The sequence below is a fragment of the Triticum urartu genome, chromosome 5 (assembly GCF_003073215.2).
Source record: "Triticum urartu cultivar G1812 chromosome 5, Tu2.1, whole genome shotgun sequence".
Lineage (NCBI taxonomy): Eukaryota > Viridiplantae > Streptophyta > Magnoliopsida > Poales > Poaceae > Triticum > Triticum urartu.
The window spans coordinates 556587590-556659678 of NC_053026.1; the positions used below are offsets into that span (position 1 = coordinate 556587590).

At 45.1% G+C, this 72089-nt stretch overlaps 4 protein-coding genes across 6 annotated transcripts; 1 reads left to right on the top strand and 3 right to left on the bottom strand.

Moving 5' to 3' along the window:
• Nucleotides 1-11943: 11943 nt before the first annotated feature.
• On the bottom strand, nucleotides 11944-16744 carry LOC125510666 (dual specificity protein kinase shkD-like). Of its 3 annotated transcripts, none has more exons than XM_048675912.1 (9): nucleotides 16680-16744; nucleotides 16500-16591; nucleotides 14816-16349; nucleotides 14646-14723; nucleotides 14335-14487; nucleotides 13880-14191; nucleotides 13573-13695; nucleotides 12839-12926; nucleotides 11944-12306 (listed from the first exon to the last, which is right to left on the bottom strand). In XM_048675912.1, the coding sequence occupies exons 3-9, from the start codon at nucleotides 16190-16192 to the stop codon at nucleotides 12146-12148; spliced, it is 2292 nt and encodes a 763-aa protein (XP_048531869.1). In that variant the 5' UTR covers nucleotides 16193-16349; nucleotides 16500-16591; nucleotides 16680-16744; the 3' UTR covers nucleotides 11944-12145. The 3 variants fall into 3 exon arrangements, with proteins under 3 accessions (XP_048531869.1, XP_048531870.1, XP_048531868.1); XM_048675913.1 differs by having other exon boundaries at nucleotides 14816-16363; nucleotides 16680-16695; XM_048675911.1 differs by having other exon boundaries at nucleotides 16500-16735.
• Nucleotides 16745-24513: 7769 nt separating this feature from the next.
• On the top strand, nucleotides 24514-27760 carry LOC125510667 (aspartate-semialdehyde dehydrogenase). The gene is made up of 8 exons (XM_048675914.1): nucleotides 24514-25173; nucleotides 25681-25767; nucleotides 25843-25887; nucleotides 25971-26066; nucleotides 26185-26286; nucleotides 26626-26712; nucleotides 27050-27117; nucleotides 27224-27760. Exons 1-8 carry the CDS (start codon nucleotides 24619-24621, stop codon nucleotides 27306-27308), a joined length of 1125 nt encoding a protein of 374 aa, XP_048531871.1. The 5' UTR covers nucleotides 24514-24618; the 3' UTR covers nucleotides 27309-27760.
• A 1173-nt stretch (nucleotides 27761-28933) lies between these two features.
• LOC125505994 (something about silencing protein 10-like) lies at nucleotides 28934-31923 on the bottom strand. Its single transcript, XM_048670880.1, has 2 exons — nucleotides 30979-31923; nucleotides 28934-29567 (listed from the first exon to the last, which is right to left on the bottom strand). Exons 1-2 carry the CDS (start codon nucleotides 31768-31770, stop codon nucleotides 29085-29087), a joined length of 1275 nt encoding a protein of 424 aa, XP_048526837.1. The 5' UTR covers nucleotides 31771-31923; the 3' UTR covers nucleotides 28934-29084.
• A 3835-nt stretch (nucleotides 31924-35758) lies between these two features.
• Nucleotides 35759-36518, bottom strand: LOC125505996 (peamaclein-like). The gene is made up of 2 exons (XM_048670881.1): nucleotides 36329-36518; nucleotides 35759-36221 (listed from the first exon to the last, which is right to left on the bottom strand). Exons 1-2 carry the CDS (start codon nucleotides 36417-36419, stop codon nucleotides 36028-36030), a joined length of 285 nt encoding a protein of 94 aa, XP_048526838.1. The 5' UTR covers nucleotides 36420-36518; the 3' UTR covers nucleotides 35759-36027.
• Nucleotides 36519-72089: the final 35571 nt, after the last annotated feature.

Genomic DNA, 72089 nt, shown 5'->3' on the forward strand with positions numbered 1-72089 from the left:
CCTCGATTGGCGCAATAGGCTCCGAGTTAGGGGTCGGAACCGATGCGTGTGCGGCCTCCAGGACACTGTCCGGGGGCAGAGCTAGATCATGCCCCTCGAGATAGTGCGGCGCGCTTGGCCGTGGCTCGAGTCCGTCGAAGATCAAGTCTCCGCGGATGTCAGCCGTGTAGTTTAAGCTTCCAAACCTGACTTGATTGCCAGGGGCGTAGCTTTCGATCTGCTCTAGGTGGCCGAGCGAATTGGCCCGCAGAGCGAAGCCACCGAAGACGAAGATCTGTCCGGGGAGCAAAGTCTCACCCTGGACCGCATCGTTGTTGATGATCAAAGGAGCCATCAGGCCTAAAGGCGACGACACAGAGGAACTCTCAATGAAAGCACCAATGTCGGTGTCAAAACCAGCGGATCTCGGGTAGTGGGTCCCGAACTATGCGTCTAGGCCGGATGGTAACAGGAGGCAGGGAACACGATGTTTTACCCAGGTTTGGGCCCTCTTGATGGAGGTAAAACCCTACGTCCTGCTTGATTAATATTGATGATATGGGTAGTACAAGATTAGATCTACCATGAGATCAAGGAGGCTAAACCCTAGAAGCTAGCCTATGGTATGATTGTTGTATATGGAGTTGATTGCCTACGGACTACAACCCTCCGGTTTATATAGACACCGGATAGGGTTAGGATTACATAGAGTCGGTTACAATGGTAGGAGATCTTGAATATCCGCATCGCCAAGCTTGCCTTCCACGCCAAGGAAAGTCCCATCCGGACACGGGACGAAGTCTTCAATCTTGTATCTTCATAGTCCAGGAGTCTGGCTGAAGGTATAGTCCGGCTACCCGAACACCCCCTAATCCAGGACTCCCTCACTTCCTATTAATTGCAACAATGACCAAAGCTATGTCTGCCAACTCCCAACAACTTTTAATCATCATACTATTTCTATGTGAAGTCATTACTCTCAATAACATCAATATGAACTTTTTGTTTCTTTTTATTCTTTTTCTCTTTTCTTTTATTCACCCAAGATCATGGAAAAATAATCAGGCCCTTGACTCAACACTAATCTTTATTATATATAGCTCACGGACTTGATTACATAGAGAGATCATAAAGCAAAACTCAAAACTAGATCATGCCATAAACTTTATTCTACTAGATCAAGATACTACTAATAGGATTGAACTAAGAAAAACGGTAAAGATAAGAGTTGTGATTGTGATGCGATACCGGGGCACCTCCCCCAAGCTTGGCAGTTGCCAAGGGGAGTGCCCATACCCAGATACTCAATTCTTCTTTGTTGGAGGAGACGGCGGAGGTGTTGTTGATGATGCGGGCTGGTCATCCATCTTCCAAGGCATAGGTTCACCATCATAGAAAGATGATCGAGTCTTCGGAATCCTCAAATCTGCGGCCAAACTCATTCTTTTGAATCTATATTCATACTCACAGTTTTGGTTTTGAAGGTCATATACTTGGGCTTGGAGGTGCTCGATCTTCTCATATAGCTTGAAGATGGCTTCCTCGGTGTTCTTGGCATCCGGCTTGTAATTGTTAGTGAACTCCGCGAGCATCGTGTGGCTGGCGTTGATTCCACGCTCCACCATCCCCTGGCACTTGAAAACTTGTTGCTCCAATGCTTCGAGCCTCGTCTCTATGCTTCCGGTCCCCTTTGGTCCCTCTTCATCGCGGATGTGTAGCAACCCATCACGCAACTCAATGGTTTGAGGGTGTCGCGGCACCTCCGCGAGGTAAGGGTTGATGACCTTCTCGAAGAACTTGTCCTTGGAGGCGCTTGGGGCCGTCATGATAACCTAGATCTGTCAGAAAAACAGCTCGAAACAAAAACAGAGGAGGTTTGCGTGATACGGGAGTCAAAACCTTTGGGAGAATATATAATGAATTTTTACCGAGCAAAATATGTAATGTGCAAGAAAACGGAGTCCGGAAGGCACACGAGGTGCTCACGAGGTAGGGGGCGCACCCAGGGGGTAGGGCGCGCCCACCACCCTCGTGGGGCCCTCGTGTCCTTCCCGGACTACTACTTATTTTTCTATTTTTCTAAATATTCCAAAACGGAGAAATATTGCCCTAAAAATTGTTTTGGAGTCGGTTTACTTACCGTACCACATACCTATTCCTTTTCGGAGTCTGAAACGTTCCGGAAAGTGTCTCTTATGTATTCCTCTGGGGTTATGGTTTCAATAATATTGGTTTCAACATTTATGGGATTACCTGTGATATAATGTTTAATTCTTTGACCGTTTACCACCTTCGTATTTGTGCCTTCGAAGTTGTTGATTTTTATGGCACCGGAACGATAGACCTCTTCGATAACATAGGGGCCTTCCCATTTAGAGAGAAGTTTTCCTGCAAAAAAATCTTAAACGAGAGTTGTATAGCAATACATAATCACCTACATTAAACTCACGCTTTTGTATCCTTTTTTCATGCCATTTTTTTAACTTTTTCTTTAAACAACTTGGCATTTTCATATGCTTGGGTTCTCCATTCATCAAGTGAGCTAATATCAAATAACCTCTTTTCACCGGCAAGTTTAAAATCATAGTTAAGTTCTTTAATAGCCCAGTATGCCTTATGTTCTAGTTCGAGGGATAAGTGACATGCTTTTCCATAGACCATTTTATACAGAGACATACCCATAGGATTTTTGTATGCAGTTCTATAAGCCCATAATGCATCATCAAGTTTCTTAGACCAATTCTTTCTAGACCTATTAACAGTCTTTTGCAAAATTAATTTGAGCTCTCTATTGCTTAACTCAACTTGACCACTAGACTGTGGGTGATAAGGAGATGCAATTCTATGATTAACATCATATTTAGCAAGCATTTACGGAAAGCACCATGAATAAAGTGTGAACCACCATCAGTCATTAAATATCTAGGGACTCCAAACCTTGGGAAAATAACTTCTTTAAGCATTTTAATAGAAGTGTTATGATCAGCACTACTAGTTGGAATAGCTTCTACCCACTTAGTAACGTAATCAACAGCAACTAGAATATGTGTGTATCCATTAGAGGCAGGAAAAGATCCCATATAATCAAAACCCCAAACATCAAACGGTTCAATAACTAGTGAATAATTCATAGGCATTTCTTGACATCTACTAATATTACCAATTCTTTGACATTCATCACAAGACAAGACAAACTTACAGGCATCCTTGAAGAGAGTAGGCCAATAAAAACCAGATTGCAATACCTTATGTGCAGTTCTATCTCCAGCGTGGTGTCCTCCATAAGACTCGGAATGACACTTGCGTAGGATCTGTTCCTGTTCATGCTCAGGTACACATCGTCTAATAACACCATCTACTCCTTCTTTATAAAGATGTGGGTCATCCCAAAAGTAATGTCTTAAATCATAGAAGAACTTTTTCTTTTGTTGGTATGTGAAGCTAGGTGGTATAAATTTAGCAACAATATAATTAGCATAATCAGCATACCATGGAGTACTACGAGAAGTACTTATAACATTTAATTGTTCATCAGGAAAGCTATCATTAATAGGTAGTGGGTCATCAAGAATATTTTCTAACCTAGACAGGTTGTCTGCAACGGGGTTCTCAGCTCCCTTTCTATCAACAATATGCAAATCAAATTCTTATAGCAAGAGAACCCCTCTAATAAGTCTAGGTTTAGCATCTTTCTTTTCCATAAGATATTTAATAGCAGCATGATCTGTTTGAATAGTTACTTTAGAATCAACAATATAAGATCTGAACTTATCACAAGCAAATACAACTGCTAAGAGTTCTTTTTCAGTAGTAGCATAATTTCTTTGAGCATTGTCTAGAGTCTTACTAGCATAATGAATAACATTTAATTCCTTATCAACTCTTTGCCCTAGACCAGCACCTACAACATAATCACTAGCATCACACATAATTTCAAAGGGTAGGTTCCAATCAGGTGGCTGAACAACAGGTGCAGAGACTAATGCTTTCTTAAGTATTTCAAATGCTTCTACACAATCATCATCAAAGACAAATGGTATATTTTTTTGCAATAAATTAGTCAGAGGCCGAGAAATTTTTGAGAAGTCCTTAATGAACCTCCTATAAAATCCAGCGTGACCAAGGAAACTTCTTATACCTTTGATGTCCTTGGGACATGACATCTTTTCAATAGCATCAACCTTGGCTTTATCAACTTCAATACCTCTTTCAGAAACTTTGTGCCCCAAGACAATACCTTCATTAACCATAAAGTGGCACTTTTCCCAATTCAAGACAAGATTAGTTTCTTCACATCTCTGCAAAACTCGATCAAGATTGCTCAAGCAATCATCAAAAGAGGAACCATAGACGGAAAAGTCGTCCATGAAAACCTCACAAATCTTTTCACAAAAGTCAGAGAATATAGCCATCATGCATCTTTGAAAGGTAGCAGGTGCATTACATAAACCAAAAGGCATACGTCTATAAGCAAAAGTACCAAAAGGGCATGTAAAAGTAGTCTTTGATTGATCTCTAGCCGACACAGGTATTTGAGAGAAACCAGAATAACCATCTAGAAAGCAATAGTGTGTATGTTTGCATAATCTTTCTAGCATTTGATCAATAAAAGGTAAGGGGTAATGATCTTTCTTAGTAGCTTTATTTAATTTGCGGAAATCAATTACCATCCTATAACCTGCGATAATTATTTGTGGAATTAATTCATCTTTATCATTAGGAACAACAGTAATACCTCCCTTCTTAGGGACATAATGGACAGGACTTACCCACTCACTATCAGCAATGGGATAGATTATACCTGCCTCCAAAAGATTTAGTATTTCTTTTCTTACCACTTCTTTCATTTTAGGATTCAGACGTCGTTGAGGATCATGAACTGGTTTGGCATCTGCTTCCAAATTTATTTTATGTTGACATAGAGTGGGACTAATGCCCTTAAGATCATCAAGAGTATATCCAATAGCAGCACGATGCTTCTTCAGAGTTTTCAATAATCTTTCTTCTTCATGCTCTGAAAGGTTAGCACTAATAATAATAGGATATATCTTCTTTTCATCAAGATAAGCATATTTAAGATTATCAGGCAACGGTTTAAGCTCAAACACGGGATCACCCTTGGGTGGAGGAGGATCCCCTAAAATTTCAACAGGCAAGTTGTGATGCAGAATAGGTTCCTGTTTAAAGAATACTTCATCTGTTTCCCTTCTTTCATTCATGAACATACCATTTTCATGGTCTAGCAAATAATGTTCTAAAGGATCACTAGGAGGTACGGCAATAGAAGCAAGACCAATAATTTCATCCTTACTAGGTAATTCTTCCTCACGATGTTGTTTACTAAATTTAGAGAAATTAAACTCATGAACCATATCATCCAAACCAACAGTAACAATATTCTTAGTGGGGTCTATGGTAGCATTGACAGTATTTAAAAAGGGTCTACCAAATATAATTGGACAAAAGCTATCTTGCGGAGAAGTAAGAACAAGAAAATCAACAGGATATTTAGTTTTCCCACACAAGACTTCAACATCTCTAACAATTCCAATTGGTGCAATAGTATCTCTATTAGCAAGTTTAATAGTAACATCAATGTCTTCTAACTCAACAGGTGCAATTTCATTCTTAATTTCTCTGTATAAGTCTGAGGTATAACACTAGCACTAGCACCCATATCACATAAGCCATGATAACAATGATCTCCTATTTTAACAGAAATAACATGCACGCCTACCACAGGTCTATGTTTATCCTTATCACAAGGTTTAGCAATTCTAGCAGTTTCACCTTCGAACTGAATAACATGCCCATCAATATTATCAGACAAGAGATCTTTAACAATAGAAATATTAGGTTCTACTTTAACTTGCTCAGGAGGTGTATAAGTTCTAATATTGCTTTTACGAACAACAGTTGAAGCTTTAGCATGATCCTTTATTCTAACAGGGAAAGGTGGTTTCTCAATATAAGAAGTAGGAACAATGGGATCATTATAAGTGACAGTCTTTTCTTCAACTTTAATAGGTGCAGCTACTTTTACTTCTATGGGAGGATGATATTTAAACCACTTCTCCTTAGGGAGATCAACATAAGTGGCAAAAGATTCACAGAAAGAAGCTACTATCTCAGAGTCAAGTCCATATTTAGTGCTAAACTTACGGAAAATATCGGTATCCATAAAAGATTTAACACAATCAAACTTAGGTGTCATACCTGACTCTTTACCTTCATCGAGGTCCCAATCTTCAGAGTTGCATTTAATTCTATCCAATAAGTTCCATCTGAATTCAGTAGTCTTCATCATAAAAGAGCCAGCACAAGAAGTATCAAGCATGGTGCGATTGTTTTCAGAAAGCCGAGCATAAAAACTTTGCATAATTATTTCTCTCGAGAGCTCATGATTGGGGCATGAATATAACATTGATTTAAGCCTCCCCCAAGCTTGATCGATGCTTTCTCCTTCGCGAGGCTAGAAATTATATATATAATTGCGATCACGATGAACAAGATGCATAGGGTAATACTTTTGATGAAATTCCAGCTCCAATCTTTTATAGTCCCATGATCTCATATCATCACATAGCCTATACCATATCAATGCGTATCCCTTCAAAGATAAATGGAAGACCTTCTTCTTAGCAACATCATCGGGTATACCTGCAAGCTTAATAATCCACAAACTTCATCCACATATATTAAGTGCTCATCAGGGTGCTTTGTTCCATCTCCTGTAAAAGGATTAGCTAGCAGTTTTTCTATCATACCCGAAGGATACTCATAAGGAATTTCATTTTCAATAGGTTCATTAGGTTGAGGAGCAACTCTTTGCTCTACTGGTCGGGGTGAAGATACCCCGAACAAGCCCCTCAGAGAATTACTTTCCATAGTAACAAGTGACAGTAAATTTCAGCACACTATATAAATTTTTCCTTACCAAATTCCACCTACCAAAGGCGCTACACTCCCCGGCAACGGCGCCAGAAAAGAGTCTTGATGAACCACAAGTATAGGGGATCTATCGTAGTCCTTTCAATAAGTAAGAGTGTCGAACCCAACGAGGAGCAGAAGGAAATTATAAGCGGTTTTCAGCAAGGTATTCTCTATAAGTACTGAAATAAGTGGTAACAGATAGTTTTGTGATAGGATAAATTGTAACGAGCAACAAGTAACAAAAGTAAATAAATTGCAGCAAGGTGGCCCAGTCCTTTTGTAGCAAAGGACAAGCCGGAACAAACTCTTATAATAGGAAAAGCGCTCCCGAGGACACATGGGAATATCGTCAAGCTAGTTTTCATCACGTTCATATGATTCACGTTCGATACTTTGATAATTTGATATGTGGGTGGACCGGTGCTTGGGTGATGTTCTTACTTGAACAAGCATCCCACTTATGATTAACCTCTATTGCAAGCATCCGCAACTACAACAAAAGTATTAGGTAAACCTAACCATAGCATGAAACATATGGATCCAAATCAGCCCCTTACGAAGCAACGCATAAACTAGGGTTTAAGCTTCTGTCACTCTAGCAACCCATCATCTACTTATTACTTCTCAATGCCTTCCTCTAGGCCCAAATAATGGTGAAGTGTTATGTAGTCGACGTTCACATAACACCACTGGAGGCTAGACAACATACATCTTATCAAAATATCAAATGAATACCAAATTCACATGACTACTCATAGCAAGACTTCTCCCTTGTCCTCAGGAACGAACGTAATTACTCACAAAGCATATTCATGTTCATAATCAGAGGGGTAATAATATTCATATAGGATCTGAACATATGATCTTCCACCAAATAAACCAACTAGCATCAACTACAAGGAGTAATCAACACTACTAGCAACCTACTAGCACCAATCCCGGACTTTGGTACAAGGATTAGATACAAGAGATGAACTAGGGTTTGGAGATGAGATGGTGCTGGTGAAGATGTTGATGGATATTGCCCTCTCCCGATGAGAGGAGCGTTGGTGATGACGATGGTGATGATTTCCCCCTCCCGGAGGGAAGTTTCCCCGGCAGAACAGCTCTGCCGAAGCTCTAGATTGGATCCGCCAAGGTTCCGCCTCGTGGCGGTGGAGTCTCGTCCCGAAAAGTTCCTCTCTATTTTTTTTCTCATCGGGAGACCTCATATAGGAGAAGATGGGCATCGGAGAGCCACCAGGGGGCCCACGAGGTAGGGGGCGCGCCCTAGGGGGGGTGCCCCCCACCCTCGTGAGAAGGGTGTGGGCCCACTGCCCTTCATCTTTGGCGTGTATTTTTCTTTATTTCTTTTAAGACGTTCCGTGGAGTTTCAGGACTTTTGGAGTTGCGCAGAATAGGTCTCTAATATCTGCTCCTTTTCCAGACCAGAATTCCAGCTGCCGGCATTCTCCCTCTTTATGTAAACCTTGTAAAATAAGAGAAAATAGCCATAAGTATTGTGACATAAAGTGAAATAACAGTCCATAATGCGATAAATATTGATATAAAAGCATGATGCAAAATGGACGTATCACCTACGCACACGCAAGATCATGGTGATGCATAGCAACGAGAGGGGAGAGTGTTGTCCACATACCCTCGTAGACCAAAAACGGAAGCGTTAACACAACACGGTTGATGTAGTCGTACGTCTTCACGATCCGACCGATCAAGTACCGAACGCACGGCACCTCCGAGTTCAGCACACGTTCAGCCCGATGACGTCCCTTGAACTCCGATCCAGCTGAGTGTTGAGGGAGAGTTTCGTCAGCACGACGGCGTGGTGACGATGATGATGTTCTACCGACGCAGGGCTTCGCCTAAGCACCGCTACAGTATTATCGAGGTGGAGTATGGTGGAGGGGGGCACCACACACGGCTAAAAGATCAACATATCAATTGTTGTGTCTATGGGGTGTCCCCTGGCCATGTATATAAAGGAGTGGAGGAGGGGAGGGGCCGGCCCTCTCTATGGCGCGTCCTAGGGGAGTCCTACTCCCACCAGGAGAAGGATTCCCCTTTTCCTAGTAGAACTAGGAGCCCTTCCAAGTAGTAGGAGTAGGAGAGAAGGAAAGGGAAAAGAGAAGAGAAGGAAGGAGGGGTCGTAGCCCTCCCCCTTAGTCCAATTCGGACTAGGCCTTGGGGGCGCGCAGCCTGCCTCTCTCTCTTTCCCCTAACCCAATAAGGCCCATACACTCCCCGGCGAATTCCCGTAACTCCCCGGTACTCCGATAAATACCCGAATCACTCGGAACCTTTCCGATGTCTGAATATAGTCGTCCAATATATCGATCTTTACGTATCGACCATTTCGAGACTTCTCATCATGTCCCCGATCTCATCCGGGACTCCGAACTACCTTCGGTACATCAAAACACATAAACTCATAATATAACCGTCATCGAACTTTAAGCGTGCGGACCCTACGGGTTCGAGAACTATGTAGACATGACCGAGACACGTCTCCGGTCAATAACCAATAGCGGAACCTGTATGCTCATATTGGCTCCCACATATTCTACGAAGATCTTTATCGGTCAAACCGCATAACAACATACGTTGTTCCCTTTGTCATCGGTATGTTACTTGCCTGAGATTCGATCGTCGGTATCTCAATACCTAGTTCAATCTCGTTACCGGCAAGTCTCTTTATTCGTTCCGTAATACATCATCCCGCAACTAACTCATTAGTTGCAATGCTTGCAAGGCTTAAGTGATGTGTATTACCGAGTGGGCCCAAAGATACCTCTCCAACAATCGGAGTGACAAATCCTAATCTCGAAATACGCCAACCCAACAAGTACCTTCAGAGACACCTGTAGAGCACCTTTATAATCACCCAGTTACGTTGTGACGTTTGGTAGTACACAAAGTGTTCCTCCGGTAAACGGGAGTTGCATAATCTCATAGTCATAGGAACATGATAAGTCATGAAGAAAGCAATAGCAACAAACTAAACGATCAAGTGCTAAGCTAACGGAATGGGTCAAGTCAATCACATCATTCTCCTAATGATGTGATCCCGTTAATCAGATGACAACTCTTTGTCTATGGCTAGGAAACATAACCATCTTTGATCAACGAGCTAGTCAAGTAGAGGCATACTAGTGACACTCTGTTTGTCTATGTATTCACACATGTATCATGTTTCCGATTAATACAATTCTAGCATGAATAGTAAACATTTATCATGATATAAGGAAATAAATAATAACTTTATTATTGCCTCTAGGGCATATTTCCTTCACCTCCCTCATCCCTCATATTTTAAAACTGGACAAGTTTAACCCAAACCCGTAAAGAAAGTTGTATTGGGCTGGCATGTCCTCGGGTTTGAGTAAGCCCAATTCTTTTCAGCTTTTGATTCTCGAGAATCAACTTTTGGGAAACTTCTCACAAAATCAACCATCGAGTTCTTTTCTGAGATTGTGGTGGTCTGAGATTACGGGATGAGTTTGTGTGCTGACATGTCTATAATGTCCTTAAACTAAAACTGGGTGTTGAAAGTACCGTTGACGATAGCATTCAAATTAGCACATAGTAGAAGCAAAAAAAACCATTCACAGTTGCATTGAGTAATCACAGTTTTTTTAACCAAGTCATCTTCCCTTTACAGTTGCATTGAGCATTTATAGTAGTAAAAAGAAAATTACATGCTCGGTCCATTCATCCATCCATCTACGAAAAACCTAGCACCATTGATCCATCCATCAAGCAAATCATGTACTAAGCATCGACATACATCCCGTGAAAAAAGCATCTACATATATCCATTTTATCCAACTTTCATGTACAAGAGGGGAACTAGAATAGAGAGATGAACAAACACCGAAGGAGGAGAGGCTCATCAGGCAGCGGTGCAAGAGAGCTGTGGCCGGCGGGATGAGCTCTTCCACCGCTGGGATTGGATAATTTACCCCACTTTATAAGGGATTGCATGATTTGCCCCAGGGTTGTTTTAATTACCAGTGGCTCCGATCCCACCCGGCAGCCTCTCAGGAGGGCAAATTATCAAATGGGGAAGTAAAGTGAGGCCAAAGATTTAATTTCTCGGAAATCGAGCGAGGGGAGACCGATCGAGCCGACCCAATCATTTTCTCGGGCGGAAGGGCATTTTGCCCGTAATTTTGCCTTTAAACAAAGGGTATGCCCTAAAAATTAAAACGTTTTCTTTTGAGGGAGATCCAAAATCGACCCAAAACGATGCTTCTAAGTTGCACTGTCGATTGTGGTTCGATTTTCATAATTCTACATAATCAAATCAAGTTCTTTTAAGCTTCTGATTTTCCAGACCCTGATTCTTCATAATCAGGTCAAAAGAACTGGGCCTAAGAACATCTCAAGTTACTGCCATCCCATCTCAACTCATCTCATTTCTCTGGATGCATAAGCAGCATTTTGTCGAACATCTTGTGTGCGTTCGGCCTCCACGCCGCCGGCGTAACACCGAGCTCAAGTCCGGTCACCTTGCGCTGGTGGCCAAGCGCACTACACCAGTTCGCACCACACACGCCGCCACTCATCGTCGACAAGCGGCAGGGCATCAATGAGCGAGCCGAATGAGGTGGTAGACGGCGCATACGAGCAGGAGAATTGTTCAGCTCCTGAGCGAGGCATCGCGTAGGCGGCGCGTGTCGTGGCGGCGCCCGCGCGTCCAGGCCCGTCGGGAGCAGCAGGCCGGCGTTGCTGCGCATGACGTACGCGCTGTGCTGCATGCTCCCGCGTCGGCTACTGCAATGGCCCGAAGCGTGTGGCGGCGTGCCGATCGACCAACGTCATGTCGCCGCCGAGGAGGGCCACCAGGATGCGCACATCGCTGGCGGCCACGGCCAGCTCGCCGACGATGAGGCAAGTGTGATTACCCCCGGGAAATGCATGCCAGCTGTTCGATAAAATGACTACAATAAAGTTTCAATACCAGCCCAATACCGCTCCATTTTCTGGTTCTGGACGAAACATGTCTGATTTTGAAACACAAGGGACCAAATGTCGACGGAAAAAAGATGAGGGATCCAATGTCTACTTGTAAACTTGAGGGACCAACAATATACACTTTTCTCAAAACAAAACAGATATGAAACTCAAACAAATATTCATGTTTGTCTAGATCATGTGCAAGAAGGATATATATAGACACACACACAAGCATGCATAGAGAGGTGTTCTTCAGTTCTTGCATATTAACTGAGATTCATTTTTGCGCTTGCAGCATAGAACGAAGACAAGTTGCGACTTCAGTAAATGAAGGTCTTCGCTCAGGCTCAGTTGACCAGCATTGCTCCATGAGTTTCCTCCATTCCGGGTTACATGAAGTGGGCACTGGCGGCCTCAGTGTGTCACTCAAAATACCCCCTGCACACTCCCATTGGAAACTAATGTTTAATAATTTACTCAAGAAGAGCGAAGGTATGTTTTCGGTTAAATTAGCATATAAATTTACCACCTGGTTCCCTGAACTTGAGAATTACACACCCAGGCACCTAAACTTGTATAAATGAATATATTCAACTACCTAGGTGACTAGTAGCAACTATATATGATTTTGCTATAACTTACTGTTTGGCTTTGTGTAGATCATGTGAAATTAACGAATAATGATGTTCTTTTGTTTAAATGAAGTTAACATAGATCCTGCAAACATTCTCGCCTTTCATGACCTTTCTTTTCAAGAAGATCTCAAGATTTAGCTTAAATAAGTTGTCAACAACTGCTATTTAAGTAGTTTCAGCTTATCCCTACTCACAAGTATATGATACTCATGTTTAAGGACTTAAATGTGCGGTTCCCAAGTTTAGAACCCAAGTGGTATAATTGCAGAACCATGGAATTCAGAAGATGAGATTACCACTACAGCCTACGGATGGAGGATCATACTGTTTCATACCTATAACTCCTCCATAGTGCATGCCATCATATGGATCCTCACCAGTGAGAATTTCCCACATCACAACGCCAAAAGAATAGACATCGACCTGTGTTACCATAAAATTGGCATATTTGAGAATACAAAAGAGAAGAACATGTCAGGCCTAAGTATATTCTAGAAATTTTACAATCTTTTTGTCAGTGTGTGTTAAATTCTGCAAGTTTTTTTTTTCATGAATCAAATAGGAGGAATGCTCTAGTTCATGTTTAAAGTGAATTTTCATCCCCTCTATATCACAAATAAGTAACTTTTTGGGCATGCTTTCAGTCAAACTTTTAAAACTTTGGCTGCAAATATCATTTTAATTGCTATGTTTAATTTTTTTAAATCATATGTATAGATCTTTCAGAAAGCATTTCTAGAATATCATGTTTTTCAGTCTTGTACATATATTCCTACTATAGATTAGTGATCAAAGTTATATCTCAAAGACCGTGTCAGTATCTAAAAAGTCACTTGTTTGTGATATGAAGAGAGTATATAGCACTCCCAGTGAGCAGGTCAAATATCTTCAGCATCATGCCACAGTTTGAACAATGTTATACATTCATATAACTGATAAGTATGTCGTATAACCTTTGTGCATGAATGTCAAGTGAAATTGTGAAACAAACACAATGCTATAATTTGGGTTCTTCGTAATTTGTAGCACCTTCACACTTCCAAGTCATTAAAAAGATTCATCATAATACCTTTTCAGATACTTTTGTGCCACTCATTGTCAACAATTCTGGGGCCATCCATGGAAGAGTTCCTCTCATTCCACCAGAAACCATGGTGGCTTGTTTCATCTTTGATAAACCAAAATCGGCAACCTGCAGTCATTATTTCTCTATTATGCCCTTCATTTATATGCAGAAGTCCGTCATATGTATTTCATAAATGTGTATCATTTTGCTTCACCCATTTGCATTTCATATTTAAAATTAAGAAAATACATATGGTATTTTTTTTGCGGGGTAATACGTATGGTATTTGAATACTGGTGTTGTGGCATACCTTGCATATGGGACGAGAGGGATCCTTAACATTCACTAGCAAGTTATCGCATTTCAGATCGAAATGGACAATGTCCTTGGAGTGCAAATATTCCATTCCAATGGCGGCATCCATTGCAACAAGTACCCTCTTGCGCCAATCGAGATATTTGTCCTTGCGACTGAGTACTTTCTTCAGAGATCCATTGACCATGAATTCTGTTACAGTAGCTAATGTCCCCCCTGGCCCATTATTCACAACCCCGTAAAGTGCCAGAATATTCGGATGGTGAAGTTTTGAGATGATAGCAGCCTCTCTCCAAAATTCTGTTATCTGCATGATATTATATGTTTAATGATGGATATATGCTGCATTTCTCGCTTTCAACCCTTTGCATTTTTCTAAAAGGGATTAAGTTTTGTTCAGTTTGCTCTCTACTACTCCAGTTTTTAACAGATGCAATTGGTATGGCTTACCAGTTTATCTGCCTGTGATGATTGGTATGAAAAACAGCTGTTGTTTATCCGTTTAATGGCAACATCTGTTCCCCTCCATTTTCCATGAAAAACAGTTCCAAATGCTCCGGCACCCATCTCACGGAGATCTTCGAGGTCATCGTTGCTTATTATCTGCCATTTGTATGACATCAACTTTAGGAAGAACTCCTTGTATAATGAAAAAGGTAGGAAATGTGTGCGAATGATATTCACTGATAAATGCCTTGCTTATCGCTCTGACACAAAATTTCCTATGTCACAGACTACTGCATGTGAAGTTAATTACAAACCTGGACATTACTCATAAGATCTCTGCCCAACACTGCATTTGCAGGCAGAGATTTTTCACTGCTCTTGGTTTCACGTAGCTGAGAGTAGAAGACAAGTCAGAAGTTATACGGTGAATCGTTTTCATCATATTGTACCATTTGAAACATGGGGTGCAGATATGATGACATACCTCAGCCTCTGGGATTGATGGTGCAGCATTTTCTTCAGCTTCATGCAATGGAGCTCTGATTTGAGGATTAATGATGCCAGTGCCAACCGAGCGAAATCGAGTGATTTCTGATGAATGCTCATCTGTTGTTGGACTGCTGGGTCGTTCTTGTATTGTATCACTCGAAGCACGTACAAGAGTATTTGGTTGCAGATTTATCCTTTTGTCTAAAGGTGTAGAAGCAAAAGGAAGTACCGATGTTGCAGGACCTGCAGGTTGGTTCTTCTGGATGCTGTTGGTTGGAACTGACCTCTCCGGATACTGCAAGTTTGCACTGACGTTGCCGCCAGGACTAGTGGATTCATGACTAGGTTCAGATATCTCCATCCTGTTGTGCGGCTGGAAATTAGTGTTCTTCCTTAGTGAATTTGATGGCTGCGTCGTCACACTACTGTTGTCCAATGGTATCTGAAGCTGTTTCCTTGGTGATATTTTTTCCTGTGCCCCAGTAGTTCTGTAAGTGTCTGTGGTAGTCTGTTGATGCTGCACCGTGGATTCAGAAGGCGCAGATGCACCAGGGGAAGCTTTACTAGTCTTTCTGGCTGCAGAGATCATGCTATCTTCGTTACCTTGTGCCTTATAATACTGGTTGATTATCCGTCTCTGGGTACTTGGGGGAGTCCTCTCCAGCTGACCACCTGCTATCACTGGCGGTACCGCGATACTCTGCAAGGGCTTGCTTTTGATGGGCACTGAAGCTTCCTCTGTTCTGCCTGCCGGCGGCCCTGCTTCCACACCGATGCCAAACATCAGCTGGTCCAGGTCATTGGCCGAGGATCTACCGATGCTGTGTGCTCTCGGCTCATAACCTGGTGTGGTGATGATCCCATTGACAAGAGCGATGAACTGCGCCTCTTTCTCGGCATCGGATGAGCCTTGTACCACGAAACGCATGTGGCGCTCATCGTCCTTGCGAGAGAAGAGGTACATGTTGATCATTTCTCTGTTTTCCTCTAGCACAATGCACTCATCAATCATATGCCGGAGGTCATCATCGGAGGTGATGGAGATGAGCATGCTCAGTTGCTCCCCTGGTAGGTGGTACTTTATTGTGTGGGCTCTCCTTATTAGCCTTGTTGTCTTGCTGACCAACTCTTGCCAAGAAATGTCCCGGCTAATTTTCATCAGATGCCTGTCACCACCGATGTACCGGAGCTCGCCGTCGCTTGGCCTTGGCAAGAAAGTGCCACCGAAGTTGCAGATAAGCTTTACCTTCATTGATTTAACATCGTAGTAATCTCGAGGGAGCTGTCTGCTGGTGAAACTCAGTGGACCAGATGTTGGCGGATTCTTTGGTCCTTTCAGGTCAGAAATGTTAAATTGTTCCACCCAGTCCATGTTGCTGGTGTGGTGCTGTTCTCCTTGACGGTAATCAGAACGATGGACTACTTGTGTTTGCTCTCTCTTGCATAAATTCAGAAGAAATTTCTCACCAATCTGTCAGAACTAGCTCAGTACATGGCGTTGGTCCTATTTTACCAAGAACTTTATAGACCTAGGATATACAGTCTGTCAGAATAAATTTCTCCTTTTATTTGTGTTATAACTTATAAGAATCTGAGGCGGTTAAAACTAAGATATGCAAAGATTACATAAGCTCAGGAGAAAAGGAACCCACAATTAAACGAGAAGAAAGGTAACTAACCTGTAGAGAGTTCAGGCTTCTACTGGGACTCAAAACTTCATGGTTGCCAACAGCTTCATATTTTTGCCTCGGTGCCAGTGTTGTTTGAGATACTAATATGACGAACAGGTGAGTGGATTCAGGTATAGAAAGATTGTTTCTGAGGGAAGTTGGATTGGAGTTGGTGAGTTGCTGACTCACCTTTGAAGCAATGAGTGGATGGTGTCTGCAACACCTACGTTTTATTACTAACAATATTTGTCATGTGGACTGTTGAACAAGATTCCATCATCAGCTGCCACTTAACCTGGGGCAAGGGGCGGCCCCTGAAACCTTTGTTGTCGTTGTCAAATGGCAACAGGATATGAACCATCGTCACTATATGGCCGCCCATAGCCCAGTTGCATTTGTCATTTTGTTTCTTCTTCTTCTTTAAAATGGGGCCGTCCCTGCTGAAACTTGGCTTCCGGTTGTTGATAACATATTTATTATCAAATACGCATGTTGCAGCTGCAGGCGAGGAGTGGCTGTCATGCATTGGTATTCTAAGGTTGAAAGCTTGAACGTTTCTTTCCCAGGTAAAAGTAATGTTTCTGGTTGACCTATGACTTTTTTACTAACAGTCTCAACATTTGTTCTCCTTTCACTTTTGTATCGATTGTGTTATCTTGGACATAGTTTTCTTCGTTGTTACTTTGTTAGCTAACTAAGAATGGAAGAATGGTACTCCTCCTTTGGCTGCTTTGCTCCATTCTTTTACGGTAGATGATTATCACATTAAATACGCGATTCCATCTCTTGGGATTCCTTTCGTACTATGTTATTTGCTCCAAAAGGCGTTACCTGAGGAATATCGACAAAAAGAGGTGCGTGAGCGCGGTAAAATCTTCTTGGCCCATTAGGTCCACTTTTGTATCGTTTGTGTTATCTTCGACGTAGTTTTCTTTGTTGTTACTTTGTTAGCTAACTAAGAATGGAAGAATGGTACTCCTCCTTTGGCTGCTTTGCTCCATTCTTTTACGGTAGATGATTATTATATTAAATACGTGATTCCACTGCCATTTTTTGGGATTCCTTTCGTACTATGTTACTCCCTCCGTTCCTTGATATAAGGTGTATAGATTTTTTAGAAAAAGTTCGAAATATAAGGTGTCTTGCGTTGCACCACTCGTTTGAATAATTTTTTAGGGATTTGATTACATTTACTTATATTAGGCAAACTCCTCTATTTTCTCATGTCAATTAGTCAGGTGTAATCTCGCCCAAAACTTGTGAAATTTTCACTCCACGTGCGTTCTTTAATTTTCGTGCCAAAAACTATACACCCTATATTTAGGAACGGAGGGAGTATTTGGTAAAATCTCACAAAGCCTACCATGTTGGCACAAAATAACTGTCAAAATCATCACATAATTTGGACCCATCGGCAAGGTGTAGGATCGATTTCCCCATTGGTCACCGCACCATTGATGTCGAGTAGGTTATGGACGAACAGACGAAGCTGGTAATTGAGGCAGCATCACTGATAGTTGTGATTCATGCATGGCTTATGTTGATCCACAAGAGAGTTGTTTGTCACAGTGACAAGCCTGTTATCTGTTATGCTCCAATGTTAACCCGGGATCAAGAAAGGATAACAAATCTGAACTACATCTACAACTGAAGTGAAACAAAGGCTTTGTGGATACTAAGAATGAAAAGAGCACCTTTAGCCAGGCTTGTGCAAACCTTCAGGAGTAGGGGGCTGCTACAAGATAGCATTCACACCTATGTGGAAGAGGAAGTTGCCATGTTTCTCCATGTTGTCGGTCGTAACCAGAGGTTCAGGGTTATCCACAACACGTTCAGGAGATCAATGGAGACCATTTCCAGGTACTTCAGGCAAGTGTTGTATGCTCATGGGTAACTTGGAGGAAAGATGATCAGGTCACCAACCGTCCGGACTCCTAGCAAGATTCACACTAGCCCAAGATGGTATCCATATTTCAAGGTGAGCACTAACAATATGTAGTTCATGCCTTGACATGCTTCTATTATTATGCTATAGCCATAACACAATCTTGTAATGCCATTTCAGGGTTGCATTGGGGCAATAGATGGTACTCAAGTCACTGCTAGAGTGCCCAGGTCATAGTCTGCAACATACAGGGGGAGAAAGCACTACACAAGTCGGAATATTCTTGCTGATGTTGACTTTGATCTGAAGTTCACATATGTGTTGGCTGTCTGGGAAGGACCAGCACATGATGCTAACATTCCAAGTTACAGCATGACTAGACCTGATGGCATTAATATCCCCGATGGCAAGTTCTACCTAGGAGATGCTGGCTATGCATGTCGGCCAGGTGTTCTTCCACCCTTGAGGAAAACCAGGTGCCATCTGAATGAGTTCTCTGGTAGGAACTATCCTAGGACTCCATAGGAATTGTTTAATACCAGACACTCCTGTTGGGAATCGTTGCATGGAAAACAAAAAAATTCTACGCACACGCAAGATCTATCCATGGAGATGCATAGCAACGAGAGGGGAGAGTGTGTCTACGTACCCTCGTAGACCGTAACCGAAAGCGTTTAGTAACGCAGTTGATGTAATCGAACTTCTTCGCGATCCAACCGATCGAGTACCAAACGTACGCCACCTCCGTGTTCAGCACGCGTTCAGCTCGGTGACGTCCTCCGCCTTCTTGATCCAGCAAGACGGCGAGGTAGAGGATGAGTTCCGGCAGCACGACAGCGTGGTGACGGTGATGATGAAGTGATCTCCGCAGGGCTTCGCCTAAGCACTACGAAAATATGATCGAGGATGTAAACGGTGGAGGGAGACGCTGCACACGGCTAAGCAATTGTTCTGGGTGTGCTAGGCGCCCCTCCCACATATATATATATAGGTGGGAAGGAGAGGGGAGAGGCCAAGGGGCGCCCCAAGTAAGCCCGAATCCTACTTGGGCTTGCCCTAGGCCGCCCCCTTTCCTTCTTTTGGCGTCAAGGGGAAGGAAGGAGGAGGTGCCCCCCTTCCTTTCTCCCACAAGGGGGGAAGGCAGGAGGAGGTGGCCCCCCTTTCCTTCTTTTAGGGCCGGCGGCCAGGGAGAGGGCGCGCCAGCCCCTCTGTGGGCTGGTATGCGCCTCTCCTTGGCCCATTAGGCCCCTAGACCTCCCGGAACCCCTTCCGGTGATCCGATGACTACTCGGTGCACTCCAAAACTATTCTGGTGTCCGAATACTGTCGTCCTATATATCAATCTTTACCTCTCGACCATTTCGAGACTCCTCGTCATGTCCATGATCTCATCCACGACTCTGAACAACATTCGGTCACCAAATCATATAACTCATATAACACTATATCGTCAACGAACGTTAAGTGTGCGGACCCTACGAGTTCGAGAATTATGTAGACATGACCGAGACACCTCTCCGGTCAATAACCAATAGCGGAACCTGGATGCCCATATTGGCTCCTACATATTCTACGAAGATCTTTATCGGTCGAACCGTTATGACAACATACGTAATTCCCTTTGTCCATCTGTATGTTACTTGCCCGAGGTTCGATCGTCAGTATCTTCATACCTAGTTCAATCTCGTTACCGGCAAGTCTCTTTACTCGTTCCGTAATACATCATCTTGCAACTAACTATTTAGTCACTTTGCTTGCAAGGCTTCTTATGATGTGTATTACCGAGAGGGCCCAGAGATACCTCTCTGATACACGGAGTGACAAATCCTAATCTCGATCAATGCCAACTCAACAAACACCTTCGGAGATACCTGTAGAGCATCTTTATGATCACCCAGTTACGTTGTGACGTTTGATAGCACACATGGTATTCCTCCGGTATCCGGGAGTTGCATAATCTCATAGTCGAAGGAATATGTATTTGACATTAAGAAAGCAATAGCAATAAACTGAACGATCATATGCTAAGCTAACAGATGTGTCTTGTCCATCACATCATTCTCCTAATGATGTGATCCCATTATCAAATGACAACTCATGTCTATGGTTAGGAAACCTTAACCATCTTTGATCAACGAGCTAGTCTAGTAGAGGCTCACTAGGGACACGGGATTTGTTTATGTATCCACACATGTATTTAAGTTCTTGGTCAATATAATTATAGCATGAATAATAAACCTTTATCATGATTTAGGAAAGTAATAATAACCATTTTATTATTGCCTCTAGGGCATATTTCCATCAACTCTAGCCTTCGAGTTACGGTTGAGAGTGCATTTGGAGCTCTGAAGAATAGGTTTAAGATCCTGGATCAGAATCCACCGCACACTTTCCCCATTCAGATTAAGTTTGTTCTTACTTGTTGCATTCTGTATAACTGGACCCTATAATGGGGTTGTGCTGAACTGGTGTCGGGGGAGGAAGAGGTGATGCCTGACGATGTTGTCAGCTCTGGCCATGGCGTGGAGGCATTTGACAACGAAGCTTGAAAGAGCAAAAGGATGAAGTGGGCACAGTCAATGTGGGATAAAAGAGGCCAGACAAGGATCTGAAGAAGAAGAAGACGAGCAACAGTAGTAGTAGAAGAAGAACTGCGATTTGTTTCCTAGCTAGGACCGAAATTATATCCACACCACTAGTAAGAAATTGTGATAGTACCTTATGCAGTTTGCAACCAAACACCGTGTAGTTTGTGCACCCAATGCAACGCAAGAAACCAAACGGGAGGTTAATATTTGTTCCCTTGTGCAACCAGCCTATATGCGGACAACCAAACTATAAGTAGATGCTGGTTTTTGGCCGCTTTATCTCAGCCAAGCCCAGCTGAGGCACACACGCAAAGAGGCAAAAAAAGTGCAGATAACGAAACACATCCAATACAACTCGCCCTAAGCAAAGTGATTGAATAGTTTGATTGTAAAGCCAGAGATAGGGGATGGGGTGGGCACATATCAAATCTTACTCAAGATGATGCGTCGACTCTGTCTCTCGCAGATGCTCATAGGGGATGGGGTGTGTGTGCGTGCGTTCAAAAATGTGAGTGTATGTGCATATGTATGAGCGTGTGTATTGTGCTAAAAGAAATGGTACTATACCCCCGAGTTGGAACATGATCTCAGAATTCAAAAGTATTGCATTCCGCTGCCCCGCGGGCACGACACGATGTTTTCCATTACGATCTCTGGTTTGGCAGCAGCAAACACCAATTTGGCCTCAGGAGAGTCTCTCCCCCAGCACCAAACACCAGAACCAGAACGGGCAGCTGGGCACGTTCCCCAATCCCTCTCCCACCACCCACCTACCCAAATCCCAGCCTTCCTAAAACTCTAGGCCGTCGCCGCCGTCCATCGGTCGCACCTCCTTGCAGCGTCCCCGCTCGGGGGCCGCGGCAGCTGGCGGTCCTCCACGGTCCGCATGGCGTTCCGCGAGGATGGCTCGTCCATGGCCATCGTGGGGCTTCACTTCCGTGGCTCATGGTCGAAGCTTCACTTCTCGGGGCTCACGGCCGGAGCTTCACTTCCCGGTCCGCGAAGATTTATACTAGGTTTAACTTTTGTTTATGTTAAAAATTTGCCATGTCCGCTTTTGTTTAATGAAATATGTCAGAAATAGAATGAATGTGTTTCGGTTTAAATCATCCGGTTTGCATGAAAATCGTTCAGTTTGCTCAAATTGCATTTGAAATGTGTCAGCATGGTCCGCGTTGGAGATGCCCTTACTCTCCATCCTTTAGAAGATCCATAAATGCTAGTGCTTTTTTGAAATGAAGTTATGAGTCCGGAATGCTCGGTGGTTATCCTCTCCACCTATGATTTTAGAAAAATGTGACCCCAACAAAAACGCATTTTACAACTCGCCGTAAACAAGTGGTTGAACAATTTGATTGTAAAAGCCAAACATATCAAACCCGTTAGAAATTAATTAATTAATCTCTCTGTAAACTAATAAATAATAAAAGATTGTTTATACCCCGTCCCTCCAACAGTATGTGAGAGCGTTTTTGACACTACTAGTTCATGGAGGAAGTAAAATAATTCTTTGCTTAGAGCAACTCCAATGGAGCGACCCATTTCGTTCGCGGCCGTCCGTTTTTCGTCCGCGGGCGACCCATTCCCGGCCCATTTTTGAGCCGGATTTGCATCGGCGCGGACACGCGACGGACGCGCGCTTGCTCGCCTACTCCTGTCCTTGGGCCCGCTCATCTGTGGCACATTGGCCTCCCCCCGCCAACAAGCAACCCTCGCCCCCGCCTCCTCCGTCACCGCCGCCGCCGCCCATTTTGCCGACGAATCTTCCAGCTGCCGCCGCCTCCACATCCGCCCAGCAACGCCGCCCCTGCCCTCAGTCGCCCGTCGCCGCCGTTTTGCCGCTGGGGAGCAAGCTGGTTCCCCGCCGCTGTTTCCCCTACGCCCAGCCGCCCCGCGACCAAAAAGACGCCTCGCCGCCCCAGCCACAGACGACCGACACGCTCGTCGGACGTCGGCCGGGCAGCTAGCTGGTCTGTGGGCACCGCGTCTCCCCTCGCCGACCGTCTCCTTCTTCGACGTCCGCAAGCTGTTCGACAGTTTGCCAAGGTACGAAAATGGACTCCGCCGACGAGTTATTTTTCCACAATTTCCTTTGCGACTCCGATGATTCGTCCGACGACGAGGAGGAGATATTGGCTGCTGTGTTGGTCCATCACCACCTCAACAACCAGTGGCCGTTGTTCCGTGGCTCCATTCCGGGCCACCTTCCGGCGTTGAATCGTAACCGGGAGAGCGGGCATTTCCTTCTCTGGAAGGACTACTTTGATACAACAAACCCGTTGTTCAAACATCACAAATTCTGCCGCCGGTTCCGTATGAGTAGGCATGTTTTCAACCGTATTAGAGAGGGAGTGGTCGGTTATGATGACTACTTCGAGTGCAAAGAGGATGTCATCGGCAAGATTGGTTTCTCCTCTTATCAGAAATGCACTGCCGTCATCCGAATGCTTGCATACGGAGTGCCCGGTGATCTCATTGACGAGTACGTCCGTATGAGCGAGTCTACATGCCTAGAGTCCCTGTATAAGTTTTGCAAGGCTGCGATTGCTGTGTTTGGCCCTGAGTACTTGAGAGGGCCGACAGCTGAAGATACAGCCCGTTTGTTGGCGATGAATGCTAGCAGGGGCTTCCCGGGGATTCTTGGCAGCATAGACTGCATGCACTGGGAGTGGAAGAACTGCCCTTCTACTTGGCAAGGGCAGTATAAGGGACATGTCAGGGCTTGCACTGTCATACTAGAGGCCGTGACGTCTCAAGATCTCTGGATATGACACTCTTTCTTTGGCATGGCTGGATCACACAATGATATCAACGTGCTTCAGCGCTCGCCGGTGTTTGCTAGGCTTGGCGAAGGCAACAGCCCACCGGTGAACTTTACTGTCAACGGCCACACCTACGACAAAGAGTATTATCTGGGTGACGGTATCTATCCTCAGTGGACCACTATTGTCAAGACAATACCCAACCCTGTCGGAGAGAAAAGGAAAAGATTTGCCCAAGAGCAAGAGAGTGCTAGAATTTCACCATATGTGAGAATGCAATGCAAAATTGGGCGGCCAGCCGGCCACGCCTGCACATATGGGTGCGCGCTGCTGACCCATATGAAAAACAGGGCGGGCGGCCGAGCCAAACGAACAAAAAACGGACGGAATCGCCGTCCGTTTGGGTCGGCCCGTTGGAGTTGCTCTTAACCGCTTCAAGTTTAGCGACGGTCATTGGTTTCCGTCGTCTTTAATTCGCGTCTATACAGCACACCCCTTGAGCCACATACACATATGGCTCTACATATATAGCGTTTCATCATGGCCAAAGAACAACTGTTCCGTCACTTGCTTTTCTCTCTACCAAAACACCAAGTTGGAAGCTTGAAAAGAAAAAGAAAAACACCAAGTTGGAACACGAATCATCAAAATTCAAAAGCAGCAGCCCGCTGTCCCGTGGGCACGGCACACTGTTTCCAGCGTTTGGCAGCAGCAAACACCAATTTGGCCTCGGGGCCATTCCCATTCCCCGAGCACGAAACGCCAGAACGGGCAGCCAGCCAGCACGATCCCCTCCCCTCCCCACCCAATCCCCCTCCCACCACCACCCACCTACCCAAATCCCAGCCGCCCTAAAACCCTAGGCCGCCAAACCCGCCGCCGCCGCCGCCGCAATGCAGGCCGCCGCAGCCGTCCACCGGCCGCACCTCCTCGCGGCGTCCCCGCTCGGGGGCCGCGCCAGCCGCCGGCCCTCCACGGTCCGCATGGCGCTCCGCGAGGACGGGCCCTCCGTGGCCATCGTGGGCGCCACCGGCGCGGTGGGGCAGGAGTTCCTCCGCGTCATCACCGCCCGCGACTTCCCCTACCGCAGCCTGCGCCTCCTCGCCAGCGAGCGCTCCGCGGGCAAGCGCATCGACTTCGAGGGCCGGGACTACACCGTCCAGGACCTCGCGGCGCCGGGGGCCTTCGACGGGGTCGACATCGCGCTCTTCAGCGCCGGCGGGAGCATCAGCCGCGCCCACGCGCCCGCCGCCGTCGCCAGCGGCGCCGTCGTCGTGGATAACAGCTCCGCCTACCGGATGGACCCCGACGTGCCGCTCGTCATCCCGGAGGTTAACCCCGAGGCCATGGCCGACGTCCGGCTCGGGAAAGGGGCTATTGTGGCCAACCCCAACTGTTCCACCATCATCTGCCTCATGGCTGTCACGCCGCTGCATCGCCACGCCAAGGTACCATTGCACATATGTCGCCTTTCGTTCCCTGCTTTCTAACAGTCACACTAGAAAGTAATGTTAAATTAATTTGGAAAATGGGATAGCCGAGACCAAAGAAAACCAAAGTCTTTAAATTTGAATCCTGAAAAAATGACTAGACTCATCTTTGAATTAGAGATGCTTCTTCATAGTTCATAGGAATATTTAATTCCATATATTTCATTGCATTTCTCCTAATTGTGATGCCTTTTAAGCTATGAACATTGCAATTTGATAGATACGAGTACTTAATACAGTAGTTTTTTGTGATTTATGTTAAGCCTGTCAATAGGGACTTTCATGATTAGTTATTCTTATTTATGTGTGCCGATCCGCTTCATATATTAACATCATTTTTATTGTGAGTCGAGTATTTTGTAATGTATAAGTACCGATATGTGTCATGTAAATGTATGCTTGTTGGTTGCATTTCTGGACTGACCAAATAAATTGATGGCAATCTTTTCATCGTCAATGTGGCAGGTGAAAAGGATGGTTGTCAGCACATACCAAGCAGCAAGTGGTGCTGGTGCTGCAGCCATGGAAGAACTCAAACTTCAGACTCGAGAGGTGGGCATTTCTCCCTTACTATTTTGCTCGTGGTGCTAAATCAGTATAGCTACTGACACTGTATACTTTATTTAGGTCTTGGAAGGAAAGCCACCAACCTGTAACATTTTCAGTCAACAGGTTATAACTTCAATACCTTGTGCGCATGTTGAGTTGATTTCTTACTGTCATAAGACATGCTTAATTTATTTTTCCTTCTGCAGTATGCTTTTAATATATTTTCGCATAATGCACCTATTGTTGAAAATGGCTATAATGAGGAAGAGATGAAAATGGTGAAGGAGACCAGAAAAATCTGGGTAAGTGGAAGCTTGATCAATGCCCCATAGGTTCTTTGCATTACTCCATCAAACTTTTCTCTTAAGTTGGCTGTTGAGCAAACAGAAATGCCATACTAACTCTCTGCTCTGTTTCTAGAATGACAAGGATGTAAGAGTAACTGCAACTTGTATACGGGTTCCTACGATGCGCGCGCATGCCGAAAGCGTGAATCTACAGTTTGAAAAGCCACTTGATGAGGTTAGCATACTGTAATTGTGTTACGTATCAGTTAGTACATAGACTTCTTTCCTGAATTGTTACAATCTCAGGTCCTGAGTCACTGGGTAAAAATATGTTTATTGGCCTAGCATGGCTTTGTTTTCCTTGTTTTCGGCAAGTAGAATTGTAAACGGTTTCTTGTGGAACTTGTCTGTTGTCATTGTTGGGTAGGTCATTTAATTAACTTTTGACACTTAATACAATTTCCATTTCTTGTCCCATGTAAATAAAGAACACACCTTATTAGATGATCCTCTGTTCTTCTTCAGGATGTATTAGCTGTTCAAATTCTGAAATTGTTTGCATATGTTCTTGAAGGACACTGCCAGAGAAATCTTGAGGGCAGCTCCTGGTGTTACCATTAGTGACGACCGTGCTGCCAACCGCTTCCCTACACCACTGGAGGTAATTGGGCAGTTTAATTTTCTGAAGATGAACATATTTGGAGCGGCGATTTGTTTGTTTTTATTCACGTACATTCCACTCATGAGATTCCTTGTGATCTACTCCCTCCGTTCCGAATTACTTGTCGTAGGTATGGATGTATCTAGACGTATTTTAGTTCTAGATACATCCATTTCCGAGACAAGTAATTCCAAACGGAGGGAGTAGAAGACAGGAGATTTGTTATTTACTAACTATATGCTGCACACTCCACCCTTTCACGAAGCTACACTAGCCTGTTACTTGTTAGAAAAGTAGAGCAGATTTTCTTTAATTCTGATAGAACTCTAATTTTCAGGTATCGGATAAAGATGACGTATCAGTTGGTAGGATTCGCCAGGACTTGTCACAAGATGATAACAGAGGGTACACTCACGTTTTACACTTACTGTTGTAATCATCTGTTTGTTATGCATCGCTTGCACTTAAAATGTTCCTGTATACCGGAACCTAATCAGCTCCTCAATGGCAGGTTGGAGTTATTTGTCTGTGGAGACCAGATACGTAAAGGCGCCGCGCTGAACGCTGTGCAGATTGCTGAAATGCTACTGAAGTGACCGCCTTTTTACCATTGTCTCATGTGCCACGTTGCTCTATCCATTGATGGATTGATGTACTCTAGTCACTTTCAACCCAGTTTTGGTCGTCGTCTTTTTTGTAATCTGTCAACCTAGCAGAAGAAGTGTAAGACGGGCTTTAGTCATCTGTTGCACACAAAAGTGCAGCCACAAGTTTAGAAAAGGAGGTTTTTTCACTTGTTCGGATTTTGCCTTAGGTTGGTCTTTGTTGCAAGTTTGTCGTTTGTTTCTTGAAAGCTGGTCTGCTGTAACTTTACCCCCAAAGCCCTCGAGATAACGAGGCGTCCTGTGGGGACCTATATGAAGGGCAACGTGTGTACCATGCAACAAATCGTTGGGCTAAATGCTGTAACTTTTGAGGTGCAAAACCAAGGTCCGCTGTAACCTTTGCCCTGAAAGCCCCGAAATAAAGAGGCGCCTTGTGAAATCTATATGAATTGCTTTGTGTGCCATGTACGACTAAGTGTCGGAGCCAAAAGCTTGCACCGAACCTATTGGATGCAAACTGGGGGCTATGATTTCAGTGATTTTGAAGCGGTTTAGATGATGAAGGTGCTAAAATAGCTCTCACATGTGGTTCGATGCATGTGCTTGCATGTACCTTGTTTGATTCATGAACAGAAGCCTGGCCAGATCAGAAGTTCTCACCAGGAGCGCCATGTTACATCAACTAAAACGTACAAGGACCCCAATAGCTGGCGAACGCTCGCCAGCAGGGGATGACATTTGCGAACGATTTGGGTGGCAGTTTTAGTTGGAGTAATGCTACACGTATAAACGAGTTACAAGGTTTTACAAAGATGGTTAATTTGATTGGTCAATAGGTGGGAAGGCGGCCCATCCCTCTGAAAATCGGGGGGGGGGGGGTAAGTTTGTGATTGGTTAGTAGATGGAAAAAATCCTAGTTAGCGTATAATTGCGTATAACTCTTTGTATGTTTAGCATTATTGTTTTAGTTGTAGAGGAGGGGACGGCATTTGCGAACGATTTGGGTGGCAGTTTTAGTTGTAGAGGTGTGGCAACTTTAGTTGTAGGGGTTGACAGTTTTTATTTTGTGAAGGTATTCTTTTTGTGAAAACCGACACTGTTTGATCCCGATCAAATGGCTGGGGTTCGCTGGGACTTTACTCCCAGTGAACGGCAGCCATTTAACATTATACCAAACCTACAAAGGATATATTATCACCACTTGACAGTAAAATTTCCAGGGGTTGGCTTTTGTACCGGCAGGAGGAGAATCGGGAGCAATCAAAAGCTGGATCCCACATCTTTCCCAGTGCTGACCATGGAAACTTTCACTGCATCAAACTCAGAACACACATCAATTCTTTTCTTTTTTGTGTGTGAAAACAAACGCATCAATTCGAGAATCAATTGCAGCGCAGTTTGCTGCTGGCCTGGAATGGGCCCAGGGTGGCCTGCCACTCTACCAGATATACACTCTGTTGCAAAACCATTGCCTGGTGTAACCTTGGCTCTCGAGGGTAGGAGGTTGGAGGCACATGAGGAAATTTAACCATAACAACAAGATGTTGGAGCTAAAAACTTTCACTGAGCCTCGCCTCGCATCTGCTTCCAATTCTCATCACACACAATCAACCGTCTGAAGCAACCACCGTACCGGCTGCAACTTTTTTAACTGTATAAACAGTGCAAATGTATTAAAATGTTACGACTACAAACTCAAATCACCATCAGACGAAATGTTCATTGTCCCACGCAAACGAACCCAAACAAATTTTTTCATGCATGCCATCAACCCTTGAACCTAACACTACGGCTGACGTTCGGATTAATGCCAGACATTTCTCCTCCGTATGGACCGGAGGCCTTCTTCACGCCATGCCCCTGACTTCTCCACTTAAGTCCCTGTTTCTCACTCTTAGCCCTGTATTTCTTCCGTGGGTTCTTGAGCTTCCTGTTTCTGGAGCGAGTCAGCCCTCGGTTTTTCTCGATCTGGCGCGAGATCCCCCTCCTCTTGCCATCTCCTTCGCCTTCTTCTGCCAACGGCCCGGTGATAGGGGCGCTCTGTTCTTTGCGCAAGCGCTTTTCGGTCCTCTGCCTTTTGACATCTTTGTAGAATTCATCTTCAGACTCCGACGCTTCATCATCATTGCCCTTGTTGTCTCCACGTGTATTGGTTCCTACCCGAGCAAGAACACGTAGTTCGTGTTTTCGACGTCTTTCACCAATCTCATCTCGCTTTGGAATGTCATCATCACCAGAAACAGACTTGAACTGATGGCCAGAAGAGGGGGGAAAAAGGTTAGGAATAGCTACAGCCATTATAACAACAAATATAAGTATATAACAACAATGGAAAGAACACAGAAATCGATAGACAAAGCACAAGAACTTGTTTAAAGGGTTGATCTAGCTTTGCATATGAGCAATAGTCAACAATTATAAATTCATCAAGTATTTCAGAAGATATCTTTGGTAAGACAAGGGTTACAAGGTTTGCGTTCTAAGAACAACACTTATATGCACTTGATAGCATAAGTCATTCTATTAACATGACAGATAATATAGCACAAAGGCTGTTCTGGAACAGCAGAGCAGAAAGATTACAAACTCTAACAAAGCAGCAAGATTCAAGCATGACCCAACATTTTGACCCCAAAAATGACCAGCATCGTTGGCTAGTTCATATTTATCGAAACAAATGTTGATAGGAATGCGGAGATGTGATGCCAAGGTTTTTAAAGCTGGAACGCAAGCATAGCTAGTGTCCCTGAGTGTAGCACAATTCATTATTGATATGTTTTACCAACAATGGTACTCATTCCAATAATTACCATGTCCTATTATGTTATCAAAATTCTAATTCCCTTTTGCAGAGTAAGAAAAGTCCCACTGCACCCGAGAAACCTTGGAATCAATATTTAAAACACACCAGCAACTCCAAAATCACTTAATAATCCTCAAAATTCGCTAACATTCTGGATACAATGATAATTCAAATAATGTATAGTATGTGGTGGTTGATAATATCTGTAACATGGCTGGGTGTAAGGATGTAGTATCAATTCAGTTAAGGTTCTATCAAATTAGCATAAGTAACAGCACGTATGCAGAAAATCAGCCCACTTTTGGCAACAACAAAAAAGAACAATAAAACATTTGAGGTCAATACTTGGATACTTCAAACTGTGTGTCCTGATGAAACAAACAACTTGACAAGGAGCCAAAGTAGACCAGAAGACTGCAGGTTTTGTTATCTCAGTGAGACTTCAGATTTAGCATGAATGTAGGTTTCTATCAAATTACCCCCTTGCAGAAAAAATGTGACAAAAGGAAAGTGGCAATGTTAAAAAATCGTAGATTACCAACTAAAAATGTAACAGATATCAACTTGGTCGAGATCAGAATGATTCTCTAATGTAGTGTTCAACTGAATACTAGCAAGAATCTACAGCAAGAAACATATGGTCATTGAAATTTCGGTCCTACATGACAGCATGTGTACTTGCCTGTGTAGTTTTGTAGTTATGAACTTGTAATTTGCACCATATGCATAAAAGACTAGTTAATTAAGCGCAGTTTGGATCATTATCACAAGACATTTAGATTTCGCGCAAGTTAAAAAAATAGCTAGTTATGAAGGTACCCAGCAAAAATAAGAAACCTGCATGAAAATACCCCATACCTTGTTTCTATTTGAGCCAGTGGCATTCACCAGAAGCTTTCTAGGTTTGATCACTTGACTATTTTTCTGCACTTCATCATCAAAGTCATCCAATGTCTGCAGGTTTATCCTAGTATTGGTTGCCCTGGTTTTTGACAACTTTGGCTTCAACCCTTGTTCCTTCAACCCCTTCTCAGCCCTTTTTCCTTCATCCTTGCTCTTCCTTTTGGCAATTTCATGGTGCCCATTAGAAGGCCCATTCTTTGTCAATTTGGCTGCTTCAGCACCCCGTTTTACTTTGTCCAGAACCAGTAAATTGCTAGATTTGCCCTCGTCATCATCACTTTCATCATCGTCGTCTAATCTGAAATATTTCACTGACAGCTTACTGTTCTTCTCTACTTGTATCCTCCTTATCTCTTCACAGTCAACATCATCAGCATCATGCTCATCGCCATCATAGTATAATGTATTTCCGCTACCAAAATAAAAATCACCCGAACTATCATCACCGGCAAAAATTTGTTGGATTGCCTTGGTCGCTCTCTTGATTCTTGCCATATATATTTTGTCCCATACCTCGTAACTATCTGCGCCCGCGTCGCGGTGCTTACCTCCTTCGCTGTCATCACTTCCATCGCCGTCCTTGCCTTCTTCGCCATCATCAGTTTCATGGCCGGAAACACCCTCGAGATCGTTGACAGGCTGCACCGGATCCTCCTTCTCTGGATGAATCGAGTCGTCGGCGTCGAGGGGGATGGCGTCCCGCTGCTTGGGGAAGGCGTCAATCTCGTCGCCGTCAGAGTCGGACATCGCCGCCGCCTTGCTGGATCACTTGGACTGCTGTGTGTCCGCCGCGGGTGGCAGCCGTGTCGACCTCAGCCTCTTCCCCATGTTGGGTGGCGGCAGGAGTATCGAGGAGTCGGGGTGGGGGAGGAAGCGCTGCGCACAGGCGGAGAGGCTGGTTCAGGGTTAGGGTATCTCTAGCCCATCGGGATTTTTAAATTTTTTTTGAGAATTAGCGCCTCATTTCATATAGTTTTCTGGTAAAAAAAAGCTTTTCATTGTCCAATTTTTTCACACTAGCTATCGGCGCATTCATGGTGTAGCAATCCACGCCCTAGCCGATTAGCCCCGTTGCAGCTATAAAACCCACCCCAGCAGCTCTCAAAGCCTACCCCAACCAAACCCTATTCTCATGAACGTCAACCCGATTCTCCCTACCGCCGAAATCGAGCTTGAGCTCTTCGTCGCAGCAAGGAGAACCGCCATCACCGCCGGCCCCGATTTGCCCCATCCACGTTGTTGCTTGCCTCCTCGACTCCCTACTACGTGTCTCCGTCCCCGAGCTTCACCACCGCCACTCCGATGCCCTCCTTCGTCGCCGACCCCTTCCTTCGTCCTCAGGCACCATCGTCGGCCCCAGCGCCGACCCCCTCATCCATCCTTGAGCACCACTGTCGTCCCCATCGCCGACCCCCTCCTTCGTCCTCGAGCACCACCGCCACCCCCATCCCCGGCCGATGCTGCCATGGCACGTTGACGCATGACTTGGTATGCGCAGTTCATAACAGCGTGGTGCACCCAAATCATGAAGAAGCAACACACCAGCGAGGCTTGATGAGAAGGGCGCATTGCGGTTGGCCTTCCTTTAAGCTCGGACAAGGACAAGGAGGGGCAAGCCCCGAGCTCGGATAAGGTGGCGCCCGTTTTTGATTGGGCCAAGGCTTTGAACCCCGTTTGGCTGAATGAGGTGGTGGTTTCATATATGGCGTTTGGTTAAGGCTGTGATGATGCAATTACCTGGCATTTGATTTCTCATGACCTAATGTTGTTGTCACCCCATCTCAGTAGTGGCGACCTTATCACAAACTACACTACAAGCGGTAGCAATTTAACATCATTTTAGTCCTAACCACCGAATAAATGACAATTCATCCTAATAGACCTAGATACTACTCCCTCCGTTCCTAAATATTCGTCTTTCTAGAGATTTTAAATGGTCACTACATACGGATGTATATAGACATATTTTAGAGTGTAGATTCACTCATTTTGCTCCGTATGTAGTCACCATTTGAAACCTCTAGAAAGACAAATATTTAGGAACGGAGGGTTAATAGCAGTACCAAATTAACAGTCATATGGATGGGGGGAAGGGTGGTTTATCAATGGCGATCAAGGGGGAAGATCAGCATTCTCCTCCTCCTCCTCTTCTTAGATCCTTTTGTTGTCTCTATTATCCCACATTGCCTCAACCCACTCCAATCTTTTTCTCTTCCAAGCTTCATTATCATGTGCCTCCATACCATGGCCGAAGTCAATATCATCAACCATCACATCATCTTCATCTGGCACATACTCATCAAGACCCCTCTCTAGGATCGAGTTATGAAGAACGCAACATGAAAAAATAAGCTTAACTTGGGTGGGAAAATGGTGGAATGGCTATCAAGAATCTTAGCTATATTATTCAAAGCACCAAATGCCCTCTCAACTATAATTCTAAGGCTAGAGTGCCCGAGACTGTATAGTCCGTTGATAGTCTTAGAATAGCTCCTTGTAGAGAATTCATTAAGATGATACCTGATTTTCTTCAAGGTTGGAAGAACCACATGCCGACATGCATATCCAATATCTCCTAGGTAGAATTACCACCCGGGATATTGATCCCATCAGATCGAGCCATGCTGTCAGCAGGAATGTTTGCATCATAGGATGGCCATTCCCAACCAACTAACACATGTGAATTGAGATCAAAATCAACATCAGCAAGCACACTCTGGCTTCTGCAGTGATTTTCCCCTGTATGATGTAGTATGTGACCTTGGCGCTCTAGCAGTCACATGAATATCATCAGTTGCTCTAATACAATCCCGTGATGGCATGAACAAACTGGTATGGTTCGCAACAATACGATCATGTCATGGCATGAGCTAACAATTAGTATTGATCACCTTGAAATATGGATACTAGCGATATCTCGCTTGCATCTCGAAGGAGTTTTACTAGTAGGTACTTTGATCATCTCACCTCTGAGCTCTCCAACCTCATGCAAGACTTGCTTGAAATACCAGAAAATTGTCTCATTGAATCTTCCGAATGTGTTGTGAATCAACCTAGACCTCTTGTTATGACTCGCAACATGAAAGGGCATTGCCACTTGCTCTTTCACATAGGCATGGATGCTATCTTTTAGCAACCAACTCTTCGTAAACGTCCCCACAAGCGTGACAAAAGGGGCACTTCTTACTTGAAGCATGTTCACGGCCTCTACATCGCAGTGGCGTACCTAGCGGGTGGGCCATGGCACACTAGAATTTTGGGACATATTTTTTTACCATGTAAAAATTAGCTGATTTCCATGGCCCATCCAAGCCAATTGAAATAGATCTCATTGTTTTTTAAAAGTGTGCACACCCTACATTTTATTTCTAGGTCCATCACTGCTGCATTGTTACGTTTATAGATGTAGTTTTATTCGTCAATCTCATCCTATATCGGACTAAAATTGGATCATAGCTGATCACATGCCTGGAACGTTGACGAACCGCTCTCTTATGTACCAACATTACTTAGGACCGAATCGCAACTATGAGTGTTGATGCTTGAGCTAGTAGCTTCATCCATTCGTTCCTATTGAAATCGATGTTGCAGTGAGTAACGGCGAAATCGATCCTACACCTTGCCCAACAACCAAACAATGGTAGGATGAAGGGTGGTTGTATGGTGCTTATCTCCATGGCAGACGATGAGGACGAAACGGAGACGACGACGAAGGGGACGAGCAGGCCGTGTAGCTGACGGAGAGTAGCATGTCCCGATGCTAGCAGATCTTGGTCCACACTACCGCCGTTTCAGAGAACTGAGGTTGACTTTGTCCTTTAGCCAGAGGTGAACGAGTAAAGTGGAGTGTGACAACGTATTTCACGCCATACAACGGCTGCAGATTTTCGTCTCGTGCCAGCTCCGTGCGTGCTCCCCATGTTGTTTCCCTCTTGCGCTCGCCTCAGTCCAGCTCCACGAAAACGATTGATTCAAGAATTCCCAGTGAGCGAGGATATGGGGCGCTTTGAGTTTCATGCGCATACGGACCAACACCTCACATGAACAATCAAATATGCTCTTTTTGTATCCACTGAGCCCGTTTAGAGTTAGTGCGAGCAACAAAACACGCCCTATACACGTTGTGTAGCGTAGTGCATCAACGGCAAATCTCGCGAGGTCAAAAGTTTTCACCCGCAACAGGCCATTTGGTGCCAAAACCTTAAACAGACCTGCCAAGCTCAGATTTCATCCTTCCAGTCATGCATTAATCGTGCTGCCATCTCGGTAAATTTTCAATCATCTACGGTGAAAAACAGTAACAACACTGGGCGAGTAAAAGTCGTCTCCGGAAGTGCTTCTGTACCGGGACGAGGACAAACAGCCGACACTGGATCCCACGGCTTTCCCATCCGAGCTTCACTCCGGTGCCGGCCACGGGAACTCGCACCGCAACAGGCCGAGCAAAGCCATCAACTCCGCCATTGATTGTAGCACAGTTTCAGTCCACTGACTCAGCGAGGGCGGTGGACGAAATAACTCAATCCCTGACGCGTCACATTCAGTTCGTACCGCTGCTTTCAGACGAGGAGTAACTGAACGGAGCAAGGCCCCATCCCATCGCGCTCGCTGTCTTGCACCGACGCACATCGATCGCGTGCCCCTTTCATGCTCCCTCCCTCAAACTATGCTCACACACAACACACCACTCTTGCTCGTTACATTTACCCATAGAAAACAGAAAAGAACAAGGAAATTACTGGACAAACTTTACTGATGCATGATGGTTCATTATTACAGCACAGCGACATTTTTGCCGGCAAACCAGTAGCTAGGCCAGCATTATGCATTATCAACACACAGTAGGATCATGCACCGGACGCTCAAGATCATGATTTACACGCATATAATATATAGTGGTGATCCGCGACATAGTACGACATGATTGATAGGGATGCATGAAGTTCAGGTACATGCTAGGCAGGCGCCATCAGCGGCGGAGGGTGGCTGGAGGGTGGTGGTGGATCATGGGCACTTGGGCCTCTTGCGCGCGCCGTGGCCGGTGGTCTTGTCGCGGTAGCAGGGGCACTCGTCCTTGTTGCCGGCCGTCCCCGACGGCACGCAGTTGCACTCGGCGCAGCATATCCCGCAGTACTTGAGGCAGTCGTCGTGCCGGCTCGCCTTGGAGCACCTCACCCCGCACTTGCCGTCGCAGAACGCTGCTCAAGAACACACGCACCACCACGGTTAACATCAACACAGGGAAGGGCCGAAGAACTTCAGCATAATGGCGATACATACAGCATCAACACATCACTGAACTGACCTGATCCAGCCGTGGCGGCACGCAGAGACGAGGACGCTAAGAGGAGGACAAGGAGGAGAGCCACAGTGGTGGCGGTGGGGCCAAGCTTCATTGTGGTGTGCTTGAGGTTCTTGGCTCTGGCAGAGCGCTGCTGCCTGCTGGTTGGTGTGAGCTTTGAGCCTTGAGAGTAGGGAGCTGGAGGAGTGAGTTGGTACCAGTGTCTTGGGGCATTTGGGGCTATTTATAGGGCCCAAAAGCTTGACAGATCTTGGAATGGCCACAACTATTTTGGACCGTTCATTATTTTTAATCCAAGGGTCAAGAATGAACGCCACGAGAGGTAATAGGTTACTTTTTTTTGTTTAAATGAGGTAATAGGTTACTGACTGCTTATATTTGGTAAGTATCAGAAAAAGGAAAATCGTAAAAATATTACTCCACTAGCATATATTAGAGCGTCTTAGGAAAAGGAAACTGTTGCATTTCTAATTTATGTGATTAAAACGGAGAAGAAGGAACTTATTGCGTGCCTAACTTATGTGATTAAAGCCATTAAATGCCACAATTTACATGAGAATGTTACAATACCAGAGAATAACATGACATGAGATTAATTTGGAACAATTTCGTTCTTTCTATAACGTACTAATAGTTACTTCTATGGTTAAGTAAAATGGCAAACATCATAGAACAAACGAGACAGCCATCATAGTGATTAGCATGGTTAAGTAAAACGACGAACTTCATAAAACAAAAGAAACATGGTTAAGCAGAACAACATGACACGAGATTAATTATTTTTTGCCGTGGAACGAGAAACTCAGGAAGAGATCACCCCCTCCCCTCCCCACGGAAAAGAATTCTATGAGACAGGTCTCACGCGAGACCCATCCTGATAGATGACACGTGACATTCACAAATCTCAAAGCATCCCTCATCCCCCACTTAAAATCAAGGGGGAGAGAAATTAGATGCTTTATGATTGGTGAATGCCACGTGTCATCCATTAGGACGGGTCTCACCTGCTAACCGTGAGACCTGGTCTCATATAATCCCCCCCCCCCCACACACACATAATTTTCTCTTCCGACGATTCGACGAGAGATTTGGGAGGAGGATATTCTGCCCGAGGCAAGAGGTGACTGGTTGCGGCCTTCTTAATTTACACATGCTAATTACCTGGCGCCACCATGTAATAGATCTACCCTTTACCCTTTACTTCTCCCCGAGGTGCGAGGGACCATGTTAAAACTACTATCAGAATCCAGTGAGCTTGCACCTGAAAAGCTTTGGCCTTGGGACTTGTTTGCTCTTCTTTTCGCTCAAAGACAGAAAGGAAACTCACTCTGTTTTTGCTCATTTATTTATTAATGGCCTATGTGGCGAACTGGTAGCTAGCAGTGGCACACAGAAATTACTTAGGCTGGTCATAGTGGGGAGTAACTTATACTAGTGTCATATATATGACACTAGTCTAAATTACTATCTTCATAGTGCAAAGTAACATAGTAGTAGTGTCATAGATGACTAAAAACGTTGTCCCTTGGATTACTTATACTACAAGCGCTTTCCCACGGGAGCTAGCTGTAACCCAAAATGCAGAAAGCTTGCCCCTTGGACTTACTTATAAAACTTAAAAGCCTGTGTTCAATGCTGGAAAGCTTGTCCCTTGGGATGGCAACAACATCACCACCATTGGCTGCACCGCGCTCGTCAAGTCCGTCCTCACTTCTCAAATGATTTATTTCATCATTTCCCTCACCATTCCAGCAAGCACGCTTCAATATGCCAATAAACTGGAGAAAGCTTTCCTTTGCTCCGGATCAGATAAGACTACCAGAGCGAAGTGTAAGGTGACCTGGGAGGTTGTATGTCGGTCACTTGAGTATGGGGGCCTCAGTGTGCTTAATTGACAAATTTGCTCGTGCCCTTCGTCTTCGACGGCCGTGGTACGAATGGAAGGAGCCAACCAAATTGTGGATGGGCATGGGAAATCCATGTGATGATGAGGACTTAAAACTTCTTTTATGCATCCGCCACCATCACCGTGTGCAATGGCACAAAAAACCTCTTTTGGGGTTCCCCTTGGCTTATTGGGCGTAAGCCTATGGACATCGCCCTGCTCATCCATGACGCCTCCACGAGGAAAAATTGGAAGGGGTATGAGGCTGTTCGGGAGAACACTTGGATCTCCAAGATCAGCCCCGCCACCATTGTTTCCGTTTAGCACATCCAACAATTCTTTGTCCTGTGGATGCTGATTAATGATTTCCACATCGATAACCAACGGGAAGATGACATTTTGTGGAAGCATACAGAGAGTGGGCACTACTCCGCGGCCTCGGCTTATAGGGCTCGATTACTAGGGAGGATCCTATCCCCTTTGGACTTCATGGTTTGGAAGGCTTGGGTGCCATCAAAGGTCAAATTTTTTGATTGGCTATCCATCCAAAATCGGATTTGGACCATGGACAGGTTGGCCAAATTGTGGGTTGTGTCCCCTTTGCAAAAGGGTTCAAGAATCCGGCGCTCACTTGCTCTACAATTGTCTATTCACCTTGAGGCTTTGGAACTTGGTTAAAGACTGGCTCCACCTTAACTACATTGATACCTCCTCTTGGCATCTGGACAACTCCATTGAGGACTATGGAGTAAGTGCGCCGGTGATAGCTCTCCGAATAGAAAAGCAATGGCCTCCCTCATAATGCTTGTCACTTGGGCAATTTGGAACGAGCGCAACGCTAGGGTCTTCCGTTAATATTGCTCAACCTTATCAAGGAGGAGGTAAGACTTTTTTTTAAGAAAACTCTACTTTATTCATTTGTAATAAGTAGTACATCGTTTGTGAGGATCATTACAAATTCATTTAAGGCTCCTCAAACGAATCGGAAGTCAACAAAAATCTAGCTAATCTAGCAAGCTCATGAGCTACTTTATTTGCTTCCCCGTTACAGCGCTCAAATCTAGTAGTAGCAAAATCACAAGCATAATGAAAACAATCATCGAAGATTGCTGCCGCCGCACACGCCAACTGTCCTCCATCATTCATAGTATCAATCACCTCCATATTATCCGAATTTATAATAAGGTTATTGCATCCCGCCCATTGTGCCAGTGTTAGACCGAATTTTAGAGCTAAAGCTTCCGCCATCAACACATCCGCGGAAAAATCTATTTTCTCATTCCCTCCAGCTATGAGCCTGCCTTTGTCCTCTCGAAGGACTGCTCCCATGGAGCCCCTAAGAAGATCGTGATCAAAAGAAGCATCAAAATTAAGTTTAACGAAACCTCTTGGAGGACAAGAACAACTCTCCTTTTTAATCGACGCCTTGGGGGATAATGCATTAACAAAAAATTTGGTCAGAGCAAGAATCCCCATTGAGATCTGAGTTACATTTTGAGTTTTCTCACCGTGTACCAACTTTCTTTTTTTCCACCATATATACCATGCTGAAATAGCAATCATCTCACATACAATGTGGTAACCCAATATCCACAAATCTTGATCTGGTAGGAGTAGTAGATACTCCAACACCGCCTCTCCCGCACAGTCCATTTCACAAGCGTTATCAATAATATCATCCACCCCAGCCTTTTCCAGACCTCCTTTGCTTTACTACAGTGGAAGAGCATATGTTTTGTATCTTCTAAGCTCTCCGAGCAAGTGGGGGCAGATGGGTGAAACCTTCATATGTCTGTTTGCTAGTGTAACTCGGCATGAGATTGTACCATGTAGCGTACGCCATAAGAAATTTTTAACTTGTGCCAGACAGGCTAACTTCCATATCTTACTCCAAATAGGGTTAAGTGCGGTTCGCCCCATCCCATTAGAGTGTTTTAGTTTGGTTCCATACTGGTGATCCCACTCCATAAAATAGGCTGATCGAACTGAGAAAATACCAATTTTTGTATAATTCCAGGCAATGAAATCTTGCATATCATGTTGCAGTAGGGGAATTGAAAGAATCCTTTGTACATCAATTGGCCACATAGTTTGTTCAATCAGGTATTCATCCCAATTATTAGAAGCAAGATCAATGAGATCACCTACCTTAGTTAACATATTACCTCCCTTAGGCATTATAATTTTTCTAGTTGCATAGTTTGGGATCCAGACATTTTTCCAAATATTTATGTTGTGTCCGTTCCCTGCTCATCAAATATAGCCACGTTTTAGTGTATTTGTGCCTTCCATGATACTTTGCCATGTAAAGGAAGAGCCTTTCTTTAACTTCGCATTTAACAGATCACCATCAGGGTAATACTTTGCCCGTACGATAGAAGCGCATAAGGAATCAGGATTATCCAACAGACGCCATGCCCGTTTGGCGAGTAACGCCAAATTAAAACAGTGGATATCACGAAATCCCATTCCTCCTTGACTTTTAGGAACACACAATTTCCACCAGGACATCCAATGCATAATCTTCTTATTCTCCTCGTCTCCCCACCAGAAATGCGCTATCGCGTCGATGATTCCTTTACAATTTTTAAAGGAATTTTAAAGACTGACATTGCATAGGTAGGTATGGCTTGGATCACAGCCTTGAGCAGGATCTCCTTTCCCCTGGTAGATAGTAATTTTTCCTTCCAGCCACTGATTCTCTTGACAACACGCTCAATTAAAAATTGGAAACAGTCTATTTTATCTATCCCCACATTTTTTGGCAGACCTAGATATTTATTACTAAGGGCCTCCGTCATTATATTCAGTGTTGTGCAAAGTTGTGCTGTAATCTCCACCTTCGTGTTGGGACTGAAGAAAATACTGGAGTTTTCAACGCTAACTAATTGTCCCAATGCCTCGCAATATAGATTGAGCGCAACTTTCAGAGTTTCCGCACTTTGTTTGTTGGCTTTCATAAGAATCAATGAATGATCCACAAAAAGAAGGTTTATTATCGGTGGGGCGTCTCTACCTACTCTTACAGTTGAGATTTTTCCATTTTCCTCCGCATGTGTCAGTAGGGCATTCAAGCCTTCAGTACACAACAAGAAAAGGTATGGTGACAACGGGTCACCCTGTCGCAAGCCTCTTATAGGCTTGAAACTCTCACTTTCCTTGGTATTAATCCTAACTCTGTATTCAACTGTTGAGACGCATTACATAATAAGTTCACCCATTCTTGACGGAAGCCTAGTCTCAACATAATTTCTTTTAGGAAAGGCCACTCGATTCTACCATAAGCTTTGTGCATATCAAGTTTTATAGCACACAGACCTTCTCTACCTTCTCTCTTATTCTTGATTGTGTGAAAACATTCATAAGCTACTAGAATATTATCCTGATGAGTCTGCCAGGCATGAAGGCACTTTGAGTGGGGCTGATAACCTCTGGCAGGAAGACCTTTAAACGAGAAGCCGCCATCTTTGCAATTATTTTATATACCACATTACATAAGATTATTGGCCTAAATTGGGTTACCTTTTCCGGTGAGTTAACCTTTGGAATCATCACAATTGCAGTATCGTTCCAACCGACCGGGATGGTACATGTATTGATTGCTTGCAGCACCTCCTCTATCAGGTCATCACCTAGCATGGGCCAGAATCTCTTATAGAAGATAGCATGTAGACCATCTAGACCTGGGGCTTTTAGGCCCCCAATATCGAACAACGCCTTGTGAACATCTTCGACAGTGTAAGGGGCTAAAAGATCATTGTTCATCTCAATGGAAACTCTCCTATGAACAAGGGACAAAACCTCTTGGTTTGGTTGTTGAACTTCCGACGTGAATAGTTTTGAAAAATAACCAGTGATGTAATCCTTCAACTCCTTATCTTCCTTCCAGACCCCCGAGTCATCTAGTAATTTTTAATATTATTCCTTTTCTTTCTGGCCGTGGTTGTGTTATGGAAAAACGACGTGTTACGATCCCCGTGCATCAACCAATTCGCATGGCGTCTCTGAACCTAGAAGATTTCCTCTTGGTCCAAGAGGTTCTTGATTACCCATAATTGCCTTCTGACGGCAGTGGGGTTCAGTGTTCATCTGACCCTTAAGAATTTCATGGTCCCGGTTGTGCAAATCGGCATGCACGGCTCTCGTTCGGTCTACAAGGGAAGGGCCAATGCCTGCTAACTTTACTCTTTCCCAGATACCTTAACGATTTCATTAACAGTCTCTTCCTTTAGCCATTTAGCTTCAAATTGTTTTACACACCCTGTTGGTCGTCTAAAAATGTTATCATCCAGATAGTTCATATCCAGGACCAGCGGACGGTGGTCAGAGTGAACATATTCTTCGTTGGTCACTGCTGCATGAGGAAATTTATGAGCCCACCCTACACTGCACACTGCACGGTCAAGACGCTCTCGAATATCACCTCTACTCCAAGTAAAAGGATCGCTGATGTATTCTAAATACTCCATCCCACAATCCATAAGACATTCACGGAATTCCCTCATCATACCATTTAGTCTTGCGTTACTACCCTCTTTCTCCGAAGTATATAATATTTCATTAAAGTTGTAACAGCCCAAAAATCGGGTTATCATTTTTTGCGATGTTATTCCTTCCAAGCATTCTTTTCAAAATCTTTCTCCGGAGTTTGCTAGATGATTCCGAGAACCCAGGCCATTTTCAACCTTTCAAAACCTTGCCTCTACCTTTGATGTTGGGCAAGACCTCATTTGCATCATCTCGAACTCCATCAAAATCCATCAAAACCCTAATTCCAAATTCTTGGAATTTGAATCCTGCCTTTGTGATTACAAAGGAGCCATCATTTCCTTTGCTCCACTGATCTTCCAAATATTCGCAGAGATCCTCCTACACCTGCAAACCAGGGATATGAAAAAATATTGCTAAGTCATATGCAATATTTTCCATTTGGAATTTGTCCCTTCTTTTGTCTTTTTGAGGAATAAAATCCAGAGGCATAGCTAGACATCTCTAAAATTCATGAAAATTTGGGGAGATGATATTTATGCCTATTCCAATCTCTGGCAAAAATATTGGCCATAATTAAATAAGGAAAACTCCCTTTTCCTATTTTAAGCCAATATTCCATTTCTGCCACTTTCTAAAGGAACTACCATTTTTATAGCCAGGAAAATTCCCAAATAATTTGTGGAGGTTATCCTTGCTACATCTTCACTAGTTCCATCCTAAACCATTGTTCCATAGTTCAAAATTTTGGTACATGATCCAATGCAAGTTTCTACCTTGTCTAAAATTTTGCAAAGGAAGTGCTAGATTCCTAACTCCTTTTTGGCTGAAATTTTGCATGGTGGTTAATATTGTTAACTCACTACTCCAAACCAAACTTCAGCTCAATCCATCAATCCAATCTCCCCTTGCAATTTTTTCAAGTTTCTGTACAGGTTTTTTGTCTGTGAAGGAAGTGCCCTCATGGATGATCAAATGAGCTGAAACTTTTTCCAGCAGTCTCTAATGATTATATAATCACACTCCACCAAATATCAGCTCATTCTACTTAGCCATTTTCTCCCAGCACCCTCATTTGTATTTCTGGTCAGCTGGGCAGGTTGCACGTGAAGTACCAGCTAGACTCATCTTTTTGGCCTGATATTTTGGCACACTGGTCACCTTATTAGATGTGAACTCTCACCCAAATCTCGTGTCTAATGGAGCTATGCACTGCCCAATATTTATATCAAACAGGTTGCTGTTGTTTTGGACTTGAGCAACATGCAGTCACACCATGAGCCCTATGTGTTGTATCTTTGCTCAAAACCTCTAGTGGGGGAGTGATCTACTCGCTAGACATATCCAGGCCGACCAGAACGCGTGTCTGTGCCATATTCATGCAGTGACCACGCGTAGAGCGCACGCGTTGCATGCACTGTGGGTGCACTGTGTCTCTGGAGCCCATGGGGAGGTCCACTCGGTCGCCCTGGCGTGTCCAAGAGCCCCCCTCGGCGTCCTCTTCCCCCTGGACCCCTCTCCCCCTCCGTTTTCTTCCCCGACGAGCCATCATCATCGCCGCACAGTACGCGCCCGTGTGCGCCGTCGCCTTCATCTGCCATGTACTCTTCCTCCTTGTGACCCTGGGCGCTGCTCGTCTCCGTGACCCTCTGCAGCTCGTCCGCTCCCCCCTCGTCGCGTTCTCCCCCTTCCCATAACCTCTGAGCACGATAGAGCCGCAACCGGACTCGCCCGACGACAACCGGCTCGGGTGCCCTCTATTGGGGAACGTAGCAGAATTTTAAAATTTTCTACGCATCACCAAGATCAATCTATGGAGTCATCTAGCAACGAGGGAGAGGGGAGTGCATCTACATACCCTTGTAGATCGCGCGCGGAAGCGTTCAAGAGAACGGGGTTGATGGAGTCATACTCGTCGTGATCCAAATCACCGATGACCTAGCGCCGAACGGACGGCACCTCCGCGTTCAACACACGTACGGTTGGGAAGATGTCTCCTCCAACTTGATCTAGCAAGGGGGAAGGAGAGGTTGATGGAGATCCAGTAGCACGACGGCGTGGTGGTGGAAACTACGGCGATCTCGGTAGGGCTTCGCCGAGCACTGCGAGAAGGAGAGGTGTCACGGGAGGGAGAGGGAGGCGCCAAGGGTTAGGGTGCGGCTGCCCTCCATCCCCCCCACTATTTATAGGACCCCTAGGGGGGCGCCGGCCCTAGGAGATGCCATCTCCAAGGGGGGGCGGCGGCCAAGGGGGGTGGAGTGCCCCCCAAGCCAAGTGGGGCGCCCCCACCCCTAGGGTTTCCAACCCTAGGCGTAGGGGAGGCCCATGGGGGGGGGGCGCACCAGCCCATCTGGGGCTGGTTCCCCTCCCACTTCAGCACATGGGGCCCTCCGGGATAGGTGGCCCCACCCGGTGGACCCCCGGGACCCTTCCGGTGGTCCCGGTACAATACCGATTACCCCGAAAACCTTCCCGATGGCCGAAACTTGACTTCCTATATATAAATCTTCACCTCCGGACCATTCCGGAACTCCTCGTGACGTTCGGGATCTCATCCGGGACTCCGAACAACTTTCGGGTTACCGTATACTAATATCTCAACAACCCTAGCATCACCGAACCTTAAGTGTGTAGACCCTACGGGTTCGGGAGACACGCATACATGATTGAGACGACTCTCCGGTCAATAACCAACAGCGGGATCTGGATACCCATGTTGGCTCCCACATGCTCCTTGATGATCTCATCGGATGAACCACGATGTCGAGGATTCGATCAATCCCGTATACAATTTATACAATTCCCTTTGTCAATCGGTACGTTACTTGCCCGAGACTCGATCGTCAGTATCCCAATACCTCGTTCAATCTCGTTACTGGCAAGTCACTTTACTCGTACCGTAATGCATGATCCCGTGATCAACCACTTGGTCACATTGAGCTCATTATGATGATGCATTACCGAGTGGGCCCAGAGATACCTCTCCGTCATACGGAGTGACAAAACCCAGTCTCGATTCATGCCAACCCAACAGACACTTTTGGAGATACCCGTAGTGTACCTTTATAGTCACCCAGTTACGTTGTGACGTTTGGCACACCCAAAGCACTCCTACGGTATCCGGGAGTTGCACAATCTCATGGTCTAAGGAAATGATACTTGACATTCGGAAAAGCTATAGCAAACGAACTACACGATCTTTGAGCTATGCTTAGGATTGGGTCTTGTCCATCACATCATTCTCCTAATGATGTGATCCCGTTATCAATGACATCCAATGTCCATAGTCAGGAAACCATGACTATCTTTTGATCAACGAGCTAGTCAACTAGAGGCTCACTAGGGACGTGTTGTGGTCTATGTATTCACACATGTATTACGATTTCCGGATAACACAATTATAGCATGAACAATAGACAATTATCATGAACAAAGAGATATAATAATAACCATTTTATTATTGCCTCTAGGGCATATTTCCAACAGTCTCCCACTTGCACTAGAGTCAATAGTCTAGTTACATTGTGATGAATCAAACACCTATGCAGTTCTGGTGTTGATCATGTTTTGCTCTAGGGAAAGGTTTAGTCAACGGATCTGCCACATTCAGGTCCGTATGTACTTTACAAATATCTATGTCTCCATTTTGAACACTTTCACGAATGGAGTTGAAGCGACACTTGATATGCCTGGTCTTCCTGTGAAACCTGGGCTCCTTGGCAAGGGCAATAGCTCCAGTGTTGTCACAGAAGAGAGTCATCGGGCCCAACGCATTGGGTATGACTCCTAGGTCGGTAATGAACTCCTTCACCCAGATTGCCTCTTGTGCTGCCTCCGAGGCTGCCATGTACTCCGCCTCATATGTAGATCCCGCCACAACGCTTTGCTTGCAACTGCACCAGCTTACTGCCCCACCATTCAAAATATACACGTATCCGGTTTGTGACTTAGAGTCATCCAGATCTGTGTCGAAGCTAGCATCGACGTAACCCTTTACGACGAGCTCTTCGTCACCTCCATAAACGAGAAACATATCCTTAGTCCTCTTCAGGTACTTCAGGATATTCTTGACCGCTGTCCAGTGTTCCATGCCGGGATTACTTTGGTACCTTCCTACCAAACTTACGGCAAGGTTTACATCATGTCTGGTACACAACATAGCATACATGATAGACCCTATGGCCGAGGCATAGGGGACGACACTCATCTTTTCTCTATCTTCTGCCGTGGTCGGGCATTGAGCCGTGCTCAATCTCGTACCTTGCAATACAGGCAAGAACCCCTTCTTTGACTGATCCATATTGAACTTCTTCAATATCTTGTCAAGGTACGTACTCTGTGAAAGACCAATGAGGCGTCTCGATCTATCTCTATAGATCTTGATGCCTAATATGTAAGCAGCTTCTCCAAGATCCTTCATTGAAAAACACTTGTTCAAATAGGCCTTTATGCTTTCCAAGAATTCTATATCATTTACCATCAACAGTATGTCATCCACATACAATATGAGAAATGCTACAGAGCTCCCACTCACTTTCTTGTAAATGCAGCCTTCTCCATAAGACTGCATAAACCCAAACGCTTTGATCATCTCATCAAAACGAATGTTCCAACTCCGAGGCGCTTGCACCAGCCCATAAATCGAGCGTTGGAGCCTGCACACCTTGTCAGCATTCTTAGGATCGACAAAACCTTCCGGCTGCATCATATACAATTCTTCCTTAAGGAAACCATTAAGGAATGCCGTTTAGACGTCCATTTGCCATATCTCATAATCATAGAATGCGGCAATTGCTAACATGATTCGGACGGACTTCAGCTTCGCTACGGGTGAGAAAGTCTCATCGTAGTCAACCCCTTTAACTTGTCGATAACCCTTAGCGACAAGCCGAGCTTTATAGATGGTTACATTACCATCCGCGTCTGTCTTCTTCTTAAAGATCCATTTATTTTCTATGGCTCGCCGATCATCGGGCAAGTCAGTCAAAGTCCATACTTCGTTTTCATACATGGATCCTATCTCGGATTTCATGGCTTCCAGCCATTTGTCGGAATCTGGGCCCGCCATTGCTTCTTCATAGTTCGAAGGTTCACCGTTGTCTAACAACATGATTTCCAGGACAGGGTTGCCGTACCACTCTGGTGTGGAACGTGTCCTTGTGGACCTACGAAGTTCAGTAGCAACTTGATCTGAAGTTTCATGATCATCATCATTAACTTCCTCTCTAGTCGGTGCAGGCACCTCAGGAACATTTTCTTGAGCTGCGCCACTTACCGGTTCAAGAGGTAATACTTCATCGAGTTCTGCTTTCCTCCCACTTATTTCTTTTGAGAGAAACTCTTTCTCTAGAAAGGATCCATTCTTGGCAACAAAGATCTTGCCTTCGGATCTGAGGTAGAAGGTATACCCAATAGTTTCTTTAGGGTATCCTATGAAGACGCATTTTTCCGACTTGGGTTCGAGCTTTTCAGGTTGAAGTTTCTTGACATAAGCATCGCATCCCCAAACTTTTAGAAACAACATCTTAGGTTTCTTCCCAAACCATAATTCATACGGTGTCGTCTCAACGGATTTCGACGGAGCCCTATTTAAAGTGAATGCGGCAGTCTCTAAAGCATAGCCCCAAAATGACAGCGGTAAATCGGTAAGAGACATCATAGATCGCACCATATCCAATAGAGTGCGATTACGACGTTCTGACACACCATTACGCCGAGGTGTTCCAGGCGGCGTGAGTTGTGAAACTATTCCACATTTCCTTAAGTGTGTGCCAAATTCGTGACTCAAGTATTCTCCCCCATGATCTGAGCGCAAGAACTTGATTTTCCTGTCACGTTGATTCTCGACCTCACTCTGAAATTCCTTGAACTTTTCAAAGGTCTCAGACTTGTGTTTCATTAAGTAGACATATCCATATCTACTCAAGTCATCAGTGAGGGTGAGAACATAACGATAGCCACCGCGAGCCTCAACACTCATTGGACCGCACACATCAGTATGTATGATTTCCAATAAGTTGGTTGCTCGCTCCATTGTTCCTGAGAACGGAGTCTTGGTCATTTTACCCATGAGGCATGGTTCGCACGTGTCAAATGATTCGTAATCAAGAGACTCCAAAAGTCCATCTACATGGAGCTTCTTCATGCGTTTGACACCTATGTGACCAAGGCGGCAGTGCCACAAGTATGTGGGACTATCATTATCAACCTTACATCTTTTGGTATTCACACTATGAATATGTGTAACATTACGCTCGAGATTCATTAAGAATAAACCATTCACCAGCAGAGCATGACCATAAAACATATCTCTCATATAAATAGAACAACCACTATTCTCGGATTTAAATGAGTAGCCATCTCGAATTAAACGAGATCCTGATACAATGTTCATGCTCAAAGCTGGCACTAAATAACAATTATTGAGGTTTAAAACTAATCCCGTAGGTAAATGTAGAGGCAGCGTGCCGACGGCGATCACATCGACCTTGGAACCATTCCCGACGCGCATCGTCACCTCGTCCTTCACCAGTCTCCGCTTATTCCGCAGCTCCTGCTTTGAGTTACAAATGTGAGCAACCGCACCGGTATCAAATACCCAGGAGCTACTACGAGTACTGGTAAGGTACACATAAATTACATGTATATTACATATACCTTTAGTGTTGCCGGCCTTCTTGTCCGCTAAGTATTTGGGGGCAGTTCCGCTTCCAGTGACCACTTCCCTTGCAATAAAAACACTCAGTCTCAGGCTTGGGTCCATTCTTTGACTTCTTCCCGGTAGCTTGCTTACCGGGCGCGGCAACTCCCTTGCCGTCCTTCTTGAAGTTCTTTTTACCCTTGCCTTTCTTGAACTTAGTGGTTTTATTCACCATCAACACTTGATGTTCCTTTTTGATTTCCATCTCCGCTGATTTCAACATTGAATATACCTCAGGAATGGTCTTTTCCATCCCCTGCATATTGAAGTTCATCACAAAGCTCTTGTAGCTCGGTGGAAGCGATTGAAGGATTCTGTCAATGACCGCGTCATCCGGGAGATTAACTCCTAGCTGAGTCAAGCGGTTATGCAACCCAGACATTTTGAGTATGTGCTCACTGACAGAACTATTTTCCTCCATCTTACAACTGAAGAACTTGTCGGAGACTTCATATCTCTCGACCCGGGCATGAGCTTGGAAAACCATTTTCAGCTCTTCGAACATCTTATATGCTCTGTGTCTCTCAAAACGCTTTTGGAGCCCCGGTTCTAAGCTGTAAAGCATGTCGCACTGAACGAGGGAGTAATCATCAGCACGTGACTGCCAAGCGTTCATAACGTCTTGGTTCTCTGGGATGGGTGCGTCACCTAGCGGTGCTTCTAGGACATAATCTTTCTTGGCAGCTATGAGGATGATCCTCAGGTTCCGGACCCAGTCCGTATAGTTGCTGCCATCATCTTTCAGCTTGGTTTTCTCTAGGAATGCGTTGAAGTTGAGGGCAACATTAGCGTGGGCCATTTGATCTACAAGACATAGCGTAAAGATTTTAGACTAAGTTCATGATAATTAAGTTCATCTAATCAAATTATTCAATGAACTCCCACTCAGATAGACATCCCTCTAGTCATCTAAGTGAAACATGATCCGAGTCAACTAGGCCGTGTCCGATCATCACGTGAGACGGACTAGTCAACATCGGTGAACATCTTCATGTTGATCGTATCTTCTATACGACTCATGCTCGACCTTTCGGTCTTCCGTGTTCCGAGGCCATGTCTGTACATGCTAGGCTCGTCAAGTCAACCTAAGTGTATTGCGTGTGTAAATCTGGCTTACACCCGTTGTATTCGAACGTTAGAATCTATCACACCCGATCATCACGTGGTGCTTCGAAACAACGAACCTTCGCAATGGTGCACAGTTAGGGGGAACACTTTCTTGAAATTATTACGAGGGAACATCTTATTTAAGCTACCGTCGTTCTAAGCAAATAAGATGCAAAACATGATAAACATCACATGCAATCAAATAGTGACATGATATGGCCAATATCATTTGCTCCTTTTGATCTCCATCTTCGGGGCTTCATGATCATCGTTGTCACCGGCATGACACCATGATCTCCATCATCATGATCTCCATCATCATGATCTCCATCATCGTGTCTTCTTGAAGTTGTCTCGTCATCTATTACTTCTACTACTAGGGCTAACGCTTTAGCAATAAAGTAAAGTAATTACATGACATTTGTGTTGACACACAGGTCATAAATAAATTAAGACAACTCCTATGGCTCCTGCCGGTTGTCATACTCATCGACATGCAAGTCGTGATTCCTATTACAAGAACATGATCAATCTCATACATCACATATATCATTCATCACATCCTTTTGGCCATATCACATCACACGGCACATGCTGCAAAAACAAGTTAGACGTCCTCTAATTGTTGTTGCAAGTTTTTACGTGGCTGCTATAGGTTTCTAGCAAGAACGTTTCTTACCTACGCCAAAACCACAACGTGATATGCCAATTTCTATTTACCATTCATAAGGACCCTTTTCATCGAATCCGATCCGACTAAAGTGGGAGAGACAGACACCCGCTAGCCACCTTATGCAACTAGTGCATGTCAATCGGTGGAACCAGTCTCACGTAAGCGTACGTGTAAGGTCGGTCCGGGCCGCTTCATCCCACGATGCCGCCGAATCAAGATAAGACTAGTAACGGCAAGCAAATTGACAATATCCACGCCCACAACTGCTTTGTGTTCTACTCGTGCATAGAAACTACGCATAGACCTAGTTCATGATGCCACTGTTGGGGAACGTAGCAGAATTTTAAAATTTTCTACGCATCACCAAGATCAATCTATGGAGTCATCTAGCAACGAGGGAGAGGGGAGTGCATCTACATACCCTTGTAGATCACGCACGGAAGCGTTCAAGAGAACGGGGTTGATGGAGTCGTACTCATCATGATCCAAATCACCGATGACCTAGCGCCGAACGGACGGCACCTCCGCGTTCAACACACGTACGGTTGGGAAGACGTCTCCTCCAAATTGATCCAGCAAGGGGGAAGGAGAGGTTGATGGAGATCCAGCAGCACGACGGCATGGTGGTGGAAACTACGGCGATCTCGGCAGGGCTTCGCCGAGCACTGCGAGAAGGAGAGGTGTCACGGGAGGGAGAGGGAGGCGCCAAGGGTTAGGGTGCGGCTGCCCTCCCTCCCCCACTATTTATAGGACCCCTAGGGGGGGAGCCGGCCCTAGGAGATGCCATCTCCAAGGGGGGCGGCGGCCAAGGGGGGTGGAGTGCCCCCCAAGCCAAGTGGGGCACCCCCACCCCTAGGGTTTCCAACCCTAGGCGCAGGGGACGCCCATGGGGGGGGGAGGGGGGCACACCAACCCATATGGGGCTGGTTCCCCTCCCACTTCAGCCCATGGGGCCCTCCGGGAGAGGTGGCCCCACCCGGTGGACCCCCGGGACCCTTCCGATGGTCCCGGTACAATACCGATTACCCCGAAAACCTTCCCGATGGCCGAAACTTGACTTCCTATATATAAATCTTCACCTCCGGACCATTCCGGAACTCCTCGTGACGTACGGGATCTCATCCGGGACTCCGAATAACTTTCGGGTTACCGTATACTAATATCTCAACAACCCTAGCGTCACCGAACCTTAAGTGTGTAGACCCTACGGGTTCGGGAGACACGCAGACATGACCGAGACGACTCTCCGGTCAATAACCAACAGCGGGATCTGGATACCCATGTTGTCTCCCACATGGTCCTCGATGATCTCATCGGATGAACCACGATGTCGAGGATTCGATCAATCTCGTATACAATTCCCTTTGTCAATCGGTACGTTACTTGCCCGAGACTCAATCGTCGGTATCCCAATACCTCGTTCAATCTCGTTACCGGCAAGTCACTTTACTCGTACCGTAATGCATGATCCTGTGATCAACCACTTGGTCACATTGAGCTCATTATGATGATGCATTACCGAGTGGGCCCAGAGATACCTCTCCGTCATACGGAGTGACAAATCCCAGTCTCGATTCGTGCCAACCCAACAGACACTTTCGGAGATACCCGTAGTGTACCTTTATAGTCACCCAGTTATGTTGTGACGTTTGGCACACCCAAAGCACTCCTACGGTATCCGGAAGTTGCACAATCTCATGGTCTAAGGAAATGATACTTGACATTCAGAAAAGCTATAGCAAACGAACTACACGATCTTTGAGCTATGCTTAGGATTGGGTCTTATCCATCATATCATTATCCTAATGATGTGATGCCGTTATCAATAACATCCAATGTCCATAGTCAGGAAACCATGACTATCTTTTGATCAACGAGCTAGTCAACTAGAGGCTCACTAGGGACATGTTGTGGTCTATGTATTCACACATGTATTACGATTTCCGGATAACACAATTATAGCATGAACAATAGACAATTATCATGAACAAAGAGATATAATAATAACCATTTTATTATTGCCTCTAGGGCATATTTCCAACACCCTCGCCCCGGCTATTTACAGCTCGCCCGTGACCCTTTCGAGCTCACCAGGAGTCCCTCCCCTTCTCTACTCACCTCCCCGAGCCACCCATTCCTCCCCGGAGTCCCTCTCTGATTCTGGCGACCTCGTGCTTCCCCCCTCTGTTCCTCCACCATCCTTGCGTCACCTAGAGTCTGGCGAGCCCCTCCAGCGCTCGTCCCCTTCCTCTCCCCCACCGGAGCGCTCTACTCACCGGTGGCTGAAGCCCCTCTTAGCCGCAGGCACTACTGCGTCCTCTACAGTGCTCCTCGGCGGTAGAGCTCGCCTCCATCCGAAGCGCCTTCTTCTCTTGAACACCTGGGTAGGCCGCACGCCTCCTATGGTGGCCGGACGCATCGACAATCATCGTCGGGGTGGGCACCTCCCTCTGCCAGGCTCGCGCTCGAGCGAGAGGAAGGAGAAGACCAGCCAGGCGAACCCCTCCTCGCGGGACCCACCTATCGGCGAGAGAAGGGTGTGGCCCAGCTCGCCACGTCGGATAAGTGGAGGCGCCCTCCCGCGAAGTGGTCTCCTCGCGCTGAAGACGTATTTCCGCGGAATACGTTTTCTGTTATCAGCCTCCTGCGCCGAATCCTTTACATTGTGAACGTTCACCCGTTAGCAGCAGAAATGGACATATTTTTATTTGATTTTTGCCTAACGAACGAACGTCCACAACTTTTCGACTGTAACTCCGACTGAGGTGATTCTAGCGCTCACGTTCTCTGTTTGTCGAGCTCTTTCTGATGGTACCATTTTCATAAATGTTTGCACATTCTAAAAATACCCATTTTACCCTTGCCATATATCCAGCCCCTCTGAGAGGGAATCTTTTTCCAGCAAATTCTTCCGTGAGGTGATCACACTTCTTCCTAAAGTATTCCTCGACCCCCAGGCAAGCTAACCTCTTATCATGTCCCCCGAACTTGCATGTTGACTTTTCTTGCACCCTGTGTGTGTAGCTACAGTATGTTCATATTATGTTTCCGTCTGCATTTCTATAATGTGTGTTATATGTTCGTATTGTTTGCCATGTCATGCCTGTACTTCATGATATCGTTTGCCATGTTAGCTAGAATACTTTTATTTGGTTATATCATGTTGATACTTTGATCTCGTCTCATGCCATGTTTATCAGTGCTAATATGATCATGTTACATTGTTGATATGCTTGTATCATGTATTGCCCTGCCTCCTATGCTCTAGCTGTCAATTGAGAAGCTTGGTATTATTTGGTTGTTAATGCATTTGTATGTTACATGCTCATTGACGCATTCATGTTAATGATGCTCATAATGTTGATGATGATGGAGTGGTTAAGAAAAATGACTTAATAATAACAACCTCCTCTGTCATCGATGGGATCAAGTTATAGTGCCACCGAGCCGAGCTTTTTCAGTGCAGCCACACTTGCCTTTATGGGAGGCCTTAATGCGGTCTATTGGCATGCCTCTCGCTGGTGCCTCCCACTAGGGAAGGTTATGTGCGCACGCTACCCTGGCCCGGTAGGCGGCAATAACCTTGTGTGCCCGTGTTTGGTATTGAGCTCATGTCCCCGTTTGGGACGGTTTTGTTTTGCCAAGACGGTGGCAGTTGGATGTTCGGAGTGGCATCCAGGACACCCATGACTTAGCCCAAAGGGGAGTTGGTCGGAGTGGCCAGGAGAGTGTCTTGGCAATAGATCAGTTTCGTCGAAACACCGTTGGTCCACCCGAATCGGAGCACGAGGCCATGGGTTTGTGGTGTGGGTATAGTGTGCTAACCTCTGTAGATTGTATTTAATCTATCGATAGCCGCATCCTCGGATATGGTCACAAGTTCGTACTAGGTCACACTATCGGGTCTTGATCGAAATGGAGGACAAACCTAATATAATGAATATGTGATTAAGAATGTGATATAAAGAATGTGGTGAATCAGACTATGAGATAGTCACGAGAAGTCACAGAGTTGTTCCGGGCATGATCACGGGATGAGATCTCGGTGAGTCATGAGTTGGCCCAGAGGGGCAGTGGTAGAGTAAGTGATTGATAATACTGTAATTCTTCACGGGAGGTAATGGTAGTTTACTTTCCAGCATAGTTCATGCATATATCCATGTCTGTAGATACATCTATGCCATGCTATGATTGAAATGCCATGTTATGCCATGTTATGCTATGCTATGCTATGCTATGCTATGCTATGCCCTGATATGTCATGTTCTGCTATTGTCATAATATGCTATGATATGTCAATGCTTAGTTTGATCCATGCTCGTTTTTGATATCATGCCATGCTTAGTTATTGTTATGAGGTAAATTCTTGCATGCGCTCGGTACTTGATTTGTCTTCTGCTTGTTTGGATGATATTTATTTGGTTGTCTTGCGAGTACATTCAAAGTACTCACCTGGCCTTGCACGTGGCTAGATTGCAGGAGGAGACTTGTCGCGCTAGGCCATAACCTTGCCAGTCCTATGAGTTGTGGAGCCCAGCCAGAGTCGTCATTCTGCCAAACCAAGACTTCCGCCGCCATTTAGATAGCCTTAGAGCTATGCCGCACATTGTGTTCATCAATGATGTAATGATCCATGTCATTTAATTGATGAATATTTGTGTACCTGGAATGATGTATCATCTACCTGTCGTGCGTCAGGTGTTATCTTGGGCTGACGTGCGAAGGCTCCCTGCTCCATGCGGATCAAGGTGCCACAGGGAGATGGTATCAGAGCAGCCAGGCTGGCATATGATTACCCTAGCATTAGATCACCAATATCATCAACCCGTAATGACCCTAATAGATTTGACCCATCCCTGCATCCGGCAAGGTCACTGTTGAACAACAGGTGGCGCGGCCGGAACTGACACGTCCCTATCCCGCTGTCCCCCACCTAGTTTTCCATGGATTGGACCGCAACCCTATCCTTTTTGGTCGGCCGCATAGCGTACCCTTCGCCATTAAAGGAAAGGAATCATGCCATGCGGATGTGTCCCGACATAGTTGACTATAAAACCCCCGTCCTGCTAGCCGGAATACTCCCAGTTTAGTAAGCCATGTCCCTACAGAGAAGCCTAGCTAGTAGCTCCAGATCGAAAGCCATGGCTAGCTCTTTCAAAGCACCCACTTTTTACACCCGGACCTTCACAGTCAATCATGCTGGCTTTCCGCCTCTTCTTACTGATATGCTCACCAAAGCCCTTGGCTGTAATGCTAGCCCTGATTACCTGGTGTTCCAATCGGAACCGTCCCTCACCTTCGCCGATACGATGCAAGAGTACATATCTGCCCAGGAACCGCGGAAGATGGTCAACCCTTGATTTTTTAGGGCAGACCCATGCCCACTATTGAGTTGGCCATTCAGGCCGCTGGTGTGGAGGCTATCATACACCTCCGATCCCAGTTTCCGCAAGTGGCGAAGAAGCGGGAGTTCTGCTTTTTCTCCGTTGCGGCAGAATTAGGAAGTGAGCATCCCATCACTATCCAGGAAGACAACCCAGCAATCGCTCGCCTGGTACAATTTATCACTGCCCATGGGATGATGATTGCTAAGATGATTGCCGAGTTTAGAGCCCTGGACCGCGACGCTACTCGGGTTGTCACGGAAGCTTATCGTGAGGCTCGTCAAGTTGCATCTCAAGCCACTAACCCCATGCCATGCAACCCAGTGCTACCCTCTCAGCCTGTGCCGTGGCTAAAGCCAGGCATCATCAACCTCGACTCCTTCAACAAGGCTATTTACCATCTTTGCTATCAAAATTTGCTTGGACCAGTTCCAGCCGCACCCCCAGTAGTTGAGCCCCAACCTATAGAGGTGTCTGATGATGAAGAAGGAGATTGGCTCAGCCTGCGTCCCTGTGGAGAGCCCCAACAAGATTAGGCATTCATGTAACCCCAATCGCGCAGTCAGGCAATGCTACAAGTGAGCCCAGTCAGTCGGTTCATTCTCGTTAGGAGGATAGAACCATGTATCCCGGAGTGACTTGTTGCTTTTAGACGCATAGCGCGTACGTGTTTGTTGTATCATTGGTGCACGTCGGTCCAAAACAAATGGTTTTTAACCCCTTTCCACGACGGCATATGGAACCGTCTCCAAGTGAGTGTGGGCGATAGGGGGTCCTTTCCACACGACCCAGAAACCGTCAGGGATAGGGAGCCTTGATGCATACAGTTGTCCCTGTATAATCGTTTCCGATATCTCGAATATCCCAAACGCTTCATCCTTGCCACTCGTTTGTGCTCGCATTGCCATTGTAGTCGGAGTTTTGTGGTTCTTCCTAAAACCAGGCAGATTCTAGGCACGACAGTTTTCTAGCCAGATTCTAGGCACGGGAGATTTATGATGCCTGGCACATCACAAGCAGTTCATGATTATAAATCGTGTACGATAGGTAGACAATCACACATATTTAGTTTTCCGGCACCGTATGTGATGATATCTGACATCACACACGCTTTGCAAACGGCAACTGTGTGCATGCTTGCACACGTTTCCTCTCTGTGAACCGTCTCGGATTATGGTGTATATCGCAAACGTTTGTGTTTTACCAACCGTGTGTGTGCCATAATGACCTGCACAATGTAATTTCGCCCTGATTTAATTGCTACTATTTAAAATTGTACCCAACTTAAACTTGAAAGTAAGCTATAGCTTTATTCATATCCATCAGGTTCAAACAACCAATGCATTATTCGATTCACAGGTACATATGTTTAAGAATTACAGAAGCACCAAATAAAGAATGATGTACCAGGGTTCTATACTTGTACTATTACAGATGGTAAAGAAAGAGGCGACAGGCATTCCAGTTGCTGAACACGGTGAAGCGGAATGGCCCTATTGTGCTCTCCTGGATGCAGAAGGCATGTAGGACTCTAGTCCAACCCCTTGTGATGGCCGGCCGCCAATCATGTAGTTTGAGAGGTAATGTTGAGTAAACTGCTTCAAGGTCCACTGCAAAAGAAAAAAGATTCAGACATTGTCATCTAACATAACTCATTGCGGGCAGTAAAAATAAGGCTACAGGGTTCTTACTTACCATCCCGCAGTTCACTGTTGTCTTGCATAAAGTGTAAACAAATAGTTCGATTGACATCTTTTGACCCATTTTAGTAACAATCTTTATCAGTTTCCTCACTTGATGCTGGTTCATGAATATCTCATTGCCCCATACGCAGAAAGGGTCGAAGTGTGGATCTTTGGCAATGATATATGTACCTAAAAGCACCAAATTAATATTAGAAGCTAAACAACAATTGAAAAATGATGTAGTACAACACTCCATCCATCCCATTATATAAGATTTTATTACATGTATATCTAGACATCATCAGAACATTAAGGTAACACTCTTCCTTGTTGCTATGTAGCCTGGGATTGCATATTTAGTCATTCAGTACAATGCATGTTGCTAAACAACAATTGAAAAATGAAAAGGCATGTTAACTGCAATATCCTTAACAACAACCAAATATCGTAATTCATAGTGGTATTGTTGAAACTATTATAGATGAAATTGAATTGCACAACAAATACTTGCACATATAGAGCATCACATTGTGAAGAACTGAAATAAACAAGTCATAAGGACATCTCTAGGCGATCCTTAAAAAGTTAAAGGACTAAAACCCTTAGTGGATATATATATACTCCAGCAATTTTTGGCCTTTTCTAGTCGATCCCCTAAACTTAAGGTTGTAAACTTCAATTTGATCAAGTTCAAAGCAGGTTCAACCGAAAGTAGCATGCATTCAAACACAAACATAGATAGTTTTGCATAACCGAACATAAAACATAAATTTAAACTAAGCTAAACTACTTTCGGTTGAAGTAGAGGTCGAGCCAATCCTTCCTTGTCATGTACGGTGTGCCGGGAGCCGGGTCCGGGCCAGAACCGTCGTCGGGGTCGTTGGGGAAGGCACTCCTCCACTCGTCGACGTAGATATCCTCATCCTCGGGGCCCACCTCGACGCCCTCCGCGTCGCCGTCGCCGCTGCCTTCAACGTCATCATCACAGGAGAGCGTGATAACCTCGCCGCCCTCCACGCGCCGTCCTTGCCGCATTCGACCTCGTCATCGGAGGAGAGCGCGATAACCTCGCCGCCCTCCACGCCGGCAAAGATCGCCCACTCCGCCTCCACGAGCTCCGCGTGCTGCCGGCCGAGCTCTTGCATGTAGGCCTCGTTGGTGGCCTCGGCCTCGAGACGCTCCCATGCCTCACGGTCCTCCCGCGCCATAGCCGAGCTCACCACCCTGGCTCCGGCGGAACGAGGTGGACCAGATGTGTGCTGAAGGGGAAATTGAGCCTAGCCGCGGCGTTGTGGTAGCGGACCTGCCAGTGGTCATACTCCATGGCCGCAAGCTCGGTCGTGTGGAAGCTACCGAGCCATCGGCGGGTGTGGGTCTCTCGATTTGTAATCTCGGTGACCCACATCCCCCACCGCCTCTGCCGGACCCCAAAGTAGGACTTCGTCGGCTGCCGGGTCCAGGGGAGGACAGGAAAGTCTTCGAACTGGCGTAGGGGAGCGGCGGCGGGCGAATCGGGGGACCGGTGACGGTGGATCGGGCCCAAGGAGGACGACGGGGACACCTCGGCGGCCACCTCGCCGGCGTCTGGCGAAAAGGCCGCGATAAACCTCTTTTTGGCCATTGGCTACTCGAGGTCCTCGACACACAGGCATAGGTTGAGGATGGAGGCGCCGGCGATGGCGGCGACCTACCAATGGTTTCGAGGGTTGTGTGTGTCTGTGTGAGTGGAGGTTGTGTTTGAGGAAATACTACGGGAACTGAAAATTTTACCAGGTGGGAGTAACAAGGCGGGGCTACTGAAAATTTGGATCAAGGGCAAGCATATATTTTTGAGATTGCGAGGGATGCAGAGGCGGGAGTAAAATGCCAGGGCTACTGAAAATTTGAATCAAGGGACTGAAGCAGAGCAGGAGTAACAGACATCGCACACGGTCCGCACATACTAATTGCATGCTATCAAACATTAAAACCTTCCAGGCGGTAGATATTTTTGAGATTACGAGGGATGGAGAGGCGGGAGTTTTGGGGGAGCGAGCTAGTGTGCTTGACACGCCGGTTGTGGACTGTAGCCGACGCACCTTCTCGCGTAAGCCATAGGCGTACTATACACCGACGGTGCTCCAAGATATTTTGTACTACATCTCACACAGTTGGTGAGAATAAACTGTGTGGGATCTACTTGCTTTGAATTACAAAATGGGGTCACAGTGGCAATGTACGGTGTTTGAATTGCTAGACCTTTTATCTGCAGTGAACATGCAACTGTATGTGTGTTGTAAAAGAATTGGAATTATTCAGGGTTCGTTTGGACATTTCATACATTAAACTGGTATTCTAGCCATTTCAGGTGCACAATTCAAAATTAAACTACATGCACATGCTCCAGTGCATACAAATTGGTTGAAAAATCAAATCTGTGTCCTTCAGTGCATGCTTAGGTCCCATGGAAGAAATGGGAATGAATTTTTCGGGGTTCGTTTGGCCTTTTTTATACATTAACTGGGTTTTCTAGGCATTTTATGTGCATAATTCAAATTTGAATTACAAGCACATGCTCCAATGCACCAAAGTTGGTTGAAAAATCACATGTGTGTCCTTGGGTGAATTTCTAGGTTCCATGCAAGAGATGTGAATGAAATTCAAACATCATGGCAATGTTAATTGCCGGCAAAACATTGAGATGTCTAGTTTTTAAATTCTAGTAAATCCAAAACTCGTCTGAAATTCATGAAACTTGGCATGGTATCATGGAGCGGCATCAACATGCCGTGATGAAAATTTTGTCCCATTTAGGGCAGGTTCGGGTATAAGCTTCTCACAAACTAGAGCTTCTCACAACAAGCATGATGGTTTCGATAGGGAACGTATCACCTTTGGTGAGGGGACGATATCCGTTGCCTCTTATTGCTTTCAAAAAATTTCTAGTGTCAACATAGAACAACAGGAGTGTTGTGTTCAATCTTGGAATTTTTCGGTGTTTGTTTGGCCTTTTTTATACATTAATTGGGTTTTCTAGGCATTTTATGTGCATAATTCAAATTTGAACTACAAGCACATGCTCCAATGCACCAAAGTTGGTTGAAAAATCACATGTGTGTCCTTGGGTGAATTTCTAGGTGCCATGCAAGAGATGTGAATGAAATTCAAACACCAGGGCATTGTTGATTGCTGGCAAAATGTTGAGATGCCTGGTTTTTAAATTCTAGTAAATACAAAACTCGTATGAAATTCATGAAACTTGGCATGCTATCATGGAGCGGCATCAACATGCCGTGGTGAAAATTTTGTCCCATTTGGGGCAGGTTCGGGTATAAACTTCTCACAAACTAGAGCTTCTCACAACAAGCTTGATGGTTTCAATGGGGAACGTACCACCTTTGGGGACAGGACGATATCCGTTGCCTCTTATTGCTTTCAAAAAAATTATCGTGTCAACATAGAACAACAGGAGTGTTGTGTCAATTTTTGGGATTTTTCGGGGTTCGTTTGGACATTTTTATGCATCAACTGAGTTTTCAATGCATTTATGTGCATAATTCAAATTTGAACTACATGCACATACTCCAATGCACTAAGGTTGGTTGAAAAATCTAATATGTGTCCTCGGGTGAATTTCTAGGTCCCATGCAAGAGATGGGAATGAAATTCAAACACCAGGGCACTGTTGATTGCCGACAAAATGTTGAGATGCCTGGTTTTTAAATTCTAGTAAATCCAAAACTCGTCTGAAATTCATGAAACTTGGCATGCTATCATGGAGCGGCATCAACATACCGTGTTAATTTTTTTCCCATTTGGGGCAGGTTCGGGTATATGCTTCTCACAAACTAGAGCTTCTCACAACAAGCATGATGGTTTCGGTAGGGAACGTCCCACCTTTGGGGACAAAACGATATCCATTGCCTCTTATTGCTTTCAGAAATTTTCTCGTGTCAACATAGAACAACAGGATTGTTGTGTGAATTTTTGGGATTTTTCGGGGTTCGTTTGGACATTTTTATGCATTAACTGAGTTTTCAATGCATTTATGTCCATAATTCAAATTTGAACTACATGCAATGTTCAAGTGCATATAATTGGTTGAAAAATCAAATCTGTATCCTTGGGTGCATGCTTAGGTCCCATGCAAGAAATGCGAATGAATTTCAAACACCAGGGCACCGTTGATTGCCGGCAAAACATTGAGATGCCTCGTTTTTAAATACTAGTAAATCCAAAACTCGTCTGAAACTCATGAAACTTGGCATGCTTTCATGGAGCGGCTTCAACATGTCGTGGTAAATTGTTTGTCCCATTTGGGGCAGGTTTTGGTATATGCTTCTCACAAACCAGAGCTTCTCACAACAAGCATCATGGTTTCGGTAGGGAACGTCCCACCTTTGGGGACGAAACGATATCCACTGCCTCTTATTGCTTCCAAAATTTTTCTCGTGTCAACATAGAACAACAGGAGTGTTGTGTCAATTTTTGTGATTTTTGGGGTTCTTTTGGAAATTTTTATGCATTAACTTAGTTTTCAATGCATTTATGTACATAATTCAAATTTGAACTACATGCACATGCTCCAGTGCATATAAATTGGTTGAAAAATCAAATCTGTGTCCTTGGGTGCATGCTTAGGTCCCATGCAAGAAATGAGAATGAATTTCAAACACCATGGCACCGTTGATTGCCGACAAAACATTGAGATGCCTGGTTTTTAAATTCTAGTAAATCCAAAACTCGTCTGAAATTCCTGAAACTTGGCATGCTATCATGGAATGGCACCCCACATGATGTGGTATTTTTCGTGTCCATTTTGAGAGAAGCGCACTCGAATAATGACAGCCAACAAAGGCATTTTGAAAAAATAGCTGCCACTTTAATATCTCAAATGTTTGTATAATTCAAACCGTTTGCGTTCTATTAACCATTCATGTGACGCCACGTGTCTTGGTTTTAATGGCTGTAGGAGGTGCCGTGCGGACAGCTGCTTGACCTTGACTGAACGGGAGGCATGCGAGCGCAGTTTGGTGCGCAGGCTGACCGAGAGGCATGCAAGCTGTCCTCCAATGCGCAGGCTCATCGGGAAGCATGTGAGCTGTACGTTGCGCAGGCTCACTGGGAAGCAAGCCCTTTAACTTCCATGGCCGCCCGCCTTCCTCTCCATTAATGGCGCCCGAGCCGCTATTTAATATGGGCGGCCTTATTGTTCGCCTCCCATTCCCCTCCCCCCGCAGACCTCCACCGCCATGGCGCAGAATGATCATCTGCCACTAGTATTCAAGTGTGGTGAAGTCGACTCCGAGCTGGAGGAGATAGAAAATAAGGAGGAATGGGGCCTCATGTACATGGCCCAGAACAAGCTGGCTGCGACGGTTGCTGCCCCCGCTCCCATCCCCGCGCCCGCGCCAGCGACCATCCCCGTAGCATTGACGGGCTGGTCGCCGAGCACTATTGCAGAGCTGGAAGCCGCGGGCGTCAGCGAGGTCTCCATGGACCCGCACGAGCTCGTGTACATGCCAGTGCCCGTGCCCATGCGCACCCCTCCACCCACCATGGCGCTGGCCCCCATGCATTTGGCTGCACCCGCCGCACCCGTGTGCGCCCCTCCACCCACCGCGGCGCCGGTCCCCGTGTGTTTGGCTGCACCCTTCGCGCCCGTGCCCGTGCGCCCCCTCAGCGGCATGGGACGCTGCCGTTGACCGCTACCTCTCAGCGGCTCCAGTTGCCGTCCTCCCGCGCCCCGCCCGTCGATCGCACGACTACATGATGTTTGATTTACAAGTGAAGAACATTTTGTGCTGCCTTGAAGACTTCAACAACAGCATCCCGGAGGACGACAACGATGGCGCGGCACGCCGCCTCGGCCACCGCCGGTAATAGTTTTTTTGGGGTTTAATACTGTATCTCGAATTCTCGATCATATGAATATAAATTCGCAGTGTGACTGAATGAAAGATATGGTTTGAACGAACTTGCATTTTTCTCTCTTAATGTACATACTTATCAAATGATTTTCTTTTTAAGAAAACATCAATGGTTTTTAAATATAAAACACTCATTGCAAACATTTTAGTTAGAACACCCGTATGCAAACCAACAGCTTCCCCAGGAAGCCAAGGGAAAATGTGCCGAGCAGGATTTCTGCATCCCTTCAACGCAAACGGTTGTTTTGTATGACCCGTGTGCAACCACGTACAAACAATTGGGTAAGATTTGCATATCTGTCATTTTGGGTATGTTGCCATTTCTCAAACTGGAAAGATTGACATTTGTTTATCTAGTAACATTGCCATTTGTCAACCTTGTAACACTGCGATTTGTCAAAATATGCAGCTACAAATCACTAGCACTATCTAATTTTTGCAACTAAAATTACTAGCACTGTTCATATGGACACCACTAGCAGGCGTGAGTTCATGGATGCATATGCAAATGTACCATTGATTACATACAACAAGTCATCAACCCACAACGACAACGAGGATACATGTTGGATTATAGATCATTTCCAACAAAACATTCTAGTAAAGTTTTTCTCACACAACAAATAACAAAGCAATGAAATGAACTTCAGCTCAACCACTCGTCGGCGTTGGAAAAGCTTGCTTTGAACCAGAAGTGATTCTCTGGGAAGGGCCAGCTACTGTCAATCTCGAGACCGACGCATGACTGATCATCCAGGCTGAAGCGGTCTATTTCAATACCCATATTGGGACGGTAGGGAAGCATAGTAATGTCCGAGGTATAGATACAGTTGCTTCTCATAAATGGTAGTAACGTTGTGTCAATAGCAGCTGGATCGCCTTCCACCATCATTGGATAGTTTTATCCAAGGAAGAGCGAGTTTCCTCCAAGACTTTCAATACTGAACTAGGGAGAAGGTGTTGGCGCTAGTACACTAGTATCCATCCCGAATACCTTGCAACGGATGTTGGAATAGGTCCGGAGAGTGCGACCATAGAGATAACACCTGCTTCCTTAGTAACATCAGCAGTGCCCCGTATACAGACAAGAAGAGGTGATCCATCGGAATAAGTTGCCAGGCGCCACTGAGTATATGGGTCCTTCTCGTCCTCATGCTCGTGAATAAAATTTTCAAGTATAGGTGGTGGAATGTTCACAGGATCTTGGAAACACAAGAAGGTTAATTAGTAAAGGGAAACTAGCTAACCCGCATGCATGTGGATGAAACAATTATAATTACGGTGGAAGACAAACGTACCGAAATCATGAGGATTCCATGCAAAAACAGTGCCACGAGTGGTGGCAGCAAACACAAGACCCACGTATTGAATTGCGTCATGGTACTCATCCGTGTATAGAAACTGATTTTGAGCAATATCCATCGAGGCGTGGAAGTAAGGAAGGTAACAGGCTTGTCGAAGATACCAATAACTTCATAGTTCGTGTAATCCCAAGAGCGGTTGGGAACTCGACAAATTGCTATCTTTCGTAGACGACAGTTACCATGATCGTATTTGAACTCACGTAGACCATCTGTGTGCGCAACCTCTGGGCAGTCTGAGACTTTTGGAAGTGGAACCCGGTGACGAGTGTACACATTCACAAGTTCCCACTCGCAGTTGTACCCAATATAAACAACCCAATCTTCATTTGCGCCTGCCCAAGCATTGCCCTCAAGCGATGGCATCTTAACATCACACGTATCATTATCAAGTGGCATCAACTTGCACAAGGCGAGGCTTCCGTCGGCCCCGCACCAGTCAACAGGGTCACGGCGAACAAGATAGGGGAGATCAAACCGCTCCTGGACCCTTAGGTTGCTTGTAATGATGTTATTAGTTGAGTCGAGAATGGTCTTAAATGAATCTTCCACGCTAGCCGAGGTGATGACGTTGCACCGATCAATGAGTTCCTCCACCGCTTCATCATTCTGATCGGGGCAAGAATAACGAAGTCATTTCTGGCTTGTTCCCTCCATGGAGAAGATGATCAAACAATGGTACAAGGAAGGGTGAAGGCAAATGGAGGAGCGAGGAAGAGCTAGCGTGCGGCAGCAATTCCAAATCAAGAGGGAAAGGTGAAGAGTCGGTGGACGGTTGCCACGGTACACGAAGAGGCGCCTGGGGAGCGAAAGGTTGCCACAAAGGTCACACACTGACGACAACGGCCGAGTGAACCGCATGCAATCCCATCGCACAACACACACGTCTTGTTAAGTTGAACCGTTTCTGTTCTCTTGTGTCAACGCAAATAGTTCATCCAAGAGAACCGCATGCCGTATATTGCACAGACCTTGATCTGGCTGACCGTTTCTTTTGTGTTGCCTAATCACAAACAGTTCATCCGAGTGAACCGTATGCTGTATATTGCACACACCTTGATCTAGCTGACTGTTTCTTTTGTATTGCCTAATCGCAAACAGTTCATCCGAGTGAACCGTATGCTTTACACCGCACATGCCTTCATCTGGCTGCCCATTTCTTTTGTTCCTCCTCATCGCAAACAGTTAATTGAACTGAACCGTATGTTCTTCAGCGCACACGCAACTAAAATCTGAACCGTGTTTGATGCATCCTCCATCGTGAACGTTTTCACCTTTTTGACGGTTTTCATACACCATCGTTTGCGATTATTGCAGCACACACAGTTTCTCGAAGGGTCTCTGATTGAAGTGTCGCGTTAGCAGCATCCTGCAGTAGTGTATGTTTGTACTGCTTGTTGTCTGTGTGTTGTGTTCATGTTCTATGTATGCTTCCTTGTTGTATAGTTTTTGTTTTGTTTGCCTCTCTGTCAAACATAAATGTTTGACAGGGCTAGCAATGTGTTTCTAACAAGATTTTAATCGGTAGAGCACATACACCTACAACATTGACTCATCCTGAGTCCCTAATAAAATGCGAGCTGGTGTAGGTATATGTATACCAGGAGTACATATACCCACCAGCATTAAAACACCTTAGTGTGGTTTGTTTGATGTGCTTTTCCCTTGCATGTATGTTGTATCTTCCTACATGTTGGTGTAGGATGTACTGCATAATCCACGCATACTAGGTTCACCCACGGAGTACAGTTGAGCAGTACTCGGGGGAATGCAAAGTCACATCCCTATCCCTATCTATGCATACCCCATATGCCAGATTTCTAGACCCAGATCCTCGAAGAGGCATTTCCATCTAGCAATTCTTCGTCCCTAATTCTTTTTTGATAGGCCCATGGCATTTCCGGAGGAACACGACCAACTTTATTTCACTCGATCCAGTACAACTACCCCAATACAGATTCCAACTCTGATTCTACCTCAACTCCTACTTTTCATGGAGCTAGCCACGAAATTCTTCCTCTGACAAACCATCAGTGTGATTCCTGAGCTGGCGAGCCACCTCACCTGCACCCGGACCTGACGCCGCCACCATCTCTGCATTGAGTGATGATACGTCTATTTTGCATCATGTTTTCCTACTGTTATTTATGATGTTTTTATGCATAATAATGCCTTTTGGAGTAATTCTAATGCCTTTTCTCTCATAATATGCAAGGTGCACACAAAGAGGGAGAATTCCAGTAGCTGGAAATCTGGATCTGAAAAAGCTACATCAGGCCACCTATTCTGCACAACTCCAAACAAGCAGAAACTTTACGGAGATTTTTATGGATTATATGATGAATATTGGAGCCAATAAGTACCAGAGGGGGCACACCAGGTGGGCACAACCCACCTGGGTGCGGCAGGGAGCCCATGCGTGCCCTGGTGGGTTGTGCTCCCCTCGGCCCACCTCTGGTGCCCATCTTATGGTATATAAGTCATTTTGACATAGAAAAATAAGGAGAGGACTTTCGGGACGAAGCACCACCGTCTCGAGGCGGAACTTGGGCAGGAGCACTTTTGCCCTCCGGCGGAGTGATTCCGCTGGGGGAACTTCCCTCCCGGAGGGGGAAATCATCGCCATCATCATCACCAACAACTCTCCCATCTTGGGAGGGCAATCTCCATAAACATCTTCAACAACACCATCTCCTCTCAAACCCTAGTTCACCTCTTGTATTCAATCTTCTTACCGGAACTATAGATTGGTGCTTGTGGGTGACTAGTAGTGTTGATTACATCTTGTAGTTGATTACTATATGGTTTATTTGGTGGACGATTATATGTTCAGATCCATTATGCTATTTAATACCCCTCTGATCTTGAGCATGTTTATCACTTGTGAGTAGTTACTTTTGTTCTTGAGGTCATGGGAGAAATCATGTTGCAAGTAATCATGTGAACTTGATATGTGTTCGATATTTTGATAGTATGTATGTTGTGATTCCCTTAGTGGAGCCATGTGAACGTCGACTACATGACACTTCACCATATTTGGGCCTAAGGGAATGCATTGTGGAGAAGTTATTATATGATGGGTTGCGAGAGTGACAGAAGCTTGAACCCTAGTTTATGCGCTATTCCGTAAGGGACCGATTGGATCCAAAAGGTTAATGCTATGGTTAGGATTTATCCTTAATACTTTTCTCATAGTTGCAGATGCTTGCGAGGGGGTTAATCATAAGTAGGAGGTTTGTTCAAGTAAGAAAAGCACCTAAGCACCGGTCCACCCACAAATACAACAAAAGTATTAAGGTAAACCTAACCATAGCATGAAACATATGGATCCAAATCAGCCCCTTACGAAGCAACGCATAAACTAGGGTTTAAGCTTCTGTCACTCTAGCAACCCATCATCTACTTATTACTTTCCAATGCCTTCCTCTAGGCCCAAATAATGGTGAAGTGTTTGTAGTCGACGTTCACATAACACCACTATAGGCTAGACAACATACATCTCATCAAAATATCAAACGAATACCAAATTCACATGACTACTAATAGCAAGACTTCTCCCTTGTCCTCAGGAACAAACATAAATACTCTCAAAGCATATTCATATTCATAATCAGAGGGGTAATAATATGCATAAAGGATCTGAACATATGATCTTCCATCAATTAAACCAACTAGCATCAACTACAATGAGTAATTAACACTACTATCAACCTACTAGCACCAATCCCGGACGTGGAGACAAGAATTGGATACAAGAGATGAACTAGGGTTTTGAGATGAGATGGTGCTGATGAAGATGTTGATGGAGATTGCCCTCTCCCGATGAGAGGAGCGTTGGTGATGACGATGGCGATTATTTCCCCCTTCAGGAGGGAAGTTTCCCCGGCAGAACAGCTCTGCCGGAGCCCTAGATTGGTTCCGCCAAGGTTCCGCCTCGTGGCGGCGGAGTTTCGTCCCGAAAGGTTGCTTCTGGTTTTTCTCTCGACGAAAGACTTCATATAGCAGAAGATGGTCATCGGAGAGCCACCAGGGGGCCCACGAGGTAGTGGGGCGCGCCCTAGGGGGGGGGGGGCGCCCCCACCCTCATGGAAAGGGTGTGGGCCCCCTGGTCTTCATCTTTGGCGAGGATTTTTCATTATTTATTATAAGGTATTCCGTGGAGTTTCAGGACTTTTGGAGTTGTGCAGAATAGGTCTCTAATATTTGCTCCTTTTCCAGCCCAGAATTCCAGCTGCTGGCATTCTCCCTCCTTATGTAAACCTTGTAAAATAAGAGAGAATAGCCATAAGTATTGTGACTTAATGTGAAATAACAGCCCATAATGTAATAAATATCGATATAAAAGCATTATGCAAAATGGATGTATCAGGGGCCTTCGCACGTCAGCCCAGGATAACACCTGATGCACGACAAGTCCTTGATACAACATTCCAGGTGCAATAATATTCATCAAATACATGTGTATATGATTACATCATTGATGAATACAATTATCTGCATAGCCCTAAGGCTATTTAAATGGCAGCGGAAGTCTTGGTTTGGCAGCACAACAATTCTGGCTGGGCTCCACAACTCACAGGACTGGCAAGATTATGGCCTAGCACGACGGACAAGCGAACAATTTGGGCACGACCTACAAAACTGGCCTGACACACTAGGTCAGTACATTGAATGTACTTGCAAGACAACCAAATACATAGCGTCCAAACAAACAGATGACAAAGCAAGAACCAAGCGCATGGAACAACCTATCTCATATCAATTACTAAACATGGCATAATATAAATCCACTAAGCATGAACAACATCGTAGAATTTACTAGTATCAGAATAACAAGACATATCAAAAGATGCTTCTAACATGGCAATAGCAAAACATAGCATATCATCTCAATCATGGCATAATTTAGCATATCAATCAAAGCATGGCATGGCATCATGAAACTATGCTGAATATAAACTAACGGTCATATCCAATGCAGACATAACATGTTAACTTTATGCGATCATCTCCTGTTCTGCCATGGTTCTTTAAATGCAAACATATTACTCATGCAAGGCAACCAAACTTGTGCACCGAGTCCCTCGGAGTCTCTTACCAACGGGTTGCCTCGCAACCGAACGATGATCATGACGAATCACAAACGGACCCATACTCGGTTCAACGGGTTACCTTGTAACCAAACGGTGATCACTCAGGGATCACAAACGGAACCACACTTGGTTCAACACTCACCGAGACCTCGTCTAGTGATCACATCAAAACATCACCATGACTTCTCACGACTATCTCATAGTCCAAGTCACCACATTATTCGTTACACATTATTCATCAAATTAATTATTTCAGGTTTATCCTCCATTTCGACCAAGACCCGATAGTGTGACCTACTACGAATTGTGCTGCTACCGATAGACTTAATATACACTCTGCAGAGGTAGGGCACTGTACCCACACCATAGAGTCCATGGCATCGCACTCCCATTCGGGTGGACCAACGACATTCCGACAAAGCCATCCTACTGCCATGACACTCTCCCGGCCACTCCGACCAACACCCCCTTGGGGTTAATCTTGGGTAGCCCCATGCCTACCAAAGACACCAACGGTCACCGTCGTGGCAAAACAAAAACGGTCCCAAATAGGGACAAAAGCGCTTATCATCCAACTACGGGCACACAAGGCTTATGTCCGCCTACCTAATCAGGGTAGCACGTGCCCATAACCTTCCCTCATTGGAGGCACCGGTGAGAGGTGATAACCCACAAGTATCGGGGATCAATTGTAGCCTCTTTCATAATTAAGGGTGTCGAACCCAACAAGGAGCTAAAGGTAGAACAAATATTCCCTCAAGTTCTATCGACCACCGATACAACTCTATGCACGCTTAACGTTCGCTTTACCTAGAACAAGTATGTAACTAGAAGTACTTTGTAGGTGTGATAGGATATGTTTGCAAGATAATAAAGATCATGTAAATAAAATCTAGGGTCTGTTTAGATAAAGACACAACTAAATTAGTTTCAGTAGAGAGCTTTTTGTCACGAGAAAGTTATTTGTCCCTAGGCAATCGATAACTATACCGGTAATCATTATTGCAATTTTATTTGACGGAGAGGCATAAGCTAACATACTTTCTCTTCTTGGATCATATGCACTTATGATTGGAACTCTAGCAAGCATCCGCAACTACTAAAGATCATTAAGGTAATACCCAACCATAGCATTATAAGGCATCAAGTCCTCTTTACTCCCATACGCAAACAACCTACTTACTCGGGTCTGTGCTTCTGTCACTCACGCCACCCACCATAAGCAAATCATGAAAATATTGCAAACCCTACAGCGGGGATCCCTCATGCTTGCGCGACATGGAGAGAACCATAGGACAACACCAATAATAAAACATGCAACTCAAACCAATCACGATCATCAATTAACCCATAGGACAAAACAGATCTACTCAAACATCATAGGATAGCCATACATCATTGGGAAATAATATATAACATTGAGCACCATGTTTAAGTAGATATTATAGCGGGTAAAAGAGGGATTACACTGCTACCTAG

Bases quoted from the DNA above. Each gene is read 5' to 3' on its own strand.
- LOC125505996 (XM_048670881.1), bottom strand. From the start codon at position 36,419: ATGAAGCTTGGCCCCACCGCCACCACTGTGGCTCTCCTCCTTGTCCTC. The intron at 36,222-36,328 runs GTCAGTTCAGTG...GTTCTTGAGCAG, and splicing joins TGCCGCCACGGCTGGATCAG to CGTTCTGCGACGGCAAGTGC.
- LOC125510667 (XM_048675914.1), top strand. From the start codon at position 24,619: ATGCAGGCCGCCGCAGCCGTCCACCGGCCGCACCTCCTCGCGGCGTCC. The intron at 25,174-25,680 runs GTACCATTGCAC...TCAATGTGGCAG, and splicing joins CGCTGCATCGCCACGCCAAG to GTGAAAAGGATGGTTGTCAG. The intron at 25,768-25,842 runs GTGGGCATTTCT...TACTTTATTTAG, and splicing joins TCAAACTTCAGACTCGAGAG to GTCTTGGAAGGAAAGCCACC.
- LOC125510666 (XM_048675912.1), bottom strand. From the start codon at position 16,192: ATGGACTGGGTGGAACAATTTAACATTTCTGACCTGAAAGGACCAAAG. The intron at 14,192-14,334 runs GTAAGCCATACC...AATATCATGCAG, and splicing joins CATCACAGGCAGATAAACTG to ATAACAGAATTTTGGAGAGA. The intron at 12,927-13,572 runs GTATTATGATGA...ATGGTAACACAG, and splicing joins GCACAAAAGTATCTGAAAAG to GTCGATGTCTATTCTTTTGG.
- LOC125505994 (XM_048670880.1), bottom strand. From the start codon at position 31,770: ATGTCCGACTCTGACGGCGACGAGATTGACGCCTTCCCCAAGCAGCGG. The intron at 29,568-30,978 runs GTATGGGGTATT...TCTGGCCATCAG, and splicing joins CTGGCTCAAATAGAAACAAG to TTCAAGTCTGTTTCTGGTGA.